Consider the following 72089-nt stretch of genomic DNA (forward strand, 5'->3'; position numbering starts at 1 on the left):
CTATATATTTTTTTTTGTTTATATTGTTTTTTATACGCTAGTATATCGACCCTCAAACGTTATATATGGCTAAGCTAGTTTGTTCATATATTTTCAACAAGTATATTTTCTTTGTAGTTTAAACTAAATAAATATTCGGGCTTATTTGACCTAGAAACGAAAGCATAAAAATGAAAAATTTAATAATATATTATTTCTTTGATCGATGTTTAGTTGAACTGCCTTCTCAATTTGCTACTTGTTAATGAGCTAGCCTTGGTTTGTTTCGGGGTTATGTTTTCATTTCGAAACTAACCTTCAAATATAACTTTACTGTTCTAATCCATCGGCATATAAACATATATGGTTTTTTCCATTGACTAATTTTTTGGAAGGCATACAATTACAGATTTATTTATTTCTTGCCTGGTAAGTTAGATAGCGATCGTCTATCGACCTCAGATAAGATTATATGTTTCTACGGTGATAGGCGCTATTCCGTTCTTGTACTAGCCTATGAACAAATTTATTTTGTATTTTGAGGACTGTACGATCATTGGTACATCACACTATTATTACAAGTATTATTATTACCCTTTATTTAAATTACAAGTAGCCCTATACAGAGGAAAAGAGATAATATTGAGTCCATGAATATGACTTATTGACTAATATTGACTAATTGACTTATCTTTGTGAGCTAAAAAAAAGTTTGTAATAAATTTCTTGTGGGGAGCAAATTGGAATGTGTCCTAAAAACTTGGGGGTGCAAAGGGGTGTCAGGGATGCAGATTTTCCAAATTCTCAAGGTTTTCCTGTGGCTTTTCTTATGCCTGCCTTCTTTTGCGTTCACTTTCTCCAGGCAATGAGCTGTTTTGGCTGTGAATTTCTCAAATTTTCTATGAAAATGTCTTTTTCTGGGTTCTCCTTTGAATTTGATCGTGATTCATCCGTGAATATAGACTAATATTGGTGAGCTGATCAAAAAGCTTGTAAGTATTAATATTTTTGTGCAAAGGTATTTAATGTGTTGAGAAAATATTGTGTGTCCCAGGGGTGCCAGAGAAGTTAATTTTTCAAGATTTCAAAGTTTTCTTGTAGCTTCAACTGTTCCCTCTGATATTAACCTCTTACTGATATTTCTTAGAATTAGTTACACTGCAATTCAGTTGACTTAGTATAGTATCTATTATGCTGATTATGGTTATGAGATTTGAAAAAACTTTTTTTCAATCACTCAACATAATTCAAATATACAAGGATTTAAAGACATGACAAATTGATTAGTCAGAAATTAGAAATTTCTAAAAAAATAGTGAATTTCATTTTCTCCTTAGAATGAAACTGTTATCGATTGGGGCTTTTGAACCTTCTGGTTTATGACTTATTGATTGATAGAAATGGGAATAAGCCTATATAAATCCTCGGTAAGTTCAGAATCTCTATGTAAAATTGCAAGAGAATCAGTTCAGTTAGTTCAACAGTTCAGTTTATTAGTCAATCACGTTCACAATCGCAAAGGAAATGGAAAAAAATACAAAATCAAACTGAATAAGGAATAATTATAATCGTGTTCTATATCCTATGATAATACCGTGCACATAACCAAAAGTTTCTAATGAAATTAGCACATACCTTCATTTTGATCTGCCAATATTATGGAATCGCAAGATTGTATCAGAAGCTTCTGTCTTGCTGAGCGTCAAGGAAGCCGTATTTATATCAAAATAATAACTGGTCCCATTGATCAGTTGATCAAATTCCTATTGGATGTTGCATCATCTAGAAATCTTGATTAATGTAAATACTGTTGATTATAACTCAATTGTCAGATAGGCTGTGAATAATCACTAGTTCTATTGATCAGTTGATTGAATCAGTATCGAATGTTGATCAGCCACAACTCTTGATTAATGTGACATTTAATTAACAGTGACAAATCATCCCATGTTATCAGAAATTTACGAAATAATAACTTTTTCTCGAAAGTAAAGATCTGATTCAAAATAGGAATGATTACTGGGATGTGGATTAATGAGCAGATACTTGAGGGGACTGGTTCTATTACACATAATTTTGATGTACCATAGACCCTTGTCATTAAAATGCGTAGTGGTTCTATGCACCATAGAACCAGGATCAATTAATTTTATTATTTTAATGTAAAATGGCTCTATGGTCCATCAAACCACTTTTACTCAAATGTGAAACTATCAAAATCTGGTCCTATGGTACATAGAACCTGTAATTAAAAAATAATAAGTTCTAAAATAATAGGTTCTAAAATATATAGGTTCCAAAATATATAGGTTCTAACCGCCCGGGTTCATCGAGTCCATCCGGGGATTGCCGATTCGTGGATCCTTCATCACGACAATGCTCCATCGCACACCTGCCTGCTCGTCACCAAGCAGTTGGCCAAACAGTCGAGGGTAACGTTGCCACATCCTCCTTACAGCCCAGATATAACACCACCGGACTTCTTTTTGCTCCCCGAGATCAAGATACAACTTAAGGGGACGTGGTTCAGGACTCTGGAAAACGTTCAACGTGCTACGACGAGGGCTCTAGACAGCATGGAGGTTGCCGACTTCCAGGGAGCGTTCAGGGATTTGCATCTGAAACATAAGAGTAATCATCTATATTTAGAGATTTGTCAATAGGGAACTAACTTGGGATAAATAAGTGATAGTAATGTCTTCAATTGCTTTTCAATACTCATCAATAGCTGGTAAATAATAGAGAAAGCTCATTATGATTCGAAAAGAGGGCAAAACTCCGGCGCAATTTCGAATTCATTCCATATTTTTTAAATGAGAATTACTTTCGGATGAAGTTCACGTAGGTTGATCTCTTCCATGTAACACAAGTTATAGAATATTCTCAACTTCACATTTCTGGTAATTGCATGTAATATAAATGTATAAATATATCTCATTCGAATTATATTAATAATGGAATACATTGAACTCTTGTGGGTACATTTGTCTGCTTAAATAGATGAACTGAACAACTGAACTCAAGAAATAAGCGACTTGACACAATCATTGTACAATGGTGAGTATGCAATACATTGATTTCCATGATCAATGTACAGAGCTATTCTGATGAATAATTAGCATCTGAAACATAAGAGTAATCATCTATATTTAGAGATTTGTCAATAGGGAACTAACTTGGGATGAATAAGTGATAGTAATGTCTTCAATTGCTTTTCAATACTCATCAATAGCTGGTAAATAATAGAGAAAGCTCATTATGATTCGAAAAGAGGGCAAAACTCCGGCGCAATTTCGAATTCATTCCATATTTTTTAAATGAGAATTACTTTCGGATGAAGTTCACGTAGGTTGATCTCTTCCATGTAACACAAGCTATAGAATATTCTCAACTTCACATTTCTGGTAATTGCATGTAATATAAATGAAACGCTATTTCTCAGAGATTTCTTCAATTTCTTTTGTGGAGGGTGGATTCTCCTAATTTTAGAAAACTCTCACGAGCTCAAATATTTTATTTCATTCAGACAATACAATCTAAATTCAGAAATTAAAAGCTTTCAACCCGACTTGAAATGTAGACAATTCTTCTTCTCACAAGTTCAATTATTGTTTTATACATTATAAGTATCGATATTCAACTGCATTAATCATCTATATATAACAAATAGCATATAAAAATTAATATAACTTATTGAATCCATTGAGCTCTTCTAGTTACATTTGTCTGCTTGAATCAATAGATGAATCAACAGATGTTTTCATGTTTTAACGCTTCGAGCGATTTTTCAATTGAAAAGAGTTTTTGAAGACAAATATCATGGAACAGTCAAGCTGAAGGATGGTGAATGATTTTCTAGAGCTTTCTAATTTATCGTATCTCCGTGAGTTCAACAATCTTTGAAGAATACCTTGCTGAAAAACGATAATGTTCTGAAAAAGCATCTCCACACAAATCTCCGAAAAAAATCTATTGATCCCTCTCCAATGGAACTATGAAACAAATATTATAATGGAAAAATTATGATCGAATCAAGAATCTCATGCAACTTGGTGAAATCAAGGAGCGCAAATTAAGGTACCTGGGTCACATAATGAGAGGACACAAGTATGGAATATTGCACCTCATTATGCAAGGCAAAATAACAGGTAGGAGGTCAGTGGGGCGAAGAAGGATATCTTGGTTGCGCAATTTAAGGGATTGGTTCAAGTGCACCTCAAATGAACTTTCCAAGTCAGCTTAAGCAGGGTGAAAATTGCCATCATGATAGCGAACCTCCGCCATGGAGACGGCACATGAAGAAGAAGAAGGGTTTACAAAATAGAGTTGAAGTGTAGGACAAAACTTTTCTCCCACACTTTCGAATTCCCACATTATAACCAACTGGATTCTTTCTATTTTCTCTTTTTGCGTTCCCTCCCTTGAAAATTTCCAAGAAAATCATGTTGTGTTAGTTATAATCTTTAGCCAGCCAAGATATTTTGAAATTGCATTGCAAAAACGGCCTCATATGTTCTGTACTTGTTAGTTAACACTGCTGTTCAACAATCACCAATTAACAATTATCATTATTGTTCGAAGTGACTCATTCCTTGTTCAAATCTTACCGAGCTCCAACACCTGATTGCAATCAAATTCTTATTGAACTCAAGCAGTTGGTGCTAATCAAGATGGTCGAAGCGTCTTCTTCTCTGAAATTACAAAAAGTATAATACAATACTATTGATGAATTTTTTTACACAAAGTGTAGATTGAGCAGCCACAAACGAATGATTGTCGGTATAAATAATCAATTTCTTGCAATTCAACAGCTATGGGTGGAGGAGATTGGAAGAAATTGGGCACTCTTTTGTCCGTGGAGTGAGAAATTGCTCTTAAAGGCGGATGAATCATATTTGATCAACGGCTTAAGGATGAGAAAGGCAACGGACAACCATTAAAGATACATTATGTATGTCATAGTACACTCATCATGGCAGTTAGAGTAAATTATCAGGCCGGAGTAAGTCCCCCATTCGGATCTCCGGGGGGATGGGGGACAATTCTAACAAATGTGGTGAAGGAATCAACCATCTTCAAAGAAAGAACCAGAAGAGCGACTTGGAATGTCCAGGGTATAAAAGAATTGGGAAAATCACATAGTTTGATCCAAGAAATGAAGAGGCTTGGGGTGAAAATACTTGGTATTAGTGAGAAACACTGGAATGGGGTTGGGAAAACAGTGATTCAGGACACCACCATATATCATTCTGGCAGCCCTGAAGGAACAATTGAGTACCATGGAGTGGCTATTGCAGTCAGCAATGACATCAACAAGTCTGTCAAACACTTTTTGCCCTTGTCAAATAGAGTTGTGCTCCTACAATTGAATGCAGAAGGAAGGCTGCTCGAAATCATTCAAGCATATGCTCCTACACTTGATAAGGAGGATGGAGAGGTTGTGGAATTCTACAAAGACATCAATTCTGCCCTCAAGTTAACAAAGAGCATGAATGTCACCATGGAACTGGGTGATTTTAATGCTAAGGTTGGTGAGCGCCCACGAAGTGAAGTCATGGGTAGATTTTGACTTGGAGTACGCAATGATCGTGGTGACAGGTTACTGTCGTTCTGTCAAGAAAACAAGATGGTTCTTGTCAACACCCTATTCAGACTGCCTAAAAGACGTCTCTACACCTGGACATCACCGAGGGATAGGCCAGGCACAATTATTTGTAACCAAATTGACTACATCACTATCAATCACAGGTTTAGAAATTCAGTTAAGACTGCCAAAACATACATTGGAGCCTATATTGGATCGGATCACAATATTCTGGTAGCAGAAGTTTTCATCAAGTTGAAGAAACTCATTCAACCAAAGTTGCCAGACCAGATAGATGTAAACAGATTGGAAGATGTATCTTCCAGGATGAAAGTTGTCCATGATCTAAATGTGAAACTTGACAATGTCACAGTCAGCATCCATAATCAATGAATTGAGGAAGAATGGCAGAATATCAAGTTAGCAATTCTGGAACCATGTAGAAAGCATCTAAAAAAAGATAAAAGGCAGAAGGAGAAAGAATGGATGACAGAGCACATTTTGAATCTCATGGAAACACGTCAAAGACTTAAGGTTTCAAACGTGGGAAGAGTAGAGATCAAAAAGTTTCAGAACAGGATCCAGTATGAGTGTAGACAGGCCAAGGAGCAGTGGTTGAAACAAAAGTGTGTAGAGATGGAACAGCTGCAGGCATTGCATGATACCCACAACATGCACAAGAAGATCTGGGAGCTGACTGGGAGGAGGGACCAGAGAACGCATTATCTCCTAAGCAATGAAGGTAAGATAGTTATGGGTGCAGATGATCAGCTTAAACTATGGGAGGATTACATTGAGAAGCTTTTTGCTGATGAGAGAGAGGATGTGACAAATGTGGAGGATGCAACAGGTCCAGACATTTTAAAGGAGGAAGTTGCCTATCATCAAGAAAGGCAAAGCAACAGGGCCAGATGAGCTCCCCGGAAACATCTTACAGTTAAGGCCATTCCACACAGCTAGCCACATGCCAATTCACACCGCCACGACTGTTGCGATGCTATACCGGCCACGTTTCCCATCAGTATGCAGGAAGATGTCAACTCAGACGGTCCCGTGGTGTGAATCTGGATTTTCTTGTGGCTTACCTTGGTTTGATGACTCCAGCAGCAGCAGCAGTAGTAGTGATAATGAGCTGGTTTTATTGTATTCGGTGACAGCACGGGACCAGTGGGTACATCCAATCAATGAAAAAAGGAAGACCTATGGCGAATTCCATCATTAAATGCGCAACCTTGAGGCTGACAATGATAGTATACGTTCTATACGATAGTATACGTCTAGTATACGTTCTGCGCATGCTCGGACCAAAACGTGGCCGGACACGTTTGAAAAGATCGCTCAGAGAGCGAACGGTAGCCACGCGTGGCTAGTATAGCAAGTGTTGCCGCGTGGCCGTGGCTGCTATGTGAATTGCTTCATTTGATTAGCTAGGAAGCGATGTTTTGAAAAGTAGCTAGCGTGCGTCCAGCCACGCACGCCACGTGCTGTGTGGAATGGCCTTAACTGGATGAGAGGCATGTTGTCAAGTTGACAGATTTGTTCAATCTGATATACAGGAGTGGAAAATTCCCTGAAGACTGGTTGAAGTCCACATTCATCACACTTCCCAAGAAACACAATGCAAAGAAATGTGAAGATCACCGCACAATTAGTCTTATGAGCCACATTCTCAAATTATTTTCTGAAAGTGATCCATAAAAGAGGGAACACAAAACTTGAAGAAAATCTATCAAACACACAGTTTGGATTCAGAAAATGGATTTGGAACTAGAGAGGCACTCTTTGCTTATAATGTGATGATTCAGCAGTGTCTGGATGTGAATAAAAATGTCTATGCATGCTTTATTGATTACAATAAAGCATTCGATAAGGTACATCACAACCCATTGATGAAAATTCTGGAAGAAGCATGCATTGATACTAGGGACATATGTATAATCAAAAATCTATACTTCCATCAAAAAGCAGAAGTGCAAGTCCAATCAAAGACCAGTCGAGAGCTTGCAAGACGTGGGGTCCGTCAAGGATGTATATAACAATGCAAATGAGGGTTTGAGAATTGTAAAATCATGGTTTGATAGACATGTACTCACCATGAACCTGAAGAAGACTAAATTTATGACTTTTTCTCCTACTGAAATAGGTCAACCAGTACAAACCTTGTCTTTACAAATGCATTCTCACGCTTTGTTAAATCATGTGTATTGTGATTGCCCTAGTATTGAAAAGGTAGAATCCTTAAAATATTTGGGTATAATGATGGATGATCATATAAAATGGTATACTCATATTGAATATATGTGCAGACGGCTTAAATATCTAATTTATAAGTTTTATAAACTAAATCAAATAGCTGATATGGTAATAATGAAAAAGATTTATTATGATTATGCGCAATCACTTTTCCAATATGGAATTGAGATTTGGGCGGCTGCTTATGATATCCATATGAACAAATTATTCACATTACAAAAACACCTTATCAGAGCTGCATTATACAGGCCAAGATTGTACCCTAGTAGACTTCTTTTTCAAGAATTCCAAGTGCTTACAGTGAGGCAAACATATGTTAAAAGAATCATATTATTCATTAATAAGAATAGTGATACATTCAACTTAAGGAATAATCCATATAATTTGCGTCCCTCCAATCCATTACAATTTGATATTGACTTTACCAGCTTAAGTGTATGAAGACGTCAGTTTGAATATCAGTGTTACTTGTTTATAAATAAAGTCCCAACTGATTTCATTATTAATAGAATTACAAAATCCATTATGAATCTTATACTGGATTGGATTAGGATAAATGTTTATTTTAACTTATCTATATCCATTACTGAGTGTTTCATTCTTATGTTATAAATTTTAAAAGATATTATTGTCATGGCTTCCTTGAATTGGTCTTTTTGAGTTTGTCACTTGCTTGAGATTTTTTTACTTTGTCTTATCGTTTGTAAGTATTGAGATGAGACCTGGTTTCCATAATTTTAGTTATTCTAGTGGTTTGAATCATCCCTTTTTCTTTCCATTGACATATGTTTGCTGTAACTAGTTGTTCGAACTCACTGCCGGCGCACACGTTTTCTTTGCCGGTAGTGCCATTTTATAAGTTAGAATATTTATTTTATCAATCTGTATTATTTTATGGCAAATAAATGAATTTGAATTTGAATTAGTATATGGCAAGTGTTTACAAAATAGAGTTGAAGTGTAGGACAAAACTTTTCTCCCACACATTCGAATTTCCACATTATAACCAACTCTGGATTCTTTCTTTTTTCTCTTTTCCTCTTTTTGCGTTCCCTCCCTTGAAAATTACTAAGAAAATCATGCTGTGTTTATTATAATCTCTAGCCAGCCAAGATCTTTTGAAATTGCGTTGAAAAAACGGCCTCATATGTACTGTACTTGTTAACACTGCTGTTCAACAATCACCAATTAACAATTATCATTATTGTTCGAAGTGACTCATTCCTTGTTCAAATCTTACCGAGCTCCGACACCTGATTGCAATCAAATTCTTATTGATCTCAAGCAGTCGGTGCTAATTAAAATAGTCGAAGCATCTTCTTCTCTTAAATTACGAAAAGAATAATACAATATTATTGATGAACAAATTATTCCAACTCGTCTTTTCTAGATTTTGAATATTCAAAATCTCAAAAAGACGAGTTGAAATAATTTGTTGATCAAAAATTGTATTATTCTTCTTGTAATTCCAGAGAAGAAGTCGCTTCGACCATCTTGATTATCACCAACTGCTTGAGATCAATAAGAATTCGATTGCAATCAGGTGTCGGAGCTCGGTAAGATTTGAACAAGGAATGAGTCACTTCAAACCATAATAATGATGATTGTTAATTGGTGATTGTTGAACAGCAGTGTTAACTAACAAGTACAGTACATATGAGGCCGTTTTTTCAACGCAATTTCAAAAGATCTTGGCTGGCTAGAGATTATAATCAACACAGCATGATTTCTTGGAAATTTTCAAGGGAGGGAACGGAAAAAGAGGAGAAGAGAGAAAAAAGAAAGAATTCAGTTGTTTATAATGTGGAAATTTGTAAGTGTGGGAGAAAAGTTTTGTCCCACACTTCAACTCTATTTTGGAAACCCTTCCATGTACTAAACTAGCAGGTAACCCATGATTCACAAGGGCTATTCTAAAACTTGACAAACTGAAAACTTGACTCAATGGAATCTAGATGAATTGAAAATATTCCTATAAGAATCCTTGGTATATTAAGAATTTATATGCAACATTTCAAGTAAATCAGTCCAGTAGTTCAGACGTGATGATGCATCAAACATAATTTTCCTATCCTTTATGCCGGGTCTACACGACAACGATATTTGCGCAAACTTGGGCTCAAAGCCAGGTTTACGCAAATCTGGCTTTGAGCCAAGTTTGCTCAAACCTCTGTTCACACGACACTGATTTTAACACAAACCTGTAGTAATTCTATAAAATTGGTATAAATTCTATTTTAAACCGGTATAAATGCTATACGAATACTTTGAAGTGTTTATAAAATTGAGATGAATAGTAACTCAAGCCTTTTCCTCCTCCTCCTCCTCGTCCTCCTACTCCTCCTCCTCCTCCTCCTCCTCCTCTGCCTCCTCCTAACACTCCTCCTCATCCTCCACCTCCTCATCCACATCCTCATCCTCCTCCTTCACCTCATCAACCCTCCAACCCTCCTTCACCTCATCAACCCTCCAACCCTCCTCCTATTCCTCCGCCCCCACCCGCTCCTCCTCCTTCTCCTTTCGCTCCTCCTCCTTCTCCTCTCGCTCCTCCTCCTTCTCCTCTCACTCCTCCTCCTCCCTTACTCCTCTTCCATCTACTCATCATCCTCCTCCTCCTCCACGACCTCATCCTCCACCTCCTCAACCCCCCACCTCTCCTCCTACTTCTCCTTCACCTCCTCATCAACTCCTCCTTCTCCCCCACCTACTCCTCCACTTCTTCCTCCTCACCCTACTATTCCTCCACCTCCAACTATTCCTTCTCCTCCTCAACCCCACCACCTCCTCCTCTTCCTCCTCCACCTACTCCTTCACCTCCTCTTCCACCTACTCCCCCTCCTCCACCGCCTACTCCTCTTCCTCACACTACTCTTCCTCCTCCTCCAACTATTCCTCCTCCTCCTCTTCCTCTTCCTCCACCTACTCGTCCTCCACCTCTTCTTCATCCTACACCTACTCCTCCTCCACCTATTCCTCCTTCTCCTACTCCTCCTCCACCTCCTCAATAATAATAATCAAGAATCCTGATTATCAAGTGAAGAGTGAATAACTATATCTATTACATTGCTATAGAGTAATTAAGATAATTATTATCTATTAAAAAATCTTCCTTGTTTTTGAGTATTTTTTGTGAATTGACTTCCCACATATTCAATTTGAGGGTGCTGAATCCGAATCTGGAATCGCGAATTCTCTATCTTCATTTTGAAGCTATTTAGGTTTTGATGGACAGGTGAGACGTAATCGTTTCCTAGAAAAATTGATGCAAACCTGGCTGAGATTGATCGAAGGAAGCACAAACCTTCAAACCTCAGAAATTTACAACGATCTCCCGTCTACACGACGCAAACTTAGCGCAAACCCTGCCAGGTTTGCGCTAATATCGTTGTCGTGTAGGCCGGGCATTAAACGTGTATACATGTATAAGCCAGTTCTTTCCTTCATTATAGTATAGCATATGATAGATAGATGAATTATATATATATATATATATATATATATATATATATATATATATATATATCAGTATCTTTGAATTAGAATAACTTTTGAAAAATTTGTGATATCGATGTGCGGTTTTCACCATATTCTCTCTTGAAATCCTGTATCGAAATCATGTATCATATGACAACCCTTCCAATTTAGAAAAATGAAGTTGGATTCAAAATGTCTGTTCAAAAATGGTGGACGAAATTTGGGTGCGACGGAAAACCTGTTTTTATTATTCGAATAGGATTCTCAATCATACCTATCCTCCAATTTCCCTTTTAAAAGAAATGTTCAGCTGCTTCCATACAACAACTGGAAGTATGACAATTTGAAAACTTGATGTAATCAAATCTTGAAAAATCGATAATATGTCTATAACCATCCTCGATTAATGAATAATATATATGCGAAATTTCAAGTTAATCAGGCCAGTAGTTAAGACGTGATTATCTGTCAAACATCATAATTTTCCTATTCCGTAGGTGAATAAGCCAGTTTTTTCCTGTAATATAGTATAGATTATTATCAGGTCGCAACTGATCAATTCCAGGGCCTCTGACATGACTTAACAATTGAAGCCGCCAAATATTACCCGCCAAAATGTTCAGGGCTTTCTTTTATCACTTGTATTCTAATAGCCGTTCAAGCTATAACACTGCTGATTGCAGGAAAATATTCGAAAAACCTTCCTCCAGAAGAAAGTTTCCGATTTCCTCTACATTTTCATATTTATGGCCAATATTGTAGAAACAACATTTTTTTTCAGTCATCTTGTTTTTTTCATGGTGACAAAAATATTCTTTGGATTTCCCTTATGGATATCCTTCATCTTCGCATTGGAACGGAGTGATTGATATCATTTCCAAGTCTGTATCTTCAAAAAGTCGTGAGATACACACTTTTATAATTTTCATGTTTGGCAAATGGAGGTAAAACGTGTTTTCTGCTGTAAACTGCACTCTACTTCATTTCCGGAAGACGCTACAGCCGTGGAAAATGGACTGAAAGCCTTCATTCCAATGCCATTTTCCAAGCTTCGGAGATATCCTAAAACACTATTCAAATTATATTCCTTTATTGGACTGCAAATATATTTACAGAGTTGAAGGTAAAATTTTGTCCACGGAAAATTTATGTTTCAATTGAATGAAAAAGACTAAGAAATTGTCAAAAAACCACTGATTTATTGATAATTAGAAATATCTTTAGTAGTTTCTAATTATCAATAAATCAGTGGTTTTTTGACAACTTCTTAGTCTTTTTCATTCAATATGAATAATTACCACAATATCAACTTCTCAACTACACAAAAAGTTATGTTTCAATGTTTTGAAATTATATTTATCATGAGAAGAGTGAATGGAATGAGACGATTCTCTGGAATTTTATAGTTTAGGTGATTATCAACACTGGTATTAGAATCAATCAAAAACCTCTAACTAGAACTGAAAAGCAATTCATATAGAAAATTATTACAATTATGGCCGCAATCTTGAACTTCTCACTCATGGTAACTATTATATACTATCCATTATCACTACTCTTATTCAGCTTGTTCTATTGAAGAGTATGAGACCATTTTCAATTCTTTATCATGAAAAAATCGATTTCATAGTTTTAGCTTGTTACCTCATGTCTAATGAAGAATACACCGGAAATCATGCAAGGTCACCTTTGGAGGGCATCTCTCTGTATATCTTGAACATAATATTATAATAGAATTTCTAAAAATGTGGAAAAAATTTTTTGTACGGTTTTGGGAGGTTTCAACTATTGGAATTTGTGTCTAAGAGGAGAATTTCATGAGATGAGATTGTAGAGGAAGGCTGTTGGAATATGACCGAGCAATCAGCAATGTAATATTTTGAACGTTTATTGAAATAAAAGCGATAAAAGAATGTCTGAATGAGTGATGAGACACTTATGTTGACCATCGTCTATTGAAACTTATCACAGGATAGCTTGTTATTAACAGCATGAACTATATAACTGGTTCAAATCATATTTTTCATAATCATTTAGTATATGGCAAGGGTTTACAAAATAGAGTTGGAGTGTGGGACAAAACTTTTCTCCCACACTTTCGAATTCCCACATTATAGCCAACTGGATTCTTTCTTTTTTCTCTTTTTGCGTTCCCTCCCTTGAAAATTTCCAAGAAAGTCATGCTGTGTTGATTATAATCTCTAGCCAGCCATGATCATTTGAAATTGCGTTGAAAAACGGCCTCATATGTACTGTACTTGTTAGTTAACACTGCTGATCAACAATCACCAATTAACAATTATCATTATTGTTCGAAGTGACTCATTCCTTGTTCAAATCTTACCGAGCTCCAACACCTGATTGCAATCAAATTCTTATTGATCTCAAGCAGTTGGTGCTAATCAAGATGGTCGAAGCATCTTCTTCTCTGAAATTACAAAAAGGATAATACAATAAATTATTGATGAACAAATTATTCCAACTTGTCTTTTCTAGATTTTGAATATGCCCCCGAAATTATCTTATCACCACAGTGCAAAATATATTTTTTTTGGTACTTCCATTTTTTAATTTTCAATTGAAATTCCATTTTTCATTCACTTGTTACTTAATCATTGGTTTCAATTGTAAATTCTGATTTTCAAGAAAAGCAATTTACTGGACTGACTATATTTGAAACACTTCATCCTTGATTTTTAGAAAAAATCACTGTGGTGATAAGATAATTTCGCGGGAATATTCAAAATCTCAAAAAAAAAACGAGTTGAAATAATTTGTTGATCAAAAATTGTATTATTCTTCTAGTAATTTCAGAGAAGAAGACGTTTCGACCATCTTCATTAGCACCAACTGCTTGAGATCAATAAGAATTTGATTGCAATCAGGTGTTGGAGCTTGGTAAGATTTGAACAAGGAATGAGTCACTTCGAACAAAAATAATAATTGTTGATTGGTGACTGTTGAACAGCAGTGTTAACTAACAAGTACAGTAGATAAATGAATTTTATATATCAGTATATTTGAATTAGAATAACTTTTGAAAAATTTGAGATATCGAATGTGCGGTTTTCACCATATTTTCTCTTGAAATCCTGTATCGAAATCATGTATCATATGACAACCTTTCCAATTCATAAGAATGAAGTTAGATTCAAAATGGCGGTTCAAAAATGGTGGACGAAATTTGGGTGCGACGGAAAACCTGTTTTTATCTTCTAATTTCCCTTTTGAAAGAAATGTTCAGCTGCTCCCATACAACAACTGGAAGCATGACAATTTGAAAACTTCAAATCTTGAAGAATCAAAGATATGTCTATATCATCCTCGATTAATTAAGAACATACTGTATTCTCAAGCTTGTGTTATATGATAGAAATTAACATACGTGAACTTCATCTGTAGTGCGACTAATTCTCATTTAAAAAATACGGAATGTGAAAGACTCAAATCACAAAGATTCAAATTCAATCATAATGAGCGTTCTCAATAAACTATTGACTAGCTATTGAAGAGTATTGGAAACCTATTGAAGATTAAAAACTTATTGACATTACTTATTTATCTCAAGCTGGTTTCCTATTGACGAACCTCTAAATATAGATGATTTCTCTTATGTTTCGGGTGTTAAATATTCTGAATAGTGATAATAATAATTATACAGAATATCTCTGCATATTGATCATGGAAATCAATGTATTACCGTACATATTCACCATTGTACAATGATTATATCAAGTCGCTTATTTCGTGAGTTCAATTAAGCTTCAAATCGATGGAGAACAATAATGTAATATCAAGCTGAAGAGAATTCAATGGAACAATGAATTCTACTAGGCTTCTTGCAATTTGCTGTAGACGTAATCTATCATGAGATTATCATTAAAGAGAGTTAAAGAGAGACCATCTCAGGAAAAAATCGTTTCTCACCAGTGTACTTTTCATAGATTCATCTATTTTCCTTCATAATTCTTCCATTATAATATTTGTTTCATAGTTCCATTGGAGAGGGATCAATAGATTTTTTCGGAGAGTTGTGTGGAGATGCTATTTCAGAAAGTTATCGTTTTTCAGCATGGTATTCTTCAAAGAATGTTGAACTTGCGGAGATACGATAAATTAGAAAGCTCTAGAAAAACATTCACCATCCTTCAGCTAGACTGTTCCATGATATTTGTCTTCAATAACTCTTTTTCATTTAAAAATCGCTCGAAGCATTAGAACATGAGAAAATCTGTCAATTCATCCATTGATTCAAGCAGACAAATGCAACTACAAGAGCTCAATGTATTCTATTATTGATATCATTTAAATGAGAAATAAGATTCAGCTATCCATTGAGAATATCTTTTAGGTTTTCTAGGAGTTCTACCAGGTTTCTTGCAATTTGCTGTAGACGTATCATGAAATTATCATTGAAGAGAGACCATCTCAGGAAATTATCGTTTTTCACCAGTGTAGGTACTTATAATTGATACATCTATTCTCCTTCATCATTTTTCCATTATTATATTTGTCTCACAGTTCCATTGGAGAGGGATCAATAGATTTTCGTCGGAGAGTTGTGTGGAGATGCTATTTCAGAAAATTATCGTTTTTCAGTATGACATTCTTCAAAGAATGTTGAACTCTTGGAGATACAATAAATTAGAAAGCTCTGGAAAATCATTCACCATCCTTCAGCTTGACTGTTTCATGATATTTGTCTTCAATAACTCTTTTTAATTGAAAAATGGCTCGAAGTGTTAAAACATGAGAAAATCTACTTCACCGCTGATTCACTCGCCTCCAGTGATGAGATTGCCGCCAATCATTGCCTGCTTACCCCTAGGCGGATTGAAAACTGTCCGTTTTTAGGGGGGGGGGAGGGGAGTATGTCACCGTCAACCAGTTTTGGGCCGCTCAAAGGGCGGGGCGACCGGAGCGGTCGCCCGGTCGCCGCGGCTAGGGGGGCGCCGTGGTCGTATAATGATTACCGCCCCAACATTATCGGTTCAAGTACCTTTATTTCACCTTCACCTTAAAAGTCTTGAACCATTTAAATTTGTATAACTCATTACTAATTATATGTGTAGTGTAAATTATGGCATAAACAACAGAAACTTGACGTTCACTGACTGAACTTTGGTAAATACAGTCACTCTACGCATAGCATAGGCGTATATTTTTCCAGTCATTGAGGGAGCCTGTGCGCGCCCAAATATCAACGGAAATTTAAAATTAAATAGGTTTTAGCCTGCAGAATACAAGGTTAGAAAAGATAAGACAATTTGGGCCGGCTAGTTAGGATAAGACAAGCTGGGCCGGATGGTTTAAATATGGAGCTGTTCTAGCATGGGGGACTCTTCTTCAAACTTCGCTTCCTCCATTTGATAAATATGTTCTGGAGACAATTGAGCATCCCAGAAGTTTTATTCGGATACATGAGAAAAGTCCAGAACCAATTATTTCTTTATGCAAAATTTCCTTGTGCTATATACAGAGTGGCCCAAAAACCTCGTTTTTCCAGTTCATTTTCCAGCTATTTCTGCCAAATCCATTAATCGGACGGAAAAATTTGCTCTAACCTTTGTTTCAGATTATAAAATTCTGAATAGAATGAGATCATTCAGAACTCTCTATCTTTAATAAGTACTGAGTTATGATTTTTCAAAAATGAGTGAAATTTAAAGAAAAAATAAATTCTGATGAATTTTAGTTTTTGATCAACAATATCTTCCGATTGTTACCATTTAGTTAGATGTATAATTCAAAGTCCTTCTGGCCGTATTTTTATGCCTACAATCTAAGATCAGGTAGAGCGCTCTATCTCATATTTTCAGTTACAACTGACAACAATGCTCCTTGTATTATGAAAAATACCCAATTTTCGGCTTCAAGTATCCGTCCAATTACTGGATTTGGCAGAAATAGCTAAAAACTGGAAAATTAACTGAAAATACGAGGTTTTTGGGCCATTCTGTATATAGCACAAGTAAATTTTGCATGAAGAAATTTGTTCTGGACTTCTCTCATGTATCCAAATAATATATTAAAAAATCAGAACTACAATATAAATTGCAAGCACACCTTCTTCTTTATGTCTATATTGACTGGACTGAGAAGTTCCTGTGAAAACTATAGAGGAATCAGCTTGCTAAACACTGCTTACAAAATCTATAGCATGATTATCAAGGAGAGGATGCAGCCCTTAATGGAATTTCTCCTCTTGGAAGAGCAATGTGGCTTTACTTTTAAATACTAACTCACTGTCCTATACTTGGGGGGACGCATATCGAAATCTCTCCCCGGGCGCCTATTAACCTCGGGGCGGCCCTGAGTTGCGGTAAGTAAGCGCTACAAGCGCTGTCTCTAGATCCTACAGAGCAGATTGAACTGTTGTTCACCAAGGACCGTTCTTTGATCAACTTATTGTTGATCTGGTCCTCCGATTACTAATAAAAGTGTATTCGTTTCAACTTGTGTTCACTCAGTCCAGCCAGGCCTTACCATTTAGAAAATACTAAGTAATTTGTTATTGCGCCCACCTCGGTGGCCGTAACAGACAATAATAAATAAAACGGATCAGTTGAAGCAAATATACAATTAGGAATTAGATCAGATAATTTAGTTGTCTCCTGTACTTGGTATTAATAAACAAAAAAAAACATTATATTAGATTGACTAGGGTGTTGTGATCAGCAATAATGAATTCCTCTACTGAATAGAATGGATTCACAATCAACCAGGATCTAAGTACTTATTGGAGAAAACGTTTATTTGGCAAGGATCTAACTTAAGTTGGTAGAAAGTTATGAAATTTGTAGCCTATCACAGGGTAGCTCGACTTAGACTTTTCAAGTCTGCATCTTGGTATATATATATATATATATATATATATATATATATATATATATATATATATATTATATATATATATATATATTAATATATATATACATTATATTATATAGTGTCTTCTGTTATGTGCTATACACTTTTAAAGTTTGTAATATGAATTAAAACAGGAGACATAAGACATAAATAGATTGAAAACACTTAAAAACTTACATTAGAAATGGGGGAAATTTTCGGGAACTGAGTTCCCCAGTTTTTAAGTGTTTTCAATCTATTTATGTCTCATGTCTCCTGTTTTAATTCATATATATATACTCTCACGGTTTCTTGTGAAGTGACTGTGAATGGCCTATCCTGTATCTGATGATGTACATCCTTCAAACATTATTGGTAGATGAATTCATTAATGACGGATAGAATGCCATTTTTAGAAAGAAGGGGCTTACAGTGATCGAGATAGCCCGCCCCAGAAATCACTCGGACCGCTCTCTTCTGAATTAACAGCACTTTAGAAGTGCTGGAAGCATGACCCCACAATTTCAAACCATAACTCATCCTCGAATGAAGAAAAGCAAAATAGGCCGGTCTGACCACCGAAATTGGCAGACATCAGCCTTCTCAGTAGATAGACAATGCTGCTGAGACTGGAGCATACCATGTCTATATGAGGTTCCCAGAGTAACTTGGCATCAAGAGTGAAACAATCTTTATCATACAGCTCGATCACATCTGCTTTAGCCTGGGTGATACTCTTACTTGCAGAGAACAAGGAAGTGTCATCCGCATAGAACAGCACATTTTTATTTTATTTATTTATTGTATAAAATACTATAATCATAATACAATTATGACATTGGAGGAAAAACTAGGCTAAGCCTGTACTATTTCTCTCCAAAAATTTTGATAAAATGTTAATGTTGTCCAAAAGATAAGGTTATATAGTCACACACTGCTTCGTCACTTGATTTTCGGTCCAGAAATGATTATTTAAAATTTTGAATTTTGAAGGTTGATTTTATACTTTAAATGAATCACAATAAATTAAAAACTTTAGAAATATTGCACTTATTTTAAAAAATTACATTTCCCTCTAGATAGTAAAGCAAATCATTTATTGCTACAAGAAAGAGTAATGGGCCCAGCAATGAACCATGTGGCACATCCCGTTTTACCAGAAGAGGAATTGAGCACTGATCATTCCAATGTAGGTTCCTACAATCTTTTTTCTCTCAGAAAGGTAAGACTCAAACACCCGAATTGCACAATCCTTTAAGCCATAATGCTCCAATTTCTCCAATAGAACTGTATGAGGGATACAGTCAAATGCTCGTGAGAGATCACATAGCATTGAAAAAGTTGATTTCCGCTTCTCAAAAGAATTGATAATCGATTCTAACAGTGATTCCACAGCCATGACAGTAGATTTTCCCTTCCTGAAACTGAAACCATACTGAGCCAGGAGGTCATGCTCCTCAAGGTATTTATACAGTTGTGCTAATATGATTGCCTCAAATATCTTGGCAAAAACAGGAATTATAGAAATTGGTCTGAAACTTGAGGTGTCACAATAGGGACCCTTATTGTAAACCAGGACTGTTCTGGAGATTTTGAGTTGTTCAGGGAAAGTACCACTACCTAAACAGTTGTTTAAACACAATGCTAATATAGGTGCAATAATAACTATCATCTCCTTGAACAAATTTGGGGTCATGCCATAAATATCCTTACAATTGGAACTCCTAAAACCACGTCAATTACAGCTTGAGCACATACAGGACTCCAGGTGAATTCAGAATCTATGGCAGGCATGTGAGTAAACAGAATAGGTTCACCGTCATTTGGTATATCATTCACAATCTTCTCAACTGACTCAAGAAAATAATTGTCATCATCCCTTACAAAATCATTTACTTTATCAGCAATAAGTAATTTACCCATTCCATTCAGATGAAGTCCGTGGCTTGTATGGAACCGTCTCTTCAAAGTCCACAATTCTAATATATATGAACTGGATACACATCAGTTAAACGTCTTATACGTGTATTTATAGCAGCTATAGTTTTATTAATATGTGAGCTTCCAGGTAAATCATAGCGGTAGGGAATAATGGATAAGATTATATTACTCTCTATATGCTTCAATCACCTCAGTTAACCTTTGCATGAATGCTGACTTGCAGATCTCATCAGAGTTATTATTAATACTATTAGTACCGCCCAAAACGACGACCCAATCTTTTTGTTGGCAGTTTTCGACCTCATCTGGGGAGAGCATCCAGTCAGTCAAAGCTTCAAGCCTTTCCCCTGGAAGAATGTGGGCAACACAAGAAAACTCATTTGGCAGCAAGGAGCCCACACGCTCACGCAACCCCCTACCATGACTATCAGCCCACAAATGCAGTCTTCTATCTAAACCAAACCCACTAAGCGAACTGATATCTCTGCAGACAGCATTAATCAAGGAGCATGATCTGCGGAAATTATTTAAAGCCAGTTTCGCCAAACCAACATTCTTTCCCACATCTGTCAGCTACTGTTCATCAGTAGATTTGTGAAGAGTGTTGTCCGCTTTCGTTCAGGAGGCAAAGAGTTTCCATAGCCTTTGTTGTATTTAGCAATAAGAGGTTGGGGCCACTGGGAGATGACGATGGCGCGACAGCAATGTAATGTGTGTTTTGTAAGAATGAGATGGCAACTTATGAAATAAAGTGTATGCTAATAAAATTGCTTTGTGCTTATTTGTAAATTACTACAGCCTTAGTGAAATTGATCAATTTCTAAGATAAATTTATTGATTCAGCTCTCAAATACGTGACATAGATGCTTCCTATTCGAATAATGCTAACAGTTTAAAATGAGTCTCACTAAGATAAAGCAGTATAGGTATTATTATCATTGATAATAGATGAAATAAAACAATATGGTCCAATGTTACATTTATTCAAATACAAGTTATATACATCAATATTATAACTACAGCTGTAGACTACATAATATTTACACATTTATAAATACTTCTACAATTACAATATTTTCTACAACAAACCAATTAAGCATCAATTAACTGAATTTCCTACCTTTGGGTTCTAAGAAATACAAAGTAGTTGAAGATACTTTTTTATCTTTACAATAATTTACTTGAAAAGTTTGCTATCATTTTTCTGAATAATACTGTACTAAAAAATGCTTCTTATAAATGTTTTGTGAAAAGATTACAAATAATAGTCTGAACAGCAGTGCATAAGCTGGAACTCCAGTCGGCAAATATCGGCGTTGACAGATTATGTATAATTGAGACTTCCTTTTGCAATCTAAGGTGACTGAATTAATTCGATATGACAACACTGCTTTATGTGTGTCTACAACCAGATGGACCAGATAGATGTCATCTTATGCAACCAGTGCTACAAGAAACATTATTGAACAAACCAGACGACTAAGCAATATTAGTCTTTTAATTAGTCATTTAACCATAGCTGATAGCTAAATAATGTTATCTGATGCATTACCACCAACTTATAACCAAAAACATTCTCTTTCCAATCATTTTTCAAAATTTGTACATCTAAAAATTGTTGCAAATAAAGTTGCATATAACTGGTTCAATCATTTCCCACAAAACTGTCATAATTGATTTATTTAGTACATGAAATAATTATCACATCATAGACATAATGAAGTTGGATGTTTATTCGATTAATTATTAGTTCAAAAACTGCTGCTTGTTTATAGCTTCTAAGAGACAGGGAATGTGGAGACAGCAAGTTACTATTGTGAGGTCCACGTTATAAAGGCAGTGGAGGAAGATAGGAGAACAATGTTGCCGATCCTCTCTGACTTGACAGTGCCTTCTATAGACGGTAGCTGATACAGGTTTATTTATGTAGAATATTAACTATTCATTCTCGTTAAAAATAAGAATTATATTTCATCAAGCAAGAAATTATATTTTTCAATGATTTCATAATCAAGATTGAATATTTTGTTAATTATTCATATTTCTACATTGTTAATAAACGATCTGGCAAAGCGAGAAAGAGAGCATTATCCGCTTCGTTGAATGAAGGCTGTGCAAAGGCTAAAAATAAACTTTCTACTGGTGATATTTTCCAAAGCTTTTTGATTTGTATAGGCTACTATCAAGCTATCAAAATCAAAAAGTTTTCTAAGGAAAACATTTTTTTCGATCATTACTTTTGAGATATAAGCGCCTAAAGTTTAAATTTTTGTGCCAGAACATTTCAAGTTCGGTGAAAGATAAAACCATGAGATTAAATTTTAAGGATAGATTCTTCATGGTATTGTTGATCTAATAAAACAAAAAAAATTAAAAATATCATTTTCTGAGAAAGTTATTCAATTTACAAAAAATGACCAAAGATAACTTTTAGTTTAGTTATTTTCGGCCATTTTTGGTAAATTGAATAACTTTCTCAAAAAGTGATATTTTCAGAAAATTTTTGTTCTATTAGATCAACAATACCATGAAGAATCCATCCTTAGAATCTCATGGTTTTATCTTTCACCGAGCATGAAATGTTCTTGCACAAAAATTTGAACTTTAGACGCTCATATCTCAAAAAGTAATGATCGAAAAAAATGTTTTCCTGAGAAAACTTTTTATTTTTGATAGCTTGATAGTATACAAATCGAAAAACTTTGATAAATACGACCAATAGAAAGTTTATTTTCAGCCTTTGCACAGCCTTGAAGACAAGGATAGCAATACTATTGCTAATCAAACACTGCCATTATAACATGGATCTCACTATAGCAGCCAGTGCCTTTCATGACGCCACTATTAGCAACTATATTTATTTAGACAGATATTTGATAGTATTCTCATAGGCTATGGTGTAATAAAATCTATGGATATATTGAAGGGAAGTGATACAATAAGACTGCTGGCTGCTACTAGCTTGCAGTCTCCACACACCCCATCTACAAGCCGCGTGTAAGTTACAAGCTGCATTCTCCAAATTAAACTAGCTCAATGAATCATTGATACTGTGGAGTCTGATCATTTATTTAAGAAAACAAATTTCTCAGTACATTATAAACCCTTCATCTTAGCTCACAATTTAAAATCTAAATCCTCCAAATCACAATAATCCGGTAGATTAGGACGTGGACACTTCCAAGTTTTTTATTTACTTGCAAAACTACCCTTGGTTGCATGCATGTCTATTAAATTCAACCGCAGTTAAATATGGTGTTATCAATCAATGCAACAAGAAGCAATTAGCTAGATGAGAGTCCATTGATGTCATTTAAGTGTAGTTATATTGGATGAATAATAATTTCTGATAAAATAAGTGGTTGAATAATCTTCCATCAACTGCTGCCTGTTGTAAATGGATATTTATTCTTACATTACAGCAGCTTGACAAATCATATGACACAGTGATATTTTACAATCTATTTCCAAAACTTAACTAACAATTTCTCTCAATACCCATCCCCTCTACCACCCAACTTGTACCCAAAAACATCCTCCTCCAGGCCATAATAACTGTTTAAATCATCTTCTGTAAACTGCTGCCTGTTATTACCAACTAGAGGCGTGGCTAACCGAGAAGTAGGCGTTGGTAAGTGCGAGGCTCCTCCCCCATCATCAGAAGAGGGAGTGGCTAACTTTCCCCCTCCACCAATAAGAGGTGTTGCCAAGCCAGAAGGCGTAGCTAACTTTCCCCCTACACCAAAATTGGGCGTGGCTACTGTCCCTCCTCCTCCACTAGTGTTGCCACCACCACACACCGAATTGGCAATTGTCATCAGTACCAACTTTGCAGTCTTAACTACAGCAACATGAGCAGCAAATTGCATTAGTAGTGAACCAAAACCTTTGTACAGGCCTCCAGCACCTGAAAAAATGAAATGAAAATTTGTAACATTATAAAAATTGGGAACAACAATAAAAGAGTCAGCAGAATACAGCTATGAGGGACCTGATGTAGTATAATAGATTAAGTTGTCCATAAGAATCCTTCTCATAAATACAAGATTTTTTACATGAAATAGAAGAATAGATAAAATTTTTCATTCTCACCCTCTTGTCGCAAAGTGGTTTCATAGCAATCGACTACCCCTTCATAGCTTGTCAGTATGGGGGTGACATGAGATCCTGTATCTAGATTATCGATGATTGTCCTAGTTCCCTGGAGATGCAACCTGAGAATTAGAAAAAAAACTATTTTTATTTACAATAAAATGACACTGATGTTATTACATTGATAGATAAAATAATAAGGTAGTCTACAGATGGAAATTACTGAGATATTTAATTTATTCAAATGCTAGTGAATTGATAATATTATTATTAAACAAAAATCCAAATTATATGCTGTAAATCACAGGGAAGACTTCTGCTACTGCAAATATTGACATCGGGATAAACAGCTAGATTCAAATTCGATGAGCACTACTATTCTTTGTCGAAAATTATTTGTCTAGCTGTTTACCCTGTTGTCAATACTTGCAGTAGCAGTCGCTGTGATTTACAGCATTTAATTTGGATTTTCGTTTAATAATAAGTAATAAGGTAGTCCTTGTGCTATTTTTCCTCCAAATTTATGGTAATTCAACCACTATATTTATTACTGACACTTTATACAGAAATTAAATACACCAAATGATGTTCAAACTTCCCATTACGGCTAAAAATGGTTAGAGTATGGTTGAAATTGCAGGGACTTGCGGGCAATTCCTTTAGCTAGTCCATGAAGTATCTATAATTCAATTCACTCCAGCTAATATTTCGATAGAACATCCCCTCACCCTTCCCCCTTAGCAAGCCAACAGCTAGCAGTCACCACCTCATCCAGTCAGCCTACAACTTCCGTGGGAACCGTATCGCAACGCCGTCTGAAATGTAAGGTAATTATTGGCTGCATGCCAGTGTTAATTATTCCTATTGTCAGGAACTCACTTGTGAAATCGCGATCCTCCATATCGAGTAACCCCTTGAAATCCAACAAATCTTAGAACAGCCTATAGTAGGATTCACTTTAAAATGTCAGCATTGTTTGGATGATAAATTTATAAGAAACTAGCCGTCAGGCTCGCTTCGCTCGCCATGTCCGTCTAGCCAGGGGGCTCCGCCCCCTGGACCCCCGACTGGATCGTCCAAGAATGAGATCAGCAGGCTCGCTTCGCTCGCCTGCATTTTTCATTTGAGATTTTTTATCATATGTTAGAACAATCCAGTCGGGGGTCCAGACTAAACGTATATGGCGAGCGAAGCGAGCCTGACGGCTAGTAATAATAATATTCCCAGGATTGAAGTCGCAGTGCATAATCAATTTCACCGCGATAAATGCATTTAAATCTTCAACTTGGTGCCAACCTAACAAAGTCAACTCAACTTAATGCCAACCTGACAAAATTATTAATTTAGTTGCCAGTTAACAACTGTTTCGAAGAGGTACTCTATCTAGATTATAGTTCTATACTAACATATGATATGGAAATTTCAATTATAATTAAGAGATTGGGAGAAGAAGAATATACATGCTAAAAGACGAACTTTAAACCCTTAAAAACAACCCTTAGAGTTAAAATATTGCCAAAAGATTTCTTAGTGCGCCTCTAAAGGGCCAACTGAACATACCTACCAAATTTGAACGTTATTGGTCCGGTAGATTTTTAGTTCTGCGAGTCAGTGAGTGAGTGAGTGAGTGAGTGAGTGAGTCAGTCAGTCAGTGAGTGAGTGCCATTTCACTTTTATATATATAGATTCTGACAGTTTCAAGTGAATCTCATTATAATAGCATTAGCTACTGCTAAGTAGTAATTAAAAATGAAAATTTGAGCATAAATCACTTACCGGTGAAGGATCGTTTCAAATGGATAGAAAATAGTTTCACTGATAATTAGAGATATCATGTTAGATTGAAGCTCTATTTCGTCGTTCACAATAGGATTCAGAACATCTTTGGAAAGAGCGCCCTGGAAAAACAATAATGGATTTATATCATGCTAATTAATATTTTTTACTGAATTTAGAACAGCCATATGAATATTTCAAAAAAGAATTGGATTCCGTGAGATCTACCACACGATGTGAGGATCAGAGGAGTTTCAAAATTGATAATTATTGTAAGAATATTATCAATGAATTTTTAGTCTTTAATATTATAAAGAAATTGTAATTGATATAAATAAATTAAATGTTATTATTGGATTATATACATGTACGGGATATAAAATACACGAATAACGCATCATCACATCTGAACTACTAAACTGTTCAACTTGAAATTTTGCATGAAGATTCTTAATTTACCAAGGATTGTTACCGGCCTATTTTCATTTTTAATTTATCAATTATTATATTCAATTTTTTATGCAAACTTTACGTAAGATAACAGTCCAATCAAATCGTTTTCCTATTGCAAATTAATACTAATTTAATTAATTATAATTTGAATAATTGAAACAAATATATTCAATTTGTTATACAAACTTTATGTAAGATAAAAGTCCAATCAAATCGTTTTCCTATTGCAAATTAATACAGTTGTTAATTAATTATAATTTGAATAATTGAAACAAATATATTCAATTTGTTATACAAACTTTATATAAGATAAAAGTCCAATCAAATCGTTTTCCTATTGCAAATTAATACAGTTGTTAATACTTTCAATATCAGCATGGGAATATAGAACCAAATTCAATCTATTAGAATTAAATTTGAATTCAATCTAATTGTGCTTTAAACAGACCCTTGCTGAGCACGGTTACCTGATGGTAAGATATGAAGCTTAGAATCTATACATGTTATAAATGAAAACAAAATGAGTTCATTTATTTCCAGACGTAAAAATAAAGACATGGTCCTGTTCGTTATGTTATTCGGGCATGAATTCTTGTGGCATTGATCCATCAGATGACGTCAATAAACCGCGGTTCAATTTCGTTTTTCATTGTTTAATTCAAACATTGAATATAGATGAAAAATAAAAGGAAGGAAAAATGAACCACTGTTGAACTCCACTAGATGAAAAATGGAAAGTTTACTGTTGAGAGTCACCTGTTTTTGTTGGTTTATCCTATGTGAGATGAGCAGCATTCTACTGGTAACATTCTGGACAATGAGACCGAAAATATATTTCATCACTCCGAAAACAACTGTTGGTACTACTAGACTCAGAATGGGTAGCATTCTACCTGAAAGTTACAAAAAAAATAATTTACAAATTGAGAACACTGAGACCCGGTAAAATTTCCGAGGGCCAATATCAAAGAAACCGTCTTTTCTGAAAGGCCTTCTCTGATTGGTTCTCGTGGAATTAATCACGGTTTAGTTATTTGTGCAACTAGTGCGCAAAGTGACAGTTTGCTGCACCGAAAGAAACGTTTACGCCCGAGCCGTAGGCTCGGGCGGAATTGTTTCTTGAGTGCAGCAAACGAACTTTGCGCACGTATTTCACATTAAATTTTTCCTACAGTTACCATTGAATATGAGAAGTGGTTGTTGATGGGTAAAATGATGGCTGAAATCCATCAAATGTTTGTCTGTATAAATTAATAACAACTTTAATTTTATTTTAAACTTGATAATCCAATTGAAAATTAATAATCAATAATTCATTCAAATTGAAAATTAAATTAATCCAATTAATTTGAAAATTTGAATAAATCTTGATTTCTAAAAATTTAACCGGCTGCTGTGCAACCGGGCCTTAGTATTAAGAGTGCGCAAAGTAATACTTTGCGCACTAGAGCGGAAAAGTGATTCTTTGCGTTCTGTAATCAGTGCAGCAATGGCCACTTTCCAAGGTACCTGTAGGAAAAAAATATAACCGACTTTTGTGCAATTTGGACGGATAATATTGCAATTCCAATTTTTCAAGTATTTTACTTACAAGACTACATTTCGATGTTTTATTCAACATAATTTAAGAAGTTGATTATCAAAAACTTTTACTACAATAACGAGTATCAGTATTTAAAAAGATAATAATTCATGAATTGCACTGAACCCCTGCTCTCCAATAATTTTTGCTCTGATGGACAGAAAAAGTTTACAGTTGATTCCTACTGCAGTTTACAAACAATGGCAGTCTAAAAGTGGGTGAACACTGGCACAAGCACCATCAGTGTTATTTTCTCGGTTTATCACAGCAGAAATTCATTGGAAAGCTGAGCTTTTGGCTGCTAGTTATAACATTGACCAACCTAGATAAATACCATTTCAATCATCCCAAAAATTATGTCCTATCTATCAAAGTACTATGACGTTATTCTTTATATTTAAATAACGATTAGCCTCCTGCTTGGCATCAGTCGGTAGAGCATGAATATTTGATATAATTATATAATTAGGTCGTGGTTTTTTTAATAGGATTCAGTCTCATAAAATCTTTATAGGCCCAGGTATGAGCTTCCCCTATAACTCTTGTAATTCATTAAAAAATAAATATATATAAATATGATACTTATACTATAGTGTTGAGGAATTAAAATAAATTGCACACCATAAACATTTTGATACATATATTAAACAAATAATGCAAAAAATAGATCGAGGCAAAAAATATATAAAGAGCGATAAAAAATATAATATAAAAATAGAACAATAATTGAAATCAGTAAAATATCACAGTCTAAACTTTATACTCTAGATTTATGGCACGAATCATTACCATGTGCCTTTATCTTAAAATCATATGCATCCTTTTGCATGTAGCTGCGATATGAGCTTGCTAATACTTGTCGACTTGGACAATTCAATTAAAAATAGGTTCTTTAAGATCAACTTGATAAATTAGCAACTAATAATCCAAATATATATATATTAAATTCTCTAGTACATAGTAGATTTCTCTATATTGAATATATATTTTATCTCAGGGTGCAAGATTCGGCACCTGATGGAATAGGTAGAGCAATTCATCTAGTGAATTAGAGCTATAACAAACTATCGCAAATTATATTGCAAATATTAAAGATCCTATGAATATGTTTTAATAGCCTAGATTTTATACTTCTTTGATTCAATGGAATTTTCTGAAATGTATTGATCTATATTTTCCTTCAATAAAATACCTTTAATACTAATTTTACTTGCGCAAGTATTTTTCTTATTAAATTCTTAATTTATAATAAAAACCCTTTCGACGAGCTAGCTTTGATCATTAGATAGATTCGAAGCACTAGGGCGCCCATCACTAATTCAATATTTATCACTCACGTGTCGAAAATCTTCTTATAAGCCGCCGATGTCGATCCAACTCCTGGTGGTCCTGGAATATGGTAGCCGGAATCGTCTCTTCCAAGGGTTTATAAAATATTTGAAATTAAAAATGACTTCTGCTTTACAAGAGCATCACAAAGTCCTTTAAGAAATTTAATAATTTTGATCTAACTTTAACTTTTACAATTTATAGCAAGGTATTACGCTCTAAAATATTTAGGGTCCTCTCATGGTGGCATTTGGCTGGCGAGTGATGGTTCTCCTTTCTCAATTTTACAAATCTTATTTCCGACTTTCAAATTAACATAAAATTTGAATATCTTAGTCCTCCGCCATTTAAGGTTCAAATAGATCATACAAAAAATATCAAATTATTACTTAGGTTGTGCATTTAATAATTTCTTTTGCCTTCGGGCCATATCTATAACATAGACTATACAACAATTTAACATAGATTCCGAACATTTATAGAAATATATATAAATATTTTTGAATTGGCCTACAATTGCCGCCTATTAACTGCTATTGTGCTATTGGTGCATGCAAATTTGATTCAGTATTCATGCGCCTGGTACCTCCTATTTCCTGAATACACTTAATTATTTTTATTTGATTTTTTACTTATGCTCTCTACATGCTAGCTAATATTCTATATATACTAATATTTATATCATGCTTCCTAATAGTTAGCCACGTGATCATGTGTTCTTTCACATTGCATACTGTTTTGTTGCAATAGAGCTCTGCCAAGGGGTTTTGGTCAGATTCTACGTTGCTCGATTTGGTCGATCTTTAGGTTGCCGATCCCTGAATGCATATACCTAACCTCAATCTTCAAAATATTTTATATAATAATATATTTATTAGCAACAAATTCTTTCAAATCCTTTTTAGGTTTTTTGTACCGTTTAGCCAGAACAAGCTGATGCTATCTAATCTTAATTGTTATCTATTTGGCGATATTAGCCAGTTACTTTATTTCAGACCTATTAATATTTCGGTTAGGGATTTTTATCTACCCAAATTCCGATATTTTACACGCGCCCCTGGATTTGAATTCAAAATATTTGAGAATCACAATGTTTTTAATGAAAATCCACCCTTCAATACATCGATATATACCATACTTTATTTATAAATTATACTCTCAGACTTTTATCACAGTTCGCAGACCTATCTGCTGCACCTCCTTTAGACCTTTATCAAATACAATAACAAATTCTCCTCCTCAACACACATAAAATATCATAAATATAATCTTCTAGACGCATTCCTCCTTACAACACTTAAACATAGTAATTTTAAATTCGCCGCTCGCAGGGCCGCCAACCTAACTACACACATTTCTTGATTCTCACAATTGATTCTTTTCAGACAATAATTTGATGTACAAAACTTCTGGGCTTATATTTTATAGTACTTCTTAGGTCTTAATATAAATAATTTTCTATACATCAGGTACAATACTTTTCTTTTGCTAATGGCTCTTTGGTTTTGGGTAACTAGCATCCACTTTAGGTTTTTTCAGGGTACAAACATGGCATAACTAAAGGTAATAAATATAAAACATATAAATAAATATACTAACATTAATAAATATAATAAATAACAGTAATAAATAACATTTTTGGGTTTACAATACTTTTTTATAATCATATGTTTAACAGACGTTACATATTTGATTTAGGTGGCTTTGCTCAGCTGGTCGCTGTCTCTATCTTCATACTGCTTACGTCATAACTGGTTGTCGAGTCTTGCAAGTAACCTAATTTCTACATTTTTCCTCTTTAAAGGTAATTAACACATTTTAAATATTTTATCCCCGCTTGTGTCCTTTTTTATATGATGTAACTAATTTAATTACATAATTAAAAATCACTCCCTTGCTTGTTGCAGGCTTTGACAGTTGGAAGGAAACGAAAATCTGATTTGTTGACACGAGGTGGCTTCATCAATATTAAATTTATTAAGAAAGGTTAGTAATTGGCTTGATAGTGGTGTTTTCTTTGATTACTTATCATATTATTTCAAATTCGATGATATTTCATGTAGAAAATGTTGTGATTTACTTGCATCTTCTTGCATTCTGTTTGTAGATGTTGTAGGCTGGTGAGGTTATCTGCTGTCTGTTGGTGAGGCTGTCCTAATTGATAATTTATCTTCATGAATATAAAACCCCGGTATCTTGTATACTTTTTTAAACAATTCCTTGATTCATTAATTGTAGTTCCTTTCAATCCATTCTTTTTCCAATCATCCTGTAATTTTAATTCACCTTTCCTCTTATTTTCATCTATTATTCTTGATCTCGGTTCATTATAAAATTAGTAGGCTCACAACAATAACTATTTTTATAATATTAACTTTCCACTCATCAATAATAGATTCTTTTAATAATAACAATACAATATTTTCCATCATATCTGCAACACAGTCTTTTATTAATATCACAGCCATTATTACAAACATTACACACCATATCAAAACATTTATCAACTTTTTAACAAATATAATCTCTCAACATATAATATCCAGGTACTTCCACTTTCTTTATATTACTTTTTATTGCTTCCATTCTTCTCAAACACCGTTTATCCTTAATTAATCTCCACAAGTAGTCCACTTTATTGTTGCCCATGCACAAATCCGTAATAGTCCTTTTAGTAGCTCCGTTTTTATCCAATTTATTACGTCCATTTTGCCGGTCACATCGCTGATTTGCTCTCTTGAAACGTATGTGCCGCGGATGCATGTCGTTGGTCCCCTGTCCTCCATCCTGGTGTTGGTCCGGAATCCTCCTCGGGCGTTTGAAACGTGCATGCGGCCTCCATCGGCGTGCGCGGTTCCTCCGTTTCTTCCGCCTCCGGGCCTTGCGATGCATGTTCTTACGGTCCTGTATGCTGTCCTCCTCGTCCTGATACCGGTCGGGTGTCCTCGGGCGCTTCCGTCTCCGGGCCTTGTGGTGGGCGCTCCTCCGGTCCTGCATGTTGTCCTCTCGGTCCGGGTCCTTGGTCTGCTTCAGTGGGGTACAATGATATGGGTGCATAGGTTCTGTGCGCGGATCTGTTACATTTTCAATTTGTTTTGTATTCACCAACTCCTTAATTATAGCATGATCCTGGTGGCTGTTGGTGTTTTCCCGGCGGTGAGGGATCTTCGGTAGGGAACAGGATGCTTAGTAGGGATTGATACTTGCGGCTGGTTTTTGGTGGTGGTTTATCTGGTATTGGCTTTTGTTCTTCTAATAATATTTCCGGTAAATCATTTCTAAAGGTGGTATTTGATGATGAAATATCTTGCTTTCCTTTGTTTGTTTCATTGGAGCTTGCAGGCGTTATATCGGGGTATCATATATTTGTAATTTTTTAGCTGTAGTTTTCTGTATATCTGGTGGCGGGTCGTTGGGTGCTGGGTTCCGGGTTTTTTGTTGATTCAATCCTATTGCATGCGCTAATGTATAATTTGTGCTTACTTGTTGAGGTGGCGGTTTGTAATTTCTGTTGTAAATGTTCTGAGTGTGGCTATTATTTGAGTTTAATCAATCACGGCCATCATAATAATTTCTTTGATAGGTTTGCTGTGGATAATGGTTTGTTTGGCGATTTTGAAAACTTCTATCATTCCAATTATTATTGTGTTTATGATCATTTCGGTGTTCAAATTGAGGAGTAGGTCGTGAGCAATCATATGGTACTGATTCATAGGCTTGGCTGGTGTACTGATTAATTTTTGAATTAGGTTGATTCTGTGCATACATTTGATCTGACCGGTGATTTGATATTGCCATCATAGATTGTATATTGTATAAATAATCTATCAGCTGTTTGCAACTAGTTATTGGCTGTGTAGCCAATGCTGTTCTGACTTGGAAAGGTAGCTTTTTTACGATTATATTTGCTAAAACTGAATCACACATTGGCTCATCTAATTGAGCATTTTTCAGTTTAAGGGTATTAACAAAATTGATGGATGTGTCGTCTGTCCTAGAATTAAACTCACAAGCAATGATATTGGCTAGTGCATCCATTTGTCTATTTTTACTCCAATATTGTTCCAGGAAAGCTGCACTGAACTCGTCTAACGTCCTGAATTCGTGATTATGGATCTGGAAGAACATCAGAGGTTCACTGCTTAACAAACTGGATAATCGAAGACGCCAAAAATTCCAAGAGGTGGGTGTTAATGATTGAACTAGTTTTATCTGATCTATAAATTCTTTAGGTTGGAGATAGCGGTCTGTATTGTCAAAACGGCCTAATTCATTGAAACTGTGTAGTGAATCAAACGTTGCTATGGGAATAGGCTCTATATTCTCGTGCGGAAATTGATGTATTTGACTTTCAAGTTGTACTAACTTCTCTTGGGCCTGTTTCCAATGACTAGAAGCTTCTGTTTCATTATCTACTACTTCGGCATTTAATTCAGATGAAAATAATTGCTGTTCTCCAACGGCTGTCTCCAATGAATTAAGTTGTACTATGTTTTGATTTATATCAGAATTTGGGTGAGCTATTTCATGAATTTGCGAAGTGTTTTGTGCTGGTAGGTTATCTATTCTTTCGTTTAACTCACAAGTGACAGTATCTATTTTTGCTGTTAAATCGGTTGTAATTAGTTCTTGATTTTCAGCGGTAGATGCTGGTATTGTGTCCGCAGTTTCCTTACCCGTTCTTACCGATGTATCCTTCAATGATTCCCGCATTTCCTTCATTTCCGCCTTCAAGTCCTTCATTACCATGGTCATTGTTTTTTCTAAACTATTAGAAAATGACTTGATCATCCCCTCTACTATAACCCTTCTTATTGCTTCTTGGGAGACATTTAACGGTTTATTACTGTTCACAGGATTCTTGGCGGTGATTGAAGAGATCTGGGCGTTGGACTCCATCGCGCCCCCCTCAGCGTCGATCTCCGCTACTATCGCCGTCTGCAGTATGTCTGCTACCTTACTTTGCGTGGACGAAAAGAGACTCATATTTTAAAAATGGATTAAGTGTCAAGTGTTTGTTAAAAAAGTGAAAGTTTTGGCCAACAAGGCATTAATAAGGACACAAATGAGGATAGGCCTATGGACATTACAAGCCAGGTAACCTATTTATTACTTAAGCTCTTATAATATAATAATACTATTCATTGATTTCTGACTAGCAGTTTAGGCCCATAAAATATAATAGCTCTCTCTATAAAATATATTTTCTACAATAATAATATAAAATTTTCTTTAAAACATATAATTTCTCTTTATTTAAAGCTATTGATTCCCCAAAAAGTAATACAAATTTTACTTCGCCTGTTTTCCTCAATACTCGTATAGGTTATCTATAATTTCCAATATGGTTATTGACTTAATTTCAAATAATTATTCAATGAGCTCGGCTCTCATCATCAGTCCCACGTTGGGCGACATGTTTCTATGTCACGTTATTCTTTATATTTAAATAACGATTAGCCTCCTGCTTGGCATCAGTCGGTAGAGCATGAATATTTGATATAATTATATAATTAGGTCGTGGTTTTTTAATAGGATTCAGTCTCATAAAATCTTTATAGGCCCAGGTATGAGCTTCCCCTACAACTCTTGTAATTCAATAAAAATAAATATATATAAATATGATACTCATACTATAGTGTTGAGGAATAAATAAAATAAATTGCACACCATAAACATTTTGATACATATATTAAACAAATAATGCAAAAAATAGATCGAGGCAAAAAATATATAAGAGCGATAAAAAATATAATATAAAAATAGAACAATAATTGAAATCAGTAAAATATCACAGTCTAAACTTTATACTCTAGATTTATGGCACGAATCATTACCATGTGCCTTTATCTTAAAATCATATGCATCCTTTTGCATGTAGCTGCGATATGAGCTTGCTAATACTTGTCGACTTGGACAATTCAATTAAAAATAGGTTCTTTAAGATCAACTTGATAAATTAGCAACTAATAATCCAAATATATATATATTAAATTCTCTAGTACATAGTAGATTTCTCTATATTGAATATATATTTTATCTCAGGGTGCAAGATTCGGCACCTGATGGAATAGGTAGAGCAATTCATCTAGTGAATTAGAGCTATAACAAACTATCGCAAATATATTGCAAATATTAAAGATCCTATGAATATGTTTTAATAGCCTAGATTTTATACTTCTTTGATTCAATGGAATTTTCTGAAATGTATTGATCTATATTTTCCTTCAATAAAATACCTTAATACTAATTTTACTTGCGCAAGTATTTTTCTTATTAAATTCTTAATTTATAATAAAAACCCTTTCGACGAGCTAGCTTTGATCATTAGATAGATTCGAAGCACTAGGGCGCCCATCACTAATTCAATATTTATCACTCACGTGTCGAAAATCTTCTTATAAGCCGCCGATGTCGATCCAACTCCTGGTGGTCCTGGAATATGGCAGCCGGAATCGTCTCTTCCAAGGGTTTATAAAATATTTGAAATTAAAAATGACTTCTGCTTTACAAGAGCATCACAAAGTCCTTTAAGAAATTTAATAATTTGATCTAACTTTAACTTTTACAATTTATAGCAAGGTATTACGCTCTAAAATATTTAGGGTCCTCTCATGGTGGCATTTGGCTGGCGAGTGATGGTTCTCCTTTCTCAATTTTACAAATCTTATTTCCGACTTTCAAATTAACATAAAATTTGAATATCTTAGTCCTCCGCCATTTAAGGTTCAAATAGATCATACAAAAAATATCAAATTATTACTTAGGTTGTGCATTTAATAATTTCTTTGCCTTCGGGCCATATCTATAACATAGACTATACAACAATTTAACATAGATTCCGAACATTTATAGAAATATACAGGGTGTTTCAGAAGTAGTGTCGAGAATTTTAGGGTATTGTACCTGGATGCTAGGAGACTACAAATGTCATATTTGAAGTGTCCAAAACTCAGCGGTTATCCTTATAGCTGCCATTTTGTTTTTTTCACTTAAAAATTTTTATCTCAAGAACGAAATGTTGTATTGATCTGAAATTTGGCATGAATATTTATGCTATAAAGACTCTACTATAAAAAATAGAAAAAAAATTTTTTCGTTGAAATTTTTCAAAATGGCGGCCATTTTAAATTTTTGATGGCGAATATCTCGAAAACCGTCCATTTTAAAGAAAATTTACAAGAGACAAAAAAGTTAGCAAATTTTTTCACAATTCCAATGATACCTAATTTATTAAGATTGGTCGAAGAATAACAGAGAAATTAATTTTTTTCGTACTGCATGCATGACCACTTTTCACCATTTAAAGATCAATATTAATTTTTTTTATAATTTCATGAAAACCTTTCTTATTACAGAAATATACAAGAATAACTTTCCTCCAAATTTTATTTTACATTGAAAAATATTAATTTCACTCAAATCGGTTCACTGATACTAATGCAGCAATTGCTCAAAATGCCATCCTTCAACTTGATTACACAGTCTGCACCTTTCAATCATGGACCGTCGAACTGCCATAAAAGCATTTTCATCATCTTGAATGGCACCTGCTGCAGCAACCACTCTTGCCACAAGGTCTTCTTCGTTTTCTACTGGCGTGCTGTAAACAAGGTCTTTCATATGGCCCCAGAAAAAAAAATCTAAAGGGTTGAGGTCAGGTGAACGTGCGGGCCACGGTACTGGTCCACCCCGCCCAATCCACCGCTGACGATAGGTCATGTTCAGAAAGTCCGTAACAACATTTCCGAAATGAGCAGGGGCACCATCATGTTGAAACCAAATATTATATCTGTTTGCAAGAGGCACATCTTCCAAAAGTTCTGGTAGTATGTCTCTTAAAAAAGTAATGTACGTGGGAGAATTCAGACGATTAGGAAGAATGTATGGTCCAATCACGCGATTACCTAAGATACCCGTCCAAACATTCAGCGAAAATCTATGCTGATAACCACGCACTTTGACCTCATGAGGATTGTCTAAGGCCCAGACGTGACTGTTGCGAGAGTTGAAGATTCCTTCTCTTGTAAAGCTGGACTCATCGGTAAATAACACATTCTCTAGAAAATTTGGTTGGATAATGTCTTGCTGAAGAAACCAATGGGCACAGTTTACTCTTGGCTCATAGTCGCGTTCAACCAATGAGTGAACTTTTTGAAAGCGGAAGGGGTGAAGTCTTTCCTTGTTTAGTACACGCCACACAGAAGAAGCACTTGAATTGATTTGCTTTGCAACTGCTCTCGTACTCGTTCTAGGATTGAAATCGAATTTCTGCAATACTTCCTCTTCAAAAGCAACATTTCGAACTGCTCGAGGCCTACCAGCAATTACCCTGTTCCGTTCAAATGAACCAACTTCTCTCAGCCGATTGTGAGTTCTTGTGAACACCTGTCGGAAGGGAGACGGCGGTTTGGAAATGCAGCTGCATACATTCTTCTTGCTTCGGTCGCATTGCCAAGAGCTGCTCCATACATGAAGTGAATATCGGTGTACTCCAGCGAACTAAATTCCATTACAATAATTAAATATTTGTGTAGAAGCAACGTAAGAAAATATTGAAACTGGAAATTTAAGATAGAAATAAGACCTAGGAAACGTGAGACTAAGAAATAGGAAGCACTACATCTGGTTCTTTACTTTTAATGAAACAACAATACTTTTACAAGACAAACATTATCATCTGAAAACCATTGTAAAATCATCTGTTTGCCCATATGGAGCCATACCGAGTTTCAAAGCTTCATCTTAAATACATCTGGAATTAAAAAATTAATATTGATCTTTAAATGGTGAAAAGTGGTCATGCATGCAGTACGAAAAAAATTAATTTCTCTGTTATTCTTCGACCAATCTTAATAATTAGGTATCATTGGAATCGTGAAAAAATTGCTAACTTTTTTGTCTCTTGTAAATTTTCTGTAAAATGGACGGTTTTCGAGATATTCGCCATCAAAAATTTAAAATGGCCGCCATTTTGAAAAATTTCAACGAAAAATTTTTTTTTTTATTTTTTATAGTTGAGTCTTTATAGCATAAATATTCATGCCAAATTTCAGATCAATACAACATTTCGTTCTTGAGATAAAAATTTTTAAGTGAAAAAAACAAAATGGCAGCTATAAGGATAACCGCTGAGTTTTGGACACTTCAAATATGACATTTGTAGTCTCCTAGCATCCAGGTACAATACCCTAAAATTCTCGACACTACTTCTGAAACACCCTGTATATAAATATTTTTGAATTGGCCTACAATTGCCGCCTATTAACTGCTATTGTGCTATTGGTGCATGCAAATTTGATTCAGTATTCATGCGCCTGGTACCTCCTATTTCCTGAATACACTTAATTATTTTTATTTGGTTTTTTACTTATGCTCTCTACATGCTAGCTAATATTCTATATATACTAATATTTATATCATGCTTCCTAATAGTTAGCCACGTGATCATGTGTTCTTTCACATTGCATACTGTTTTGTTGCAATAGAGCTCTGCCAAGGGGTTTTGGTCAGATTCTACGTTGCTCGATTTGGTCGATCTTTAGGTCGCCGATCCCTGAATGCATATACCTAACCTCAATCTTCAAAATATTTTATATAATAATATATTTATTAGCAACAAATTCTTTCAAATCCTTTTTAGGTTTTTTGTACCGTTTAGCCAGAACAAGCTGATGCTATCTAATCTTAATTGTTATCTATTTGGCGATATTAGCCAGTTACTTTATTTCAGACCTATTAATATTTCGGTTAGGGATTTTTATCTACCCAAATTCCGATATTTTACAGTACCTATCTATCATAGAACTTGAATTAAGTCTACAAAGCCGGTTAAATTTTACCGTGATTGATTTCACGAGAACCAATAATAGAAGCCGTCTTCTCTGAAAGGCCTTCTGTGATTGGTTCTCGTGAAATTAATCACGGTTAAAATATAACTAGCTTTTGTGCAACTGGGTCTCCGATGGAAAAGACAGATATCGAATCTATAATCGAATCACTAATCGAAATCTATATAATCTGTTCATCGAAAGAAAGGACACCAATAACATACAGTAAGTTATATCCGCTCTTGTGCATGCATATAAAAGTGATGACTCATCAGCTAATAATATTGCTGGACTAATAAATACCAGTTCACAATGCTCCAATTAACACAAAATCACGAATTGTTATTATTCAGTTCAGTCCCTGAAAGAGATGTTAGGTGGCCACTGTGAATCAGTCTTGCTGCTGCAAGGTCTACTCTCAAACTCGCATGTTTGCTTCAATCGTCTCCTGGCTCCCAAACAAAACATAATTCATTCTATTCTAATCGATCGTGTGTTAATGAGAAAACAAGCCTATTCTTCTCAAATAATGGACAGTTATCTCTTCAAACTTCGCCGATTCATGTGGAAACAAAACAATATCACCCAGAAAAGATATAAATCCATTCTATTCGGTAGTGTGTTAATGAGAAAATAGGCATATTCTTCTCAAAGAATGAACTGTTCAAACATTACCGATTTAATAAAAAAGAAAACATTCTACAATCGAAATTAAAATTTCATATTTTTATCGTTCAATAGTTCTCTAGTTCTTACTTTGTACTTTTTCCATACTTTGACTAGTTAGTTGTGCTGTTAGTTATGAATTATGTTGAGTAATCAATTGAGTTAGTTCAATATGTTAAGTTATGAATTGGTGAATAAGGTTTTATTTGATTTGATAAGCTATCAAATATTGTTATCTGCAAAGGTAGTGAGTAGGTACTGTCATAGAGAAACAATAGCATAAGTAGATATCCCATGGTATAGGGCGTTTATGTCGCAACTTTTACTGTTATCTCGAGCCTATTACTGTCGATTTTTACTGTTTTGACCGGGTGAGAGTGTATGAAAGGCACAATATGAGAGACTACCAGCGTCATAAAGCTTCACGGGAAAGAACTACGTGGACTATAGGCTTGAGATAACAGTAAAAGTTGCGACATAAACGCCCTATACCATGGGATATCTACTTACGCTATTGTTTCTCTATGGTACTGTATTCTACTTCAAGTTCTACAAAAACTATTATATTTTTAAACATCTCACCCTTTTGTGGACTTCCCCAGCTAACCAGGCGACACAAGCCTTCCCGAAAGACATCAAATATTCCAGGTTTCTCACTGGCTATATCACTTTGCACCGTTTCCACTAGACTAGCTGAGTAGAACGGGGTGATTATTGCTAAGGTAAGACTGAAACAGAAAAACAATAATATTTGATGTGTAATAACTAATGTGAGACAGCGATAGGAAACTACATGGAAATAGTATGACCAATGTGACACCGCAGAAAATAAAATGTATATGTTATTTATGAATAATGTAGGAATACAATACAGTTATAATCTAGATTGGTTATAAGATGGATACTGATAGTGAGATTGTAACAGAAAACAAAAATTGAAATAGTTATTATTAAAAGAAAATCTCAATTAAATACTGTAAATTACCTCGAAGACTCCTGCTACTGCAAATATTAACAATAGGGTGAACAGCTAAATGGAAATTCGATGAGCGCTACTATTAAAAAAATATATTATATTCAACAATTATTGAAATCTTAGAAAATGTGTAATAATCTGAAACTGTCTCTGTATTAGTAAAGTGTAAAGTGAATTATTACTTTACTTGCCCTATTACCATAGGTAAGGAAAGTATTGCTTTCCGAAAAAAATTAAGGTACCCCAATTTCTAAATTTCTATACGTTTCAAGGTCCCCTGAGTCCAAAAAACTGGTTTTTGGGTATTGGTCTGTATGTGTGTGTGTGTGTGTGTGTGTGTGTGTGTGTGTGTGTGTGTGTGTGTGTGTGTGTGTGTGTATGAGTGTATGTGCGTCTGTGTACACGATATCTCATCTCCTAATTAACGGAATGACTTGAAATTTGGAACTTAAGGTCCTTTCACTATAAGGATCCGACTCGAACAATTTCGATCAAATGCAATTCAAGATGGCTGCTAAAATGGAGAAAATGTTGTCGAAAAAAGGGTTTTTCGTGATTTTCTCGGAAACGGCTCCAACGATTTTGATCGAATTCATACCTAAAATAGTCATTGATAAGCTCTATCAACTGCCACAAGTCCCATATCTGTAAAAATTTCAGAAGCTCCGCCCCATCAATGCAGATAGATTCCCAATTATCAGGCTTCTGATACAATTGAAACAAAAAAAAATCAAGTGGAGTAGATTGAGCATGAAAATCTCTACAATTAATGTTCAGTAACATTTTCACCTAAAATTGAAAATAAGCTTTAAATTCGAGAAAATGTGATTATTCAATCGCAAATTATTGTTGATTCTATTAAATCATTCACTATGAAGAGATAGCAGACCTCATGTGTGTCTCCAGTGTTATTGCCCTGTCACCAGCTGGCTCAAAACTTTGAATAGTAGACTTGAGATGCGCGGGAACACTAGCGTAAGGTGATCAATTTTCATAACGGCAAGGAAAGTTGTGTGAGTGCGCCACACCAGATTTTTATGAATAATTCTATAGCAATCATCCCACGGCGTGGGTTGCTTATCGTGAATTAGCGTGGGTCTACTTTGCGGCGGGCCTAAGGAAGGTTGCAGACGAACCACTATCGCATGTGGGATGTGGGAGCGATTATTTTTCATCTGTGGTACCACAAACGAAGCGCATATGGAATGCATTGGCAGGCATGGCAGTGGCACTGATACTTCCACATGGCGTTGCGCGCTGTGGCAGCGATTATTTTTCTTGCAATTGTCGTACTACTGGTTTGAGCACTACGCTTCCCCTAGCTTATGTACCACAATCGCAGTCACTGTGACTTTGAAAACAGCTATATGATAAAAACACCCGAGTATGATACAAACATCTGAAAAATGTTGCACTAATGCGCGTTTTCTCGAATGTAGTGTGAAAGTCTCTCTGCGTTAGTCGTTTTGTTCTGTGGTATGTCGGTCCCACATCCTACATGCGATAGTGGTTCGTCTGCAACCGTCCTAACGTTAATCTAGGATTACATAAAAGTGTGATCGAATTTATACTAATGTGTTACATTCAGAGTTTGAGCCACCAGCTGATATAACTACGTTCAAATGATTTACAGCATTTAATTGGTATTTTCGTTTAATCTATAAATATAAAAGCGAAATGGCACTCACTCACTCACTGACTGACTGACTGACTGACTCACTCACTCACTCGCAGAACTAAAAATCTACCGGACCAAAAACGTTCAAATTTGGTTGGTATGTTCAGTTGGCCCTTTAGAGGCGCACTAAGAAATCTTTTGGCAATATTTCAACTCTAAGGGTGGTTTTTAAGGGTTGAAAGTTCGTCTTTTAGTATGTATATTCTTCTTATTCCAATCTCTTAATAATAATTGAAAAATGTCCATACCATATGTTAATATAGAACCATAATCTAGAGAGAGTACCTCTTCGAAACAGTTGTTAACAGGTAACTAAATTAATAATTTTGTCAGGTTGGCATTAAGTTGAGTTGACTTTGTTAGGGTGGCACCAAGTTGAAGATTGAAATGCATTTATCGCGGAAAAATTGATTGGGCACTGCTACTTCAATCAGAGCTATTACTGGGAATATTATATCGCCTGATATGGCGAGCGAGCCCGCTGATCTAATTTTTTACGGGGGTCCAGGGGGCGGAGCCCCCTGGCTAGACGGATATGGCAAGCGAAGCGAGCCTGACGGCTAGTAATAATTACGTTTAAACTGATATTGTAAACACGGCTCCAAGTGCTGAATGATTAATAATTTCAATAGGAATAAAAGAGCATAGGTATCCTTATAAATTATGTTTTATAATCACTTTGAACAATTAATTACGACATAGCAGTCAGGTAGTATATGTCGTAATTAATTGTTCAAAGTGATTATTTAACAAGCAGTTCGTAATGGAATCAAACATTGAAGAGTATGTTTTATAATTTTACTCAACTTTATTATTCGTCATTTAAGGAACTGCATCAAGGGAGTAACGCTCCCGCAGTATATGACACGTCAAAGTGTAATTAAATATATTACTAATATCCTTCATCTACCAACACAACAGACAAGAGAACACAACAGATTTCACATAGCATACATTAAGCAAAAATTAACCAACAAGGAAGTCTGCTAATCTGTAAGGACACAATATTCTAAAAAGCTGATTTTTTTGTAAAAATGAGTAGCTTAAAATATGTTTTATATAAAAAACTGTACGTATTCCTATTAATCAAAGAACCCCTTGGTATTCATAAGTATAAATAACTTCAATTATATACTTGGTAAATATTAAATTGATTTGAATTTGAATTCAAGTTTTATATCGAATCAAACTCTGGACTGTTTCTTGGAGGTAAGACGTGTTTTGTAAAGTTACCAAGCAGTCTCCAAGTATTGGAAGATCCAAGAATGTTTGCAAAGAATTTAAAGGAATATTTGATCAAATTATCGCTGCATTATTTTCAAGAGTTTAACATTGATTTTGACGATATGTTTTTGTCTATAATATATACTAGGCTAGCCTAGTCATTTATATTTATATTGTAATTTATTGACACAGTTCTAATGTATCTCTTACATGTATCTGATGAATAAAGACTTGTTCTATTCTTGAATTGAATTGAATTTATTGCCAAAAATCACATACAAATATTTGTTCAATACAATCACTAAAGTATGCAATATACAATTACCTACAAATAGACATTTATTGTAACTTGCACAACAATAATTATCAATCAATCAATCAGTGTAATACTTGGCAATGCCAACATAAGAGTCCATGTGTGTTGGCAGTGAGTTGCAGTTAACTTATTCTGCTTCAATTCTGGTCAGTAAGAAGCGATATAACTATTCTATTCTATAAGCGATATTCTATTCTAACAGTTCTGGGTGAATGCCTGTTCATTCTTCAAGAATTGTACTTGTATCCAATGAATGGTCCTTTTTCTATTGAATAAATCTCTGTTTATTTCGAATTGGGAATTGGAACAGTTTTTGCATGTTGATCTTCCTAGATTGTACTTCTATTCATTGATTTAAATATCTTGCCGCTAACTCACCACTTGAGCATAATATGTTGGCCATGACTCTTGGCTGAATGATGCCACTTGAACTCCTTTGGCCATGGTGTGAATTTCGAAATGATATCTTCGACAGCCAATGCCATTCCTCTTACCAATAGCATACTACCTAAACCCTTCCAAAGGGTAGTCAACCCCTGACGCTGGTTCAGACGCCAGATGACGGGTAGAAGGGTGATTGAGACTAGGTGGTATTTTGATGAGTTATTGTGCACCTGTAGACAATCAATAAGAAATTAATTGATAGATAGACATAATAAAAATGAGTTGATTGATATTGATATGTGCTATATTGGTATAGCTGTAATAGCAGTGTTTATAGCATACCGCGTTTGATGCATATGTGTAATGAGCCCAAGGATGTTCATGTTGGAAAATAAATGTATTAAAATGTTTTTAATGAAGAGCTGTCTTAGAGTCAGGACTGCACTCTCCTCAAAGAGAAAGTTCCTCGAGGAACAGCTATTTTCCAACATGAACATTCTTGGGCCCATTACACATATGCATCAAACGCGGTATGCTATAAACACTGGTATTACAGCTATACCCCTCCAGAGATCTCTTACACAAACCAATTCCTTCTATATTTCACATGTTCTGTATCGTAGCTTGGCTCGTCACTTCCCACATCAGATAGTATTTCAGGACGTCTCAAAATCATTATTTTAATTGAATTTGAAGAAATTTTTAATACAGCTGGGAGTGGACAATGCAGAAAACATCATCACAGCAAATTATAATACCTACCTTGACCGATAAATTCGCTGGTGGTGAAAATCTGTCCACTGTTCTTGAAATCTGTGTGCACCATTACACTAATTAATCTTTTTTTTTTGAGCTATTCAATAATTCACTGTATTTAATACTAATAATAGTCAATAAGATTCTAAATTATCATTAAAATTAGTGTTTCATTTCTCTCTGTAAAACTTGTAATATGCAACTCACTCTGGTTTGCGCACAGGCATTTTTTTGCCCATGCAGACCATTTTCTAAAGATTTATTTGACGTAGTGTATTCATACAGCTGTTTTTACTTTCCTTGCCCTATTACCATAGGTAAGGAAAGTATTGCTTTCCAAAAAAAATTAAGGTACCCTAATTTCAAGCTTTCCATACGTTTCAAGGTTCCCTGAGTCCAAAAACAAGATTTTTGGATGTGTGTGTGTGTGTGTGTGTGTGTGTGTGTGTGTGTGTGTGTGTGTGTGTGGTGTGTGTGGTGTGTGTGTGTGTGTGTGTGTGTGTGTGTGTGTGTGTGTGTGTGTGTGTGTGTGTGTGTGTGTGTGTGTGTGTGTGTGTGTGTGTGTGTGTGTGTGTGTGTGTGTGTGTGTGTGAGTGTGTGTGTGTGTGTGTGTGTGTGTGTGTGTGTGTGTGTGTGTGTGTGTGTGTGTGTGTGTGTGTGTGTGTGTGTGTGTGTGTGAACACGATAACTCCATTCCTAATCAACCGATTGACTTGAAATTTTAAACTTAAGGTCCTTATACCATGAGGATCCGACAATAAGAAATTCAATAAAATTCAATCCAAGATGGCGGAAAAAATGTCGGATAATTACTAAAAAAAACATGTTTTTCACGGTTTTCTCGAAAACTTCTCTAACGATTTTCTTCAAATTTATACCATGGATAGCTATTTATAAGCCCTATCAACTGACATGAGTCTCATTTCTGGGAAAATTGCAGGAGCTCCGTAATATTATTGAGAAAAATTGCGGATAATCACTAAAAAACCATGTTATTCACGGTTTTCTCGAAAACGGCTCTAACGATTTTCTTCAAATTTATACCATGGATAGCTATCCATAAGCCCTATCAACTGACATGAGTCTCATTTCTGAGAAAATAACAGGAGCTCCGTAATATTCTTGAGAAAAATGGCGGATAATTACTAAAAAACTATGTTTTTCACGATTTTCTCAAAAATGACTTGACCGATTTTTTTCAAATTCATACCCTGTATAGTTATTTATCAGCTCTATTAACTGGCATGAGTCTCCTTTCTGGGAAACTAATGAGGGGTCCACCCCATCCTTGAGAAATGGACTTTGTAACCTCCTTCTCGTGCATTAGGTAGGTAGGTAGGTAGAGCAGTTCATAAAAAGAACACATAGTCGAGATATTTCATCTGTAGAACAGCTGTTTTGACGACTTTTAAAAACTATCATCGAATTTTACAATTTACACAAAGGAAAAAGTACTCTGAAAACAATTATATATACACATATACAGTAGTCTGATCGTAGTTTCAAATATGTTGCTGCCAATCGTCATTATGTTATTCTCCTAAATTATTCTCCTTTAAGAATAGGGCTTACAGTTTAATGAGCAAGGAAAGTTGTGTGAGTGCACCACACCAGATTTTTATTCTTTGTAATTGTTTTATATTGAAAATCAGTACATAAGACATTTATTTTGTAAATTGCATTTTTTAAAAATAAATATCTTTTGTCTGCCTATCAATTGATGAATAAGTAAACTGTAAATAAGCAACTTGATAAGGGTGCAACATAGTGGAGTGGCGAAGGTAGTAGCTTCAAGCTTGAGAGTTGGATAAAATACATGTATTTGAATAGTGGGGCACATTGATAGTGCTCCACTATACGCCACCATTGAATAACATGCAGCGCTCTGAAGCTTGAAGCTACTAGGCCTATCTTCGTCGCTCCACTATGTTTGCCCTCTGAATAAAATGTTAGTATAGACGACGAGTTATACATGAACCCCTGACACCTACCATATGAAACTCAACTGTCACTTTTTTAGGGAGGGGGTAAGAGTTTATAATTTTTGTAAAATAAGTTGAGACTTGGCCCTCAATCCGAAGAAAGTACAGGGTTTCCAAATCGTGTAAAATTGCAACTTTCTCAAATTTCCAATTCAACGTCAGAATTGGATGTAGAATATCATCCCCGATATCCTAAAGCAGTGCTATAGAAGTTTCAGAGTTGAAGGATTAAAATGAAATTTAACTTTTATGATAAAATTGGAAACATCGCGTAGATTTGTTTTTCATTTGAATATCACTTCTCTCAGAATCATGGGGCGTCGTAATGCGTAATAATTTTATATTAAATTAACGGAGAGAAAGTCTCCTTTCTATTGGTTTTATACTCTTTCGACGATGCTGGGAACACAGTTTGCATCGCCCTGCTCCGTTAAATAATTGACATCCTCATCGTATAGGCAACGCACTTTCCATGGAAGTTTTTATTACAGTCGCAGCATGACACTTTTACTTTGACGGTCTTAGGCGATTTCAGACAGATGCTACAGCTATCTGACATGAAATAATGAAACGTTGAACAAAACAGATTTTTAGAACGAACTTTGATGCACACCGTAACCAGAACACTTTTATCGAAAATAGTACTTACTTACTTTTTTTACTTCTTCGGTCCTCCCAACGGTCCTATGTCCGAGGAGTCGTCATGAATTGTATTCTGGATTAGTCCAGGTGTCCTGTTGTATGTTCTTCAACATACTCCGCTATTGTGTAGTAGGGTCTTGCCATGAGGTACGTCTTTAGATTTTTCTGGAATGCCATTGTAGTCGCTGTGGTTTTGATATATTCTGGCAGCAAATTTAAGAGAAAAGCTCCAGTGTAGGCTGGTGATTTTGCAGTCCTTGTGAGGCGGTGTTGAGGAAGGTCAATATTATTCCTGGCTCGTGTATTGTGCGCATGTGGTTCACGTCTCAGCATAGGGTACCAATAGTATTGTCTCTATAATATACAACGAGATCACTGTCAGGATATAATGTTGAACAAAGAAGCTCTTGCAGTGATCCAGCAGATTTCTTCTCAGTATTGTGCGTATAGCTCTCTTTTGTACACACAGTATTCTATTGAGATTAACAATTGTAGCTGATTCTCATGCGACAATGCCATATTTGAGATGAGATGCAAAAAGGGCATGGTAGGATGTAAATGCTGTCTTCTCATCTGTTATATTGCGAATTCTGCGGATCACATACACTGCCGAGGACAGCCTTTTACACAGTTGATCTATGTGATTTTTCCATGTTAGGTTTTTGTCCACCACAATTCCCAGGAGTTTCGTAGTGTCGGCCTCCATTATTTGTCCATCCAGGGGTTCGTACTGTTGTTTTCTATTTGAGAATGTAAGACAGACTGTTTTTTTAGTGTTGATGGTGAGGTTTAATTTATCGCAGATCCCTTTGATTTCATTAAATGCAGAGTCGATTACTTATTTTTTGGACATTTCATTGCTTGCATAAGTATTGTTGTGTCTTCTGCAAACAAAATGCATTGTTTGTCAGACTCTAATTCCTTAGGAAAGTCATTGATATAAATGAGAAATAGCAGGGGGCCCAATATCGATCCCTGTGGTACGCCTCTAATGACTGTTTGTATGGATGATCTATAGTTTATTACATTGCTATTGACTTTGTGTTCTACTTCAACATATATTGTTGCCGGTTTGTGAGGTAATTTTCTAGCCAGGCAAGTGCATTTCCTACTATTTTTAGTTTATTGAGTTTGCTTTTTAATTTGTTGAAGTCTATAGTATCAAATGCCTTTTGTAGATCAATGAAGACTCCACAGGGGGTTTTATGTTCTTCCCACATTTTTGTAATCGCATTGTGCAGATTTGATATTGCAGTCATTGTGCCGAGGTTCTTTCTGAATCCATGCTGTTGATTGACAAGTAGATTGTTCTTTTCAAGATGGGTTATAAGTTGATTATAGGCTGTCCTTTCAATTATTTTTAATGGTGTTGGTAGGTTAGCAATCGGTCTGTAATTTCTGGGATCAGTTTTGTCGCCTTCTTTCAGTTTAGGATAGATCTTTGCCATTTTCATGTATGAAGGAAATTTTGCTTGTCTAAAAGACGAGTTAGCAATGTCGAGGAGTGGCTTTTTTAACTCGTTCTTGCAATATTTCATTATTTTTCCTGTAATGTCATCATATCCAGCTGAATTACTTGGCTTTAGATTATCAAGAAGGCAGTCAATGTCTGATTCTGAAACCGTGGAGAATTCGCTGAATGGTGGAGCATCAATCATGTCATCCTCACTATTTGTATCATTCATGCTTAACTTTGCAGGTGGTTGCGTGAACAGAGTATTAAAGATGTCACTGATAAGTTTGGAGTTTGTTATTTTTTCGTTTTCCCAGTTCAGCACTAGGTTGTCTTGTACTCCTAGCTTTTTTTTCTTTCATTGTTGATTATCTTCCAAAGGATTGGAAGACAGGTTGTCTGTCTGTTCAATTCTACTTCTTATCTGAAGCAATTTCTTTTCTCTTACTTCTGTGTCGTAAGCCTTTTTTATGCTAGAAAACTCTTCTTTATCTTTCAGAGAGCCTGTTGTCAAAAACTGATTATTTGCTTCGTGCAATTTTTGTCTCAGTGTCATTGTGTTATTATCCCAGAAGATATTTTTATCTGATGTAGCCTAGTAATCTTTTTCAATTCTCGAGGCATTACGCTGTCCATACTTATCCGAATGATCTTCACAAAGTTATTATATTTGTCATTAACTTGTGGAGAGTTTGTCACCGTTGTCCAGTCAGCTTGTTGAAGGAATGTCTTGAGGCGATTCAGATTTTCTGCCGAGAAGTTTCGGGTGTGTTTATATATAGCAGTTTCATATTCCACTTTACCAGTTATTTTGCAGATGATAATGTGATGGTCAGAAATTTGTTTTGGATATGCTTTAGTTTCTATTGCTTTTGTTTTCATATTGTGATAACATCCATCAATGCTAGTGGTTGAGTCTTGAGTGATTCTTGCAGCTGGCAACCTGTAAATTTTGCAGCCATGTTGAGTCAACATATTTTCGAGGTCCTTGCAGATTTGGCTCTCTGGTTTTTGAATATCTATGTTGGTGTCACCGGGGACAAATGAGGAGCTGGGTGCAAAAACGACCTCAGGCGGCTGAGGTCGTTTTTGCATCAAACGGTTAAAATCATTCTCCATCATTTCAAGCACATGCCATCAAAATCTCATCGCTGTACCTCGAAAACTGACCAAGTTATACGGAATTTTCTGTCAGCATGCTGGCAGACTCTTCATATAATCAGTGCTGAACGTCAAGTCGTTGACTCTGATGGCATCGCAGCACTGCACCTACGGTTTGCTAGGTTATGCTCCAGGTTATTATGAGTATCAATCTTAATAGTTGAATAGTTTATTATTCTAAACAATAGTTCAATAAACGTATTGAATATATTTGAGAGACATGACTTTCTGCCTTGAAACTGTTGATGAATGCAAAAAAGACCTCAGTGGACTTATTTTCTATGATAAATATAAAAGTAGGCTAGCCTAATGAAAAACTATTTATTCATCATTTCAGTAGCAAAATAAAGAGAAAATATTGAATTTTCATTGATATAAACACTTCTAGAGATTGGGTGTGATAATATTGAGAAAAAGTATGAGAAAATATTTACATGCAATTTTCTCAAAACTACGTTTTGTGACTGAGGTCTTTTTTGCACCAAACTCCTCAAATGTACTTTGTAGCGCTTTCCAGTGAATTTTTTAAGTAGACATCCAAGTCTGGATAAGAATTCATCCTCTGTCCTAGGATATGGAGACCAGTAGGTGCCAATAACGATCAGGTTTATCTGTACTTTCACCGCTACCGTTTACCACAAAAGATAACGAGAGCGGCAGTAGTAGACGTCCGTCCAGCTCCAAGACTCAATCATAACTGATTTAGTATACTGAAGAGTAAATCGATCATCTTTCAAAGCAAAATGAATCAAATTTTCTATTGAATAAAAGTGGAAATTTATGAATTCAAGGTATCAATAGCTCACCTGACACTGTCGTCTTAACACCACAAATGGATGACACAGAAGATTTTCTGTAATTAGGGTCGCTAAACCAACTCCTGTGGTAATGTACTTTCGACCAACCGCATCTAAAACATAAATTTAATTAATAAAATATATTTCTATTCTTCAATATTTCACTTTTAGCTGCAAGTGCGCGTCCATGAGTGAAAATAGCGGTGCGTCAATTGGGTTGGGAGGAGTAGATTTTGGGCACCCCTGAGTAGATTAAAAATGTCTAGATAATTATTGATATCTCTAATCAATTTAATGGAATTGAAATAGTTATTTGTGCAATTAGTGCGCAAAGTGACAGTTTGCTGCACCGAAAGAAACGTTTACGCACGAGCCGTAGGCGAGTGCGGAATGATGGTTTCTTGAGTGCAGCAAACGAACTTTGCGCACGTATTTCACATTAAATTTTTCCTACAGTTACCATTGAATATGAAAAGTGGGTAATTATGGGTAAAATTCCCTGAAATCCATCAAATGTTTTTCTGTGTAATTTTATTATTAATAAAAACCTCAATTTATTTAAAATTGAATAATAATAATTGAATTATAATGATTAGTAATTCAATTGAAAATTTATCTGACTGCTTGAAGGGGGTTTATCTTATGTAAGCCTAGAAATGACTATGATAATGTCTTGCCTAGAAATGACTTGCATAATGGCAAGGCAACGCTGTTCTCCACTGCCATTATAACGTGGGCCTCATATGAGTATTACCAACTTAATTTTGATTTTCCTGCACTGGTGCTCCATATAACCTATTAACTATTTTGCGTTGTCATGCTGCAAATCTGGAGTACGCAAAGTACTCACTTTGCGCACTAGTGCGGAAAAGTGATTCTTTGCGGCCTGCAATCAGTGCAGAAATGGTCACTTTTCAAGGTATCTCTAGGAAGAATAAATTACCGTACAGTAATTAAAAATGAAGAATAAAACTAAAACTCACCATCATCATCTATAGGCGTTTGAATATTTGCCGGCCTTATAGTTAAATCTCTATCAATATTTATATTATAAGGCCTGGGAGCTGTTTTTACTCCTTGATAATCCATTTCGCTGGCAAAGTAAGGTCTTTGACTTTGCAATCCTTTCAAATCATTTGGACGTCTTGGAACAGCACCCCTCAAATCCTGTCCATTTTCTAATTCATCAAACATATCTGCCTTTCTCCGAGGTCCAAAATAATCTTCCATTCCAGCCATGCTATCGGAAGACCAAACGTTTTTAAATTACAGGTAAAACATCAGATAATTCGGCGTAACAACACAGATGACATTCTAACCTTCACTTTTGAAAACAAATTAAAAAATGTATTTTAAGACTTACAAAGGTACAACAGATTTTCTAGACCACTAAAATTAACTCCCGGTTGTATAGTAGGTCAGTGAAACAACGAAAATTGCTAATGAAATACAAAATGTTGTTTAGACAAAATATAACCTAGAGTAGAGATAAAAATGACAAGCTGCTGCCAGTGAACTCTATACTAACTGGAAGGGGCTGTCCAATGCTAAGCTACAGCCAAAAGTGTGTAAGGCGGAGTGAGTGAGACAGGCCTACCGTGTGGGGTTCCCTTCTCTCTCGTACTCGTACATTTAAGCAGGTTGTTGCAGCTCTTGAGTACGATTTTTCATTTTTAAAGTTGAAAAACGGATTTGAATGAGTATTAGGGCTATCAGTATTAGATCACAACCTTTTCTCTTTACTATTGTGATGTATTTGTCGTAAAATGCGTAGAATTGAATAAAAATACGACCGAGAAATGGTGATGTATTGTGTTCCATTTGGATGCAAGAATGGGCAAGTTAAAGGAAATGAAATACCATTTCACAGGTAAGTCAAACATTTTTAGTCTATTAATTAATTTGAAGAAACCTTTTTGTTCTACATACATTTCCAATATTTTTTTCTATATTGATCAGTTTATTTGACCAAAAATAAAACAACAAATTTGGTTATATATTTCTAGTATACGGTAATAGTTTCTATGCTAATTGAAAATTTAGGCCTACTTTATAGCATCTAAAATAAAAAACATAGTTGAAGAACAAATTAATCCTTATTCAAAAAAGAATGAATACAAATGATTAATAATTCTGTGTTATCATTAAGAGATGACATACCGTAATTTATTTTAGGTACCTACTTTTATTTTGAAAAATATGATATTGCTATCAGCTGAATTGTGATTAATTTTTGAAACCTTTCTGATTCAAATAAATAATCGTTCAATTTACAATATTATAATAATTATTAGGCATATTTTACTGTTTGCTTATCATATGGTCATAATTATAATACAATTAATATAAATGTTTCTTCATAGATTTCTTTGCATCATTTCTGAAACTCCCACACTTACATGATTTGAAATATTATCAGAATACATAGTATATTGCTATCATTACATATTCAATAATCCTGTGTTATTGAATCATCATGAGTCCAGCACATAATTCATTTTATTTACCTACTTTTATTGTAAAAAATATGAGATTGTTATCAGCTGAATTGTAATTAATTTTTGGAACCTTTCAATTTCAAATTGTTCATTTTACTATGGTAATTATGTAGCATATTTTACTGTTTGCTTATCATAGTCATATAATATAATAAAGTGTTTCTTCGTTATTTGCTTCATTTCTGAAACTCCCACTCTTATATGATTTGCAATTACACCAATGCACACCTACATAATATTCTACATTCATAGCCTGCTGTAAGTAGGCCTATATCATTAAATTGAGATATTTCCTTAAACAATAAATCATAAATCTTTCCTTTAACAATAACAATAAATCATATAATCCAAAAAACAATAGTATATCCTATCAAAATAAACATAAGACTGTGTTTAATAGTTTCAATTAAACACAGCCCTCCTTTGGACTGTGTATGAACAAAATTCGGGATTGGAATAATAAGGACTATGAGCCTGTTTTTCCATTCCCAATCATTTCATGACAGTTTATATTTGACCTTGTTCAATAAATAAAAATTAATAAATGATACGCTTCTCTGAAATCTGGCCCAAAGTTATTCCCTTGCTTGTGAAAAGTTGACAATACTAAAACTACTGCAGTCACAAATGAAAAAAATCTTTTCATTATTCATATTCAACCTATTTCATTATTTTTGCTCTCAAAAAGTTGTCAATGAACTGCTTAATAAAGGAAAAATAACGCTTCCATGGAATAAGACACACAATATAGAAATAAAATAGAAATTGAAACTGTGCAATGCATTTTCTCATAAGAGCCAATGTGTTACAAAACGACGAATCCCAACTGCCTCACTTTCTTTGTGTTGCTAGTCCATTCCAGTTAGTATAGAGTTCAGTGGCTGCTGCAGACGAATCAGACGAATAATATAGTTCAGTGCCCTCTATATCATGACTTACAATAATTTCTTTAAATTGCTTTTGAGTTCTTTCCAAAGTCAATTAAAAGATTTCAAGTCGAGGATGAAGACAATCTGAATACACTCGAAATCATAACTATGATAATTAATCAGAGATATTACCATTAGATTCACGTTTCACTGACTGTTAAAAAAAAGAAGAACAATGTTGCCAATTCTCTGTTTTGTCACTGCTTTCTATAGAATATAGCTGATCCCAGTATATCTGAAGAAATAACAACTGTTCATCCTCGTCAAAAATGATCGATTATATTTGTATTCACTGGGAAAATATATTTTTTCAATGATATACTAATGATACATTTTCTCAATTGAAATCATATTTCTCCGTTGATAAGAAATTATCTGGCAAAGTTGTGAAGGTAGAAAAACATAGGCCTACGGCTATCTGCATGAACAGAAATCAAGAATGTTTTATAACTTATATTGTTGCAAACAGTATTGCATTGACAAAAGTCACTTCATCTAGATACAATAAGATCTTGATTAGATCTAGATCTTGATTAAGGATCAAACCATTCCCGAGTAGATCATGTCAGTGAATACATTTTTAACATGAAAAATTAACTGGTCAACAGACCACACTTCACTTTATCACGATGTCATTTTTAGTATTTAATCGGACACTAAATACTTTTAGTCAATTCTGTTATCATAAGTTATAAGCAAACATCCTCATGTTTGCTGACGATGCCACTATTTTTGCAAGGGGTGAAGCGCCAGACTTGTCCAAGAGGTTGTCAGCAGATATTTTTGAGCAGGCAAAGCAGTGGTTCAGCAGCAACGAGCTGATGCTTAATGAAAGCAGAACCCAGGAGACAACATGCACTCTTGTTCGGGGACAGCCTGACGATCTCACAGAAGTGAAACTACTGGGTTTTACACTGGATGCTAAACTTGGCTGGAGTAGCCACTTGAGTAAGAAGAAAGATTGTTTTCCAATACTAGCCCTGAGGATTTACAACGCCTTACCTGACAGAGTGTAAAAACCTTGGACGAAAGAAGCTTCAGAACAAAAATCAAGGACTAGTTAATAGAGACTCCATTCTATCCAGTGGAGGAATATTTTGAGGCCACTAAAAACATCAGCTAACGTCCAGTGATAGTATAATGTGATGCCTACAGACAAGCTGGAAAGGCCATCTTGAAAAAGTTGAAAAGTTACTATTCTTAACTGTTTTATATTATTACATGTTTAACTAAGTTTACAAATGTAAATAAGTGTATATTATTGACATAGTTTGTATGTCAACTCTACAACAAGGACAAAGTCAGGTCCATTCTCTGACACAGTCAAACCAGATATCTGATCATCACTAAGGAGAGAAGTATGAAGTAAGTATGTTCCCCTTTAAATAGACAAGGTAGGAAAGGGTAGCAAAACCACTGTCCAATCAAATGCTGAAATAATTATATCGTGAACCACACAGTAGCGAAAATACTTCGAAGACATCAATTTCTGATCAGCTTCAACAAAGTAAAAGCATTTTTTCAGAAGATGATGCGTCCGAATAGTTAAGCTGAAAAGAAATTTATTCACAGTCCCAAAGAGTTAAAAATTAATATCAAATACATAAAATTCAAATTCAAGTTATATTTTCAATGATAATCAACAAAAACTATCATCGATTTTATATCTTTCCTATTCAGATGTGTCTTCATGTTATTCCGTGGCGTTGGTAACTCTGCTTGTTCCAGACGCCAGACTTGCAACTTCCTTTTCCTTCCTACTGTTGTTCTACGTGCATGTAATGGAAGTGTAATAATTTATTTCAACAATGAAGGTGAGTTTAATTTGTTTTTTAGTATTTAAAATCATATTTCAATCTCTAAAATATATCATTGCAGTATTTAATTTCTGTTAATCAATGTGAGACTATTCTTTCCATATTATAATCTTCTGTGAGGCTCGATTACTTTGGATGAAATCTTGAGCTCATGCCGCATCTTTATTTTTCAATATTTTTTCTCAGCAATTTAAATGTTTTCATGATCGTTTATTGTAGTTTCATTATCATCCATATTATTCGGCTGAATATTCGTTTGTTTCATTCATAAATACCTGTTCAAATTATTCTATGCTCGGTTGAACATAACCTAAACAATACGCGTTGAACACCCATTGTCATTAATAATTACATCTCTTTCTTTGTTCAACTCTAGATTAACGTCTCTTACCCGGCGACAGGATGTCAAAAACTCTTCGAAATCATAGACGAGCACAAGCTCCGTGTGTTTTACGAAAAACGCATGGGTGCTGAAGTAGAAGCCGATTCTCTGGGAGACGAATGGAAAGGTTATGTCGTCCGAGTTTCTGGTGGAAATGACAAACAAGGATTCCCCATGAAACAAGGAGTTCTCACAAATGGTCAGTAATTTTTACATACATTATTTCCAAGTTAACGTGTATCTATCAGTTGTCAAAAGTGAAATATAGCTACCGTAGGCCTATATCTTAATAAACTGATACAGTTTTTTTAAATGTGTTTTGATTTTTGACACCATCTATTCCACATTTGTGGTTAATGGATAAAGCTAAAGATATTAAATACAAGAGGTGAGCGCCGCACTCATATTGAACCAACAAAGTGACTTGTTTGAAAAGGTAGGTTTACTTGGCACATTTCAACCATTTTTTCGTAGTCATGCTTTTTTCATACGTAAGCCATAGTTTTTCTACTAGAATCACCTATTGTGGTTTCAGTTCACACCATCCTATGGTAGATCAATTGAGAGGCACTTACCACATTGCATTTGTTCTATTAATTTATGAATGCAGTGATATTATGTCCACTTACATGATTCTCGTTTCAATTTTTGTTGAAAATATTGTCAAAATCTCTTAAATGTTTAGGATATTTTTCAAACAATTCTGATTTCCAATGAAATTTTGCTCAGATTGACTTGAAAAGAGCACCATTGGATCTCATGGAAGTGTTCACACAAATGTGTGAACACTCATAAGAAACAATGCTATTCTTTATGTTGATGCTATGTCTGTTTTATATTACCATTTAATAGTTTAATCAAATTAATGATATGAGCATCTATTTTTCCAATGATGTATTGTAGTAGGCTATCCATTTGTAGGTTTTATATTTCATGTTTTTCTTGAAATGTAAGGTGAAAAGTGGTAAATCAAACTTCTTTTGTTATTTAAACCAATTTGCCTTTCAAGTTTTCCGGTTACGCACAAAAGAAATATTTTCTCAAATTTTTCGTTGATCAGTTAGTACATTTTAGATTTATTTAAGTTGGTTCTCCAATTTTTCTTTAGTTATAGGCCTATTAGCTTCAAACAGTCAAAAATAGCATTTTAATAATATTCATAAATAACCGATTCTGACAGTTGGAGTAGGAACTCACTATTAAGTGAAGAATCTTCTAACTGTAAGCATGAATGGGGCACATTGATATTGTATAACGGATGACGACAGTATGAAATTAATATCACTAATTTTTTTATCCACTTTTAGGTTTTATGTGTCATGTTTTTCTTGGTGCGTAAGGTGAAAAGTGGTATATTGAAATTCTTTTGTTTTTGAACCGATTTCGACTAACTTAGCTATTTCGGTCAAGCGCAAAAGAAACATTGATTCATTTATCCTTTTAGACATTATATTTATAAATACCGTTTTGTATTTTTAAGTGGGTTTTGTTGTTTAATCACAAGGTAGGCCTATGCTTTTCAATGAATTTTTTTTCTGATCAGAAAAAGAATTCTATTGGTTCTTATGAGAGTGCTTAAACATTGGCATTCTACTTATTACTCATTGGTATCCAGAGCCTGGCAGAAGTATATCAAACAATAATTATTGATTTACTTTTGAGGCTCTGGTAGACAAAATTGGTTGTTTTTTCAACAATTTTTATACAGTTTGATAATAATTGTTTGGTGTTCAACCTACATTTGCAATATTTTACATGTATTCTGGAGACTCTTGTTAGCTCTTCAATCTGAGACGTTCCTCTGAGGGTAGGTCTCCTTTGTTGAACCTTGCGTTGATTTAAAACATGAGATGTGATTATAATTGGAAAAGTCAATATTCTATCCACATTAAGGCAATCTATTGCTTACTAAGTTGCTTTAGATGTTCACCATATGTGGTAGATCAATAATACTTGTTATAACTGGTGTATTGCTGTGATAAGTAGCTCTACATTTTTAGAAACAAGTACATCACAACTATTCATCATTTTTATTTTATAATTATTTCAAATATTCCAGCAGTTGGTGCTGGAATTTTCGATAAAATCTTTCCATCTTATTATAATCCTGTTTTCAATTAGTAGCCTATCCTAGTTGAAAAATTAGTAGCCTATCCTAGTTGAAAAATCAGTATTGATTATTGATGAACATACTTGTTTCAAAATTTGTTTTCTGATTTTTCATCCACCAATTTAACTTTATTTGTATAGCAATTTAATGTTAATAATTTGTTATTGGTCAATTAATGTAATTTCTGCAGACTGAACTAAAAGTTCAATTTTGAACCACATACATTAAAAACTACTCAAGTTTGAAACAAGTCTAGTGTAAGGTTGGAATTGAGCATAGCATATAATCAAGTTCTTGTAAAATTATTTAATGAAAAAAAGAGAAATTCAATCCTCTGGAAGACTCCACACCAATATGTGTCACCACACCAGCTGTCAGCATTGGGGTTGAATGGAAAGCATTTATTTTCATTAAGGAATGCTGACCGTTTGAATTGAATCTTACTCGTAACTTTTTCAGTTTTTCTTGTAATATGTGTGTCGTTTTTATATTTTATATCCACATCTAGGCAATCTATAGCTTACTAAGTTGCATATAGATGTTCACAAAGTGTGGTAAATCAAAGAATACTTGTTATCTACTAGTGTATAGTCTTTGGGCTATATATTTCAACGACAAATACAATCGATTTGATACCGTAGCATTTTCAGTATAGTTCTTATTTTCTTGATATTAGATACAAGGGATATGATGGACCAATGACACACATTCTTATGTACAGGGTTGTGCAGAGGAAAAACATGTTTTTCGAACAGCCAGTACTCGTCAACGGGAGAGGGTATTGCCCTGGAACGAATGTTGGCAGACGACCCATACTATGTAATTTTAGTTGCTATGAGCGTTGGAACGTATACCATCGTGTGTTCGCTGTTAAGCAGTATTTTTTTTTAGAAACAATGAATTTGTAGTCACAGTGCAACGCTTTTTCGTCAATATTTTAGAGTTGAGGGTCAGGGTGTAATGTCCGATCGAAATACTTTACTCCGATGGGCTGCAGTGTTTAGGAGTACTGGTTCTGTGATGAAAAAGAAACCACCTGGTCTTCCCCGTTCCCCGGAAAGTGTAGATCGAGCCAGAACGGCAGTTGTTACTAGTCCTAGACAATGACTCGGTCTTCATTTTCAAGAGTACGAACTGAACGGGAAAGACCAGGTGTTCCTTTTTCATCACAGAACTAGTACTCCTAAACGCTGCAGCCCATCGGAGTACAGTATTTCGATCGGGCATTGCACCCTGACCCTCAACTCTAAAATATTGACGAAAAAGCGTTGCACTGTGACTACAGATTCATTGTTTCTAAAAAAAGTGCTCAACAAAGAACACACGATGTTATACATTCCAACGCTCATAGCAACTGAAATGGCATAGTATGGGTCGTCTGCCAACATTTGTTCCTGGGCAATACCCTCTCCCGTTGACGAGTACTGGCTGTTCGAAAAACATGCGTTTCCTCTGCACAACCCTGTATGATTATACATTAGGTCATATTTAATCTTTCATTGCTATCTAATATCTGATATTCTTGACGCTGATTTAATAATAATTGTTTGGTTTTCAACCCACATTTGCAATAATTATTTTCTATGTATTCTGGAGACTCTTGTAAACTCATCAATCATAGATGTTTCTGTTGTGGTTTTATATTTAATGTTTTTCTTTAAATGAAAAGTGATAGATCAAACTTATTTTATTATTAAAGCCAATTTGGCCAAAAAGCTTTTCCGGTTACGCACAAAAGAAATATTTTTCAATTTTTTTGTCAATAAGTTTTATTTTTCCACACCCACTTGAGGTTTTAAAATGTGAAAAGTCAAAAAATGAAATTAATTTCCATTCAAACCGATTTTTTACTATTACTTTGAGCATTTCCGATTACGCACTAAAGAAATCTATATTTTAGTTGTAAAATTGTTGGAAATCAATGTTTAAGTTCTATTTATTGGGATATGGTTGGGGAGAGGAAGGAATTTCCAATGAGATTCAAATCATTTGTTTGACATTTTTGAACTTTTTATGAGCGTTCAAACTGTTTGAATTTGGCTTTGAACTCGACGAATGTAATTTTTCAACTTTTTATTATGAGAGCTCAAAACTGAAAACAGTACATTCGGCGAGTTCAAAACCAAATCTCAAACAGTTTGAACAATCAAAAACGTCAAACAAAGGAACAAATTATTTATGAATCTTATTGGAAATTTCTTTCTCTTTCCAATCATATCCTTCGAATTTTGACTGATAGTTTTCCAGTTATTGACGTTTTTAGAAAATATAGAAAAATCTATTTATCAATCCCAAAAGCTTAAGGTCGATATAAGAAAATTTTACATTTGCAAATTGCATGTAAAGATTTATTTATTCATGGAGACAACAGGTAAAACATCCATTTTGCCTCCTCCACACTATACAATAATTTCCAACATAATACAATTTTCAATAAAAAGAAGATAGAAAATATGAGAAAATAATAAATTATAATAGCTAATTATAAAATAAGACGAAAAATAGAAGAAATATACAGTCGTATATAGAATAATAAAAATACATTAACTGAATTCAATAAGAAAAAATGCACACATACCTCAGTAAAATATAATCATTACTAGTATATAGACAAGAGGAAAAAAAGTGTCTGTGTAATGTACTACCCCTAGCCTTTATGAGGATAATTGAATAAAAGAAATGCAAATCACGAAATGATGGACCACGTACTACAAGACTAAATCATATGAAATCCTTCGGAATTTGGAGAGGGAGAACCAGAAGATGTCCAAGTGCTCTGAATAAGTATTGAAAATTCTTTGAGCTCTACTTAAAGGAAACTTATAATGTCTTACCGTTCTGGTATAATGAGATATAATGAACTGTTGAAAAGTGAGATGAACGTGTTCGTGGCGCATAAGTCTGTACGCAATTTTATATGAAGGAAGATCTTGAGTGCGACCTCTACTGAAGCGAAACATCGACCTGACAGTAAGTTAAGGTCTTATCAAAAGGCCTTTGTGATAATACGGCTTCTCTGATTGGTACTCGTTGAATTAATCACGATTAATATATAACCGGCACTTAGACTTTTTACTTATAAGACTTGCTGTGAAACTAAGCTTTTTTCTGCGATTTTCGTGTAATTATTTGATTGGTTGTCTAGGACGTGTTCGACTGCTGCTTTCGAAGGGCCACTCCTGCTACAGACCGCGTCGCGACGGCGAGCGGAAGCGGAAGTCGGTGAGGGGATGCATCGTCGACGCCAACCTCAGTGTGCTGGCGCTCGTCATCATTCGCAAGGGAGAAAATGTGAGTGCACTCATCTATTTTCAATTGCTGAAAGAGATTTTTTTTTTTTTTTTTTAAGATTACGTCCTCAAGACTCCAGTCATGGAGTATAAGACAAGTCATGTTATTACATAATAATTCTAACACTAAGTAGTTCAACCTAGTTTAGGTTTGAAAGGAATTCTTGTACACTATAAAAAGCTTTATCAACTAAATATTTTTTCATTTGTTTTTTGAAAATCTTCAAATCATCATTACTTTTCAAGATATGAGGTAGCTTGTTATAAAATTTCCTACCAATATAATCTGGTTTTTGTTCAAATAACCTACTATTGTGACCCATTATATGATAATCTGCTCTGTTTCGCGTATTATACTCATGAACATCTGAATTCTGGATCACACCACTCTTTTTCACATGCATTACAACTTCATATACATACAAAGATGGCACAGTTAATAGACCAAGCTTTTTAAATAAAGGCCTACAAGAGTCTAACCTATTCACTTTCTCTATACATCTGAGTGCCTTCTTTTGAATCTTAAACACTCTGTCCATATTTTGTTGAGATGAATTACCCCATACTAAAATAGCATACCTAATATGAGATAGTATAAGTCCATGGTAAGCAGTTAACAGTAGTTTTTTATCATTCAGCCTAGCAAGCTGCCGCAGGACAAATACCCCAGATGATATCTTATTACATATCCTCTCAATGTAAGGATGCCATGTTAATTTCCTGTCCAATAAAATTCCCAAGAATGCTACTTTCTCTTCTTGGTCTAATTCATTTTCCTCTACAAACACATTTATTTCTCTATCCTCTACTGAATTATATTTACTTTTGAATTGTAGGAATTGACATTTCTTACTATTTATTGTTAATTGCCTTTGCTTCAAGAATTGGACAATTGACTGTACTCCAGTAAAAGCATTTATTTCTAGACTATCTAATAAATAATTGTTAAAGATAAGCGATGTGTCATCAGCAAACAACAGAGCTCTGTGATCTTTTAACTCTTTTGGTAATTGGTTCACATACAACAGAAACAGTAAGGGACCCAGAATTGAGCCTTGAGGTACTCCAGCCTGGACCTCCAGTTTTTGAGATTTAATTTTTACTATTTCATTCCCATCCACCTTGGTAAGCTCAACACACTGGTTTCTACCTATGAGATATGATTCAAACCATTTTAGTTCTATACCATTCACACCTACAGTTTTTAGTATTTCCAATAATATTCTATGGTTCACACAATCAAAAGCTTTGGATAAATCAAGAAAAATTGCGGCTGCCTTCTCACCTGAATCTATTATATCTATTAGTCTTTCAACAAGGGATACTATTGCAGTCTTAGTAGATTTCCCTTTCTGGAACCCATGTTGTTCATCACATATAAAATTAATTTCTTCCAGGTGCATCAATAACCTATTTAAAACTACTCTTTCAAAAATTTTACTTATTTCATTTAGAATACTAATGGGTCTATAATTTTCAACTCTTTCAGAATCACCGCTCTTGAAAATTGGCAAAATTATTCCTTGTTTCAGATCATCAGGGAAAATACCCTGCTCTAGTGAAGTATTAAGGAGATGCAATAAAGGGTCCAGTAATTCATTTTCACATTCTTTTAAAATTTTGCTTGAGACCCCATCCAAACCTACTGTTTTTTTGTTATTCAAATTTTTTATTATTCTTGACAACTCATCTCTTGATAATGGATGAAATTTAAATACCTTTTCAATTGGCTCAGCATTTAATGTAGTTGTATTATAAGTATTAGTGTTCAGTGACTTTTGGAGATTATATGCAACCTGTTGATAATATTTATTGAAAAAGTTACAAATGTCTATACTATCATCCATATAATTTCCATGTTCATCGATTATCCTAGGGACATTAGTAACTGTATCCTTTTGAGCTGCTCTCCTATTTCTATTAATTACCTCCCAAACAGCAGAGTTAAAATTGGTACTAGTTGTTAATATTTCAGCTGTTTTCTTACACTTAGCTTTCCTCACTTCTTTTGCATAGTTTTTCTTTAGACATTTGTATTTGACCTCACTCGGAACATCCCTCACTAATTTAAATTCCTCATAAGCTTCCCTAACAATATTTCTTTGAGTAAGGATATCTTCAGTTATCCATTCATCTACTTTGTTTAATTTACTTTTTACTTTGACTTTTTTTATCGGACAGCATACACTAATGTGAAATCTTAGAGTATCAATGAATTGCTTATATTTGTAATTTAGGTTACAACTGTTATAAACACTACTCCAATTTTCTTGAAGCAGTTTCTGCTTCAAACAATTTATATTTCCTAGCTCATATTGCTGAATTTCTTTCACAAAAGTTTTTTTTCTGCTTGGATTCTGGCCCTGCAACTTAACATCTAAAATTTGATAGTTATGATCTGATAGATCTGAGCTACCTAACCTGACATTACAACCCTCTATATTTGTGAGGATATTATCAATAATTGTCTGTGAAGTTCGAGTTACTCTTGTATATTCGTGGACCTTAATTTCTAAATTATTCATATTAATAATATCTCTAATATCCTCTGTCATTTTATCCTGCCTGGCAAAATCGGTATTGAAATCTCCTACTACTATAACATTTGTGAAACGAGCGGTTGTAATTTCCAAAAGTGTATGGAGCAGCTCACAAAATTTTTGCCAGTCTCCATTTGGTGACCTATAGATACCTAACACTACTACCTCAAATCGATCATCAATTTTTAACCTTAGTCCCGTCACCTCTAAATCCATCTCAACAGAAAATCTCTTAACAAAATCCAGTTCATAAGTTTGGGTATGTTTAGCATTGCTAGTGAATATACATACACCACCACTTCTATGAGCTATTCTACAAAATTCCGATCTCAGTGAATAGCCTGGAATCCTAACTTGATTTATTTCCTTTATTTTTAAGCCATGCTCTGTGAAAATAACAATGTCAGGATCCTCCTGTTTAAGAAATACTTCTAATCTGTCAATTTTGTTGCGTAGATACTGAATATTTTGATGATAAATACTAAAAACCTTACCATCTTGTGCTACTCTATCTCTAGCATTTGTAGCTATTTCCCTTTCCCTGTTTTGAGCCAATTTACTAAAAAATCGTTATTTGTTTTTTTGACTGTTTTTAAACCAGAGGATTGCAAACGGCTTTCAATCAGCTCTGCCAATCTATTACAAAAGATTACTTTGCCAGATCGATTTAGATGCAACCCATGATTAGTGAAGTTATGTCTTTTCAGCCTTTCATTTAGAAAACAAATCCCCAGTTGTTTAGAATTCTTATTTTTTAGGCTGTTGATTGTATTATGGATTGATTTTGTAACTATAACTGTAACATATAACTGTAATACAGGGACCGGCATATTAATCTGACGATTTTGTAGTGGTTGTTATGTTGGCACCATTCTTTATTGAAAAGGCGGAAATGTTGTACATTGGAAGGTCTACTATTCATGCCATTTCAGTAGACGGTATTTCGTGGTGAAGTGAACATCAAGCGTTTGTGATTGAAGCTTATTTTAAAAATAATTACTCATATATAGCGTTTATTTCGCAGACATTTCAATTTGAATCGACACGCGCCCGTTCCCAGTAGGAATACGATCTTGTTATGGGTAAAGAATTTTAGGAACACGTCGTCTGCTTTATGAACAAAACCAACAGGACGAAAACGGACTGCGAGAACGCCTGAAAACATTAAACACTAACACGGTGAGAGTAGCTGTTTCATGGTCTCCACGATGTTCAGCAACATGCTGTTGCACTAGCCATTTCTGATCGAAGTGTCCGACGAATTTTCAATTCCTAAAATTCCATCCGTATAAGATAATGTTAGTGCAACAACTTGATGCAAATGATTGGGTACATCACAAAGCCGCTTGTGAGATCATTCTCAAAAATGTCCACCAGGATGCCATTTTCATTTGTCGGAATTTGTGAATAAAGAAAATTACCGTTATTGGACAGCCATTAATCCACAGAACTAGAGGAAGTCATTCAACGAGGAATTGAAATAATTATTCCACAAGTGATGACTGAGTGAGCAATGGCAAATTTTGGAATTGAGTTGAGTGAATGTGTGAAAAGTAACGTAAAACATTTGGATGACATATTCTTCAAATGAAAAAACTTTGTGAGTGATGTATGTAATTCACTATAAATTACAAAATTTGATCTTTAATTTTGATATATTAAATGTTTTAATTGTAGAAAACATACTTTTATTATTATCCCTCAAAAATCGCCTGGTTTTTATGCCGGATCCTGTATAATGAAGGATATAACCGGCTTATACATGTACGGAATAGGAAATTCACGAATAACACATCATCACGTCTGAACTACTGAACTGATTAACTTGAAATTTTGCATATAGTTTATTAATTTACCGAGGATGGTTATAGGCCTATTTTCAATTCTTAAAGATTTCATTATGTCATAAAGTTTTCAATTAGTTTTGCTTCCAGTTTGTTATACTCAGCTTGAGAGTGCTCATAGATAAAATTGTGTTTTCAACGGTTTTATTTTCTATATTCTCATTCTTCTATCTATATATATATTATCCTTTTTTCCATATATGTACTCTATACACAGGGTTAGTGAGCAGTATGGATAAACTTAATATTTCTTTTACAAGGGAAATTTGACGATTGGTCTGATTGGCTTATTTTCAATTCTTCAAGATTTCAGTATGTCAAGTTCTCAGTTGAACCCTTGCGGAGCACCACAAGTTACCTGCTAGCCAGAAAATAAATGTGGGACGAAAATGAAGACATTGAAAACCAATCTAGTGCTTCCATCTCAACTGAGGAGGAGCCTTTCAATAGAAATAGTAATTCCACTAAGAAAAATGTCCTTGATAGAAACAAAAAAATCCACCCTATCATGACGTTCCACTTCCTTTTCTAAATAGTCCTAGCTGCTCTTGACGAAAACGTTTATGCATCCAATGCTCCTGCGATGTCGGCAAATGACTCTGATTGATCAGTAATAGCATAGAGAAAAGACAGCACACGAAGATATCCCATGGTATAGGGCGTTTATGTTGCAAATGTCGCTGTTAACTCCATCCGATAGTCCTAGTAGTTGTTCTTCGTGAAGCTATGTGACACTGGTAGTCTTTCCATACTGTGCCGTTCTTACACTCTGACCCGGCCAAAACAGTAATAATAGTCAGTAGTCGACAGTAATCGGCTTGAGTTAACAAAGAATCTGCTTGAAGTTTTAAAACATTAACTATCTTTACCATGGGATATCTTGTTATGCTAACTTTTCTCTATGGTAATTGTCCGTAAAGTCCAGAGAAGGAGGAAAACTGATTGAGATACAACGTTTCTTAGTTAACGGTCTCAACAGTTGAGACCGTTTGCTCTGCAGTTACGTCATTTTAGTGCAATCATTTCTTCACTTTAGGCTTCTTTCACACCAGTGAGGTGCGGACCCGGAAAGCCCTTTCACACCAGACGCCCGCATCCGGGCGTTTCCAAGCCAAAATTAAAATGAAATTTACAAATATTTCAGTCTGTTCAGAAGTCACAGTGTCTGCATGTAGAATGAATAAAAGTTATTCAGTGAATGAAATAAAGTTATTAATAACAACTACAACAGGAATAAATCAATAACAATAAACAGAGAAACAACTACACTCAAGCTCTAATTGATAAAAACTGACGAGCTGACAACTACAACAACTACATTCAAGTATAAACTGACGAAGTGTATTTGGCAAAACATCAAAATATGTTATTCACATCCGGGCAAAACCAGTCTGTATCGCACAGGTCTGAACACGTACATAAGAGCCAATGTACAAAACAATAGCCATCCTACACGTGCCTGCATTCAAAGTTTTGGCACATGCAGGTGATTTTTGCGCTCGGACAGAAGTTTTGGTTTGTGCGGGCGCTCCCGCTATGGTGTGAATAGCCTCATAAGATTCATTGGCCAAAACATTTTCAACCGACTGGTGTGAAAGAAGCATTAGGAATGAGATATCCATATTGGTTTCTTAATTCACTTTTACTGTAATCAAATACAAAATTCATTTTTGCATAGTCCCAATAAAATGTACCTGACATACTGTACATTCGAATATTGAAACATGAGGAAAAGTAAAATACATTTTTCGTGTATGACATGACAGCGATTTGCTTTAACCAGAAGAGAAATTAAAAATACTTGAACCAATTTCAGGCAAATTGAAATCTCAAACTATTATAAAATTACCATTAAGTAAGCCATCTAGTGGTTTAATCTAGTCACAGTAACTCAAGAAAAATATTCTACGCAGTTGATGGTGGAATATGAACAGCATTTACATTATGATAACAGGTTGGGTATAATTTCAGTTTAATCGCTACGGAATTGAATTAGCCTTGGCCAGTGCTATCTCCACTAGTTATTTAGCTCAGTGAGAGCTTTAATACCACAGCACAATTCCCTGTAATTTAGTTTGCTCGGCAATAAGAGTAGTATAAATTGAACAAGCTCAAGTGGTGTCTAGATCTGTTAAGTTGGTAATGAGGTGTATTAGGTAGCCCAATTAAGTGAAAATCAATTAAAAATCAGACGAAACGCTGCTGTCTCAATTAGTGCTACCTCTAGTTGCAAATTTATCGCCATGACAATTTTGCAGAACTACGACAAATAGCATGGCACAACAATTAAGTTTACTTCATGGACTATGCTAATTTAAATGTAGTTTCAATTGCTGTTCTAGTTATTTTGTGTAAACACCTTTTAAACATTTCTCTCAGTGAAAGACTTGCTCTGATAGTCTGTGATTTTATATTAAGATAACAATTATATTTTTTATCCACATTAAAAGCAATCTAATGCTTCCTAAGCTGCTTTAGATTTTAATCATGTGGTAGAACAAATTGAACTTGTTATAACTGGTGTATTGCTTTGATAAGTGGCTCTACATTTTTAGAAACAAGTACATTCAGTTTAATAATTACATTCAATGATTCAGAAATTTTATTCATATAAGTGTGTAGAAATAACAATTGTATCTATCAGTAGTATTTGTGTTTGTTCTTTTTGTCATAATAAATTGTAAAAAAGTAATGATAGTCAGTTTATTCTTCACGGTAGCTCGATTTCTTTTTTTTTCGTTCACTTGTCTTTTCTAAATGTAATAAAATTCGTCCATTTTTTCCATCCGGCTCAAAATTAAAAGTGAAGTTTCAAAACTCACATCAAATAGCCTTATTTATAATAGCTATAATCTCCAATAGCTGATTAGTTTTCCATAGATCTTCTTTACTTTAAACTGATTCAAAATGTGATCTTGAAATTGTTTTCTGCTTGCTGATAAACAGCTTGTTTACTGTCTGTAAAACTTTTAAAACTGAATATGACAAAAATTGAATGGATATCAATATTTTTTATCATTTACAATTTTATTATCCAACCCCTTCATGAGATACAGTGCCAGGACTGACATATTTGAATTAAAATGATAAAAGTATATAATTAAAGATTTTCTCATATAACTCAGTATTTTAGCGTTTAAAATACTAACTGGGTGATATATTCCGAATTCATTTTATATTAATTTTATTCATCTAAATTCCAAATTTAAAGTTTGTATGAAGCATGATTATATTGGACTAAATTTGTTTAGTGTTCGTGAAAGACTAAACATAATCTTTTTTGGACTGTGAAATCAACTAAATTCGGGAGAAAAATAGCACAAGGATTGCCTTATAAATTTTTTATCTACCAATGCCATTTTTTCATTATTGTCATTTGTTAATTGTAAACATAAATAAATATTACTACAATTATCTTTTATTGTTAGCGGAATATATATAATTGTTCGCTTTTAAATTATCATAAATAACAAGGGCTATAATGTTTATCAAAATAAAGTAGATGTTTTGACAAAATCTCAATTCGCTTCAATTAACAAGGGCTACTTTCATTTTCAAATGAAATGGCTATGTCGTTTCAATTTTTAATAATTTTGAACTAGTCAATAATCATGTTTATTCATTTTGAATGTACACCTGAAGATGGAAGAAGTCCCGAAATATACAGTACTTGTTCAATGGTTTTAGTAATTTGAAGAAGTTTGTTATTGTTTATTAGTAAAAGATGTTTTCTTAAATAGCACTATTTTCATTTTATTTTTCATGATTCTTCTTGTACCATCACTATAATAATTTTATATGGGGTTTTAGGTTATCCCAGTCCTTGAGAAACGACAGTGTATCAATATAATATATTTATAATCATATTATGATTCTTGTTGCACTGTATAATCACTGTAATAATAGTATATTGGGTTTTAGGAGATCCCAGGCCTGACAGACACGACAGTGCCCCGTCGGCTGGGACCGAAGCGAGCGTCCAAGATCCGCAAGCTGTTCAATCTGTCGAAGGAGGACGACGTGCGACAGTTTGTGGTGAAGCGACCTCTGCCGGCCAAAGAGGGCAAGAAGCCGCGCTTCAAGGCACCCAAGATTCAGCGTCTTATCACACCTGTCACACTCCAGGTATGTGAAGAGCTTATCTATATATCACCATAGAGAAAAGATAGCATAAGAAGGTATCCCATGGCATAGAGCGTTTATGTTCCAAATTTCAATGTCAACTCAAGCCTATAGTCGTAGTTGTTATTTCATGTAAAATGTGACGACTGATAATCTCTCATACTGTGCCGTTCTTACACTCATCAGCCAAAACAGTAAAATAGACAGTAATCGGTTTGAGTTGACAAAAAATCGGCTTCAAATTTGTAATATGAACGACCTATACCATGGGATATCTGCTTGTGCTGTATTTTCTCTATGATATCACCTCAAGTATAACGTGTAAAGCTGCGTACAGACTCTGCGCCAAGAACACGCGCATTTTGCTTTTCATCAGCTGATCATATGTGTGTTTCTACAGGAACAGTAGAATACAGCTGTTATAATAAGCTTAGCATCAGGTGATGGAAAAGTTGAATGCGCGTGTTCGTGGCGCGTATGTCTGTACGCTCCATTACGTGACTCACTTTTCAGTTGCTTAACAGTAGCGCTAAGAATCCGCGGTAGCAGTCGGTCATATTGAATTATGTCATTTCTCATCAGATCAATGTAATCTTTTGGAATTTATAACTTGATGCTCTTATTTATGGTTCTTTAGGGCAATTGTCTTCAATTTCATGAATAACTCAATACTAATTGAAGAAAAAAGAACTACTCAAAACACTTTTCAAATATTTTTGAAGGATTATTCAAAATTAAAGAAATATTGCTTTACTACATTGAAAGGATACATCCAATCATTTTTTTTAAGACGATCCTATTTAAACTTGGACGTGATGTGTTCAAATGCATGTTTTTACATAGATCTAATGGGACTGAATAGATGTTCTGACTGCTTCTCCTGGCTGCAACTGCGCACTCTCAAGGATGTCATCAAGTTGGACTTGGCGGTGGTATCAGAAATTTGGCAACCTTGCCATCCTATAATTGTTATTGACTTTTCAAATTCAAATTTTATTTATTCAAACTCACAATATTCACAATCAGAATCAATAAGAAAAACAAAAACACACAGCTCAGTAAGATAAAAAATAATTAATGGAAGATTAATAAAATAAATACTGGTATGTTTTATTAGAAATACGGTAAATTTGTGAATTGGAATAAAAAATACTACCTGCTGGAAGTATACAATACTCCACGTTTGCAAGCAGGAATGAATATCACTTCAACTAATTTTAAATGCATGAATAAAAGGAGAAAGAAAAAGAAAAGAGAAAGAAAAGACTAGCAACCATTCACTCACCTTGCACACTTTCCAATAACAGCTCATCTTACTAATGCTTATTGCAAGCCACCAAAATTACATTTAAACTACGAAGTAACATTAAATAAGGATTC

General features: G+C 34.7%; 2 protein-coding genes across 2 annotated transcripts in view; one reads left to right on the plus strand and one right to left on the minus strand.

Annotated features, from left to right (window-relative positions):
* Nucleotides 1–22815: 22815 nt before the first annotated feature.
* Nucleotides 22816–52683, minus strand: LOC111060169 (solute carrier family 25 member 46). The gene is made up of 8 exons (XM_039435635.1): nucleotides 52161–52683; nucleotides 51187–51290; nucleotides 44381–44616; nucleotides 40391–40536; nucleotides 27158–27294; nucleotides 25949–26070; nucleotides 24173–24294; nucleotides 22816–23987 (listed from the first exon to the last, which is right to left on the minus strand). The coding sequence occupies exons 1-8, from the start codon at nucleotides 52414–52416 to the stop codon at nucleotides 23572–23574; spliced, it is 1539 nt and encodes a 512-aa protein (XP_039291569.1). The 5' UTR covers nucleotides 52417–52683; the 3' UTR covers nucleotides 22816–23571.
* A 3581-nt stretch (nucleotides 52684–56264) lies between these two features.
* Nucleotides 56265–72089, plus strand: part of LOC111057526 (40S ribosomal protein S6) — a 24426-nt gene continuing 8601 nt past the window's right edge. The window contains exons 1-4 of the mRNA XM_039435636.1: nucleotides 56265–56418; nucleotides 56798–57002; nucleotides 62059–62204; nucleotides 70509–70712. Of these exons, the coding sequence (XP_039291570.1) occupies nucleotides 56413–56418; nucleotides 56798–57002; nucleotides 62059–62204; nucleotides 70509–70712 (561 nt within the window). The 5' untranslated portion in view covers nucleotides 56265–56412. The remainder of the gene's footprint in view (nucleotides 56419–56797; nucleotides 57003–62058; nucleotides 62205–70508; nucleotides 70713–72089) is intronic.

The sequence above is a fragment of the Nilaparvata lugens genome, chromosome 9 (genome assembly GCF_014356525.2).
Source record: "Nilaparvata lugens isolate BPH chromosome 9, ASM1435652v1, whole genome shotgun sequence".
NCBI lineage: Eukaryota > Metazoa > Arthropoda > Insecta > Hemiptera > Delphacidae > Nilaparvata > Nilaparvata lugens.

Coding starts and splice junctions, on each gene's coding strand:
- LOC111060169 (XM_039435635.1), bottom strand. CDS start 52,416: ATGGCTGGAATGGAAGATTATTTTGGACCTCGGAGAAAGGCAGATATG. Junction 51,291..52,160: donor AACGCCTATAGATGATGATG/GTGAGTTTTAGT, acceptor TTTATGTTTTAG/ATGCGGTTGGTCGAAAGTAC. Junction 23,988..24,172: donor AACCACTTTGCGACAAGAGG/GTGAGAATGAAA, acceptor TCATTTTTTCAG/GTGCTGGAGGCCTGTACAAA.